This window comes from Dermacentor variabilis, chromosome 5, assembly GCF_050947875.1.
Source record: "Dermacentor variabilis isolate Ectoservices chromosome 5, ASM5094787v1, whole genome shotgun sequence".
Taxonomy (NCBI): Eukaryota; Metazoa; Arthropoda; class Arachnida; order Ixodida; family Ixodidae; genus Dermacentor; species Dermacentor variabilis.
Genome location: NC_134572.1, coordinates 171733040 through 171805128, shown reverse-complemented (window position 1 = coordinate 171805128; position 72089 = coordinate 171733040).

Genomic DNA, 72089 nt, shown 5'->3' with positions numbered 1-72089 from the left:
CCGATGATATTACCACACCATTCTATCATTACAATTGCCCATACCTCCTCTTAAATTCCTGATAAAGTTATTCCTCGGAGCTTTGAGAATGATGGCCTGCAAGGAAATGTCATGAAACAAAATAGCGACAGCGCATGCATTTTGTGTTATGTCTTTCAGACGCATATATTACAAGTGCGAAATGGCAACAGAAACATGAAAATGATCTAATATTTTTGACGCAAGCGTTTCCAGGTAAACCTAATGGTTACATAAGCTGCAGTTTCCGGGAAGTATGAGAGGCAGTCAGGGATCTTTGCATACTTTGGAGTTCCACTCTTTCAGGGGAACTTTCTAGCACTTAGCTACACTTACGTGGATGTCTCATTTTCCCTTTATTAACTCCCTCTCTCCATCTTGCGCGTTTCCGCAGAACTATTACGTCAAACTCTTGCCTTTGCTTCGAGTTGTTGATAGTTTCACGTGGTGGTGACGTTGAAGAACACAGTAGCAATACTGTGAACGACAAAACTAACTTTTATTGGGCGAACCTGCGCCCACAAAACAGGCTACACATATACCAGAAGGATAGCGGCGAACGCGGTCGGCGATCGTCGAAAATCTGATCGGCGGGTCAAGCGCATCGGCTTTTATACAGCAGTCGTCGAATGTTCCAGACTAATCCTTGGGACCCACGTGCCTTCCACAAAGTTCTACACCATTCGCGTCAAGCGATGAAATCAGATAACACAAGGTTCGGCGACAACAGACAGCGGATAGAAGCATCGATAACTTTCCAGAAACTTCGGATACATGCGCGCGCGTAGCGCTGTGCGATAACATTTGTTAGGCAGCGAAACGTGGTCGCCCGATAAAGATAAATACACGTGTCAATATATTCGACTTCGCCCTACCATCTGCTATCCCTCTGGTTGGATCCGATGGTAGAGCGGCTGCCCCCGAAAAGCGGTGGTCCCGGGCTGGACGAATGCCGGGGCAGTCCCGGATGAGGACGAATTCTTCAACTGCGAGGATTTTCGTTAGAAGAACCCGTATGTGTTTCCTTTGAGCAGTCTTCTTTAAACAGAAACATTCTCCCACTCCTTGCGGGCTGCCATATTTCGTCGCATAGCAAATTCACACACGGGGATGTTCGCAAAAAGCTGAGATCTATCAATGAGAGGGTTTGGATCAGTGCGCGTCTTGCTACTGTAACCCTGTATATTGGTACAGTTTGATAAGCAGCCTGCAGTAAGCGAAAAAGCGAGAACCTGCGCTCGCAATTTCGATCGGAATTACCCACTTCCCGAAGTACGACACGCACTTCCTAAAGTACGGCTATCGCAGCATTGTACTATCGCCAACTATCGTATGCTAATGTCAGGCCGCGTCCGCCCGCAAAGGAATGAAACTTTGGCCACAGGGTTTGTCATTGTCGTAGCTGTCGGGTGTCGCAAAATACTATTAATTTAGAACACTGACGTAGTCTCAAACAACTCAAAACTTAAATTCACACCAGACGGACACTTGCCAGTACTCGCTCACTTCTGGCCACTCCTGGCTGGATGTCTTAGAATACTTCGCTTCAAATTGAGCTATGGCGAAAAATTCGTAATTTGGATGCGGTTGCTATCCAGTAACGTTGCGGGCGCATTAAAAAGCGCAAAAGGCATTACGTTGAATTCGTATAAGCCGTTGGGTGCGACAAAAGCTGTCTTTGTCGGATCGGTGTCTGACATGGATACTTGCCAATACACTGAGCGCAAATCTAGAGATGAAAAGAATTCTGCGCCTTGTATGCTCTCAATCGCCTCGTCTATGCGCGGGAGGGTAGAGGGTTTCTTCTAAACTAGGACGACAGGCAATGCCCATGGACTGTTGGAAGGTCGCGTTATCCCGCGGCAACGCAAGCCATCGACTTGTTCGTTGATTCCACGAAGTTTTGCAGGAAATACACGATACCGATATTTGCCACAGTGGCGCTTGCAGGGCAGTATCGATGCGATGTGTAACAGTTGGCGGCCCGTGGAGGGAAGATTACCCTACATCAAAAAAATGACGAAATTCTTCTAGTCGTCAAAAAAGCTGAGACCACTGCACCGGTGTAAAGGCATTGATAATAGAATAACCGAACACATTGCTGGTCGATAGGTCTCACGTAACAACAGCACTCAACGCACTTGGAACTAGCACAGCAATTGTGATTGTCAGCTACACAGAGTATGGAAAGGAGTTGCAAAGGAGAGCGGTGCTGTAGCCCGGTACGATGCCCGCTGTCGGGAAAGGCAGCAGCAGCCCTCTCCAAGTGAGAAAGCTGTCAGATGGAGACAATAGTGCAACAGCGTCTGAGATTCTGCTGCAGGGCATGGGCAAGATCGTTGAGGCGTTCGGAGGAATGTGGTTGTCGGCTTGGACAAATCGTTACGTCGAAAGCGCAGAATTGACGGTGAGCGGCAAATTTAACAGGGGCGAGAGTTATATTTCGATGCCTGCACAATGAATAACGTCATTGTGGCGCGAGAGCAAATGCCCGCCGAGGACCACGTCATGGAAGCCGGAGAAAGGGGGGATGAATTCTTTGCCGTATAGAACATCGGCAATGAGAGCACGAGCCGCCAAGGGGTGCGCATGCTGAGCACTGGCTGTGCGGAGGAACAGTGCAGAGGGGGGCGTCGTGACTTTCCAAAGTAAGCGGGAAAGCTCAGCGTTTCATTACACGTACGGCGGATTGAGTGTACACGAGTGCAGACGCGCGAACACTGTCAACAAACACTCCGATTACGTTCGAGCGACTGCAGTGAGGGCTTTCACATGTCGACGTAGTGACAGCCCTTGCCTCTCGGACTGCGACGATTAGTTTTCCTTATTCCTAGTGACGGCGCGAGGTGGCATCGGCGACAGTGAGCGACGGCGTGGAGAAGGTGAACGGCGTGTAGTTGGGGTCGGGCGCAATGTTGGCGATATAGCTGACGGGAGTCCGTAATGTGGATGGTTGGGCTGGCTTGTCACGGGTGGTGCCGCGCTAGGCGGCTGCACAGGATGACGAAAACGTGCAACGTTACCGCCGAAGCCGCATGCAAAGCATATTAGGAGGTTGCCGGTAGTACGCCGCCGGCTCGCCTGGGCAGCTCCGATCCATGTCACGCGACGCGTAGTACGGGCGGCTGCTGACGTTAGTGCATGGTAGGCGACAGTCGGGGTCTAGGCACGAAGTCGGCAGAAAGGAGAGGCATACTTGAAGGAAATGGCTGGGTTCTCGTGACGACGTCGGCGTAGCTTAGTGGTGCAGCCGCAAGAAGATGTTGGCTGTAGTCTGGCAAGACCTCGGCGATTACCTCCTCGATCGTGCGATTGTGCGGTGGCATAAAATGCAATGCAGGCTGTTGGAGATGCGGCAGCTGATCGAAGGAATCATGGAGAGCTGGTGTACAACTTCCTCCCGAATGAACGCCTTCATTTCAGCAAGCAACGCTGACTGGTCGGAGATGGTAGCCAATGCAGCAATGAGGTCGTCGCGAGAGGAAGGGCGACGTGTCAACGAGAGCTGCCTGTGTAGCTCCTCGTACCTTTAGCATGGCGTAATGATGTATGTCACGGACTGAGAATTCTTAGCAAGTAGAATGCTGAAAGCATTGTCATCTATCCCTTTTAATACATTTCTCATTTTGTTGGAGTCCGACATCGTCGCGCTGACGTTCTTACTCAAGTCCAGCACATCTTCAATGTATTTGGTAAATGATTCCCCCGGCTGCTGTGCACGTTTTCGCAAACGCGATTCCCCTCCCAACCTGCGCAAAGCAGGGCTACAAAACACAGCCAATGAATAGGTCTTTAACGAGGACCACGTAGACAAGTCGGTCTCATGGTGGATGTACCAGAGACTGGTGACATTCGCGGGATAGAAAAGCAGGTTGCGCACTTAGGAGGGATCGTCCAATTTGTTGTGGGTGTTTATCCTTTCATATGTCGTCATCCTGTCCTCGAGGTCTTTGTCGTCCGCGCTGCTGACAATGGCAGGGCCCCTGTGGGAAGGCACAGGACTGACTGAGGAGGCGCTTGCTGGGATGCAGTAGTCGGCGTTTGCTCGTATGCGTTTTCAGGCATGGTTGAGCGTAGGGGGAGGGTTCGAAGTTGCAGGGTTGACGTTGTAGGCCGAAGCACCCTCTACCACTCTTAAAAGCGTTTATTAGGCACCGGTGTTTGGGACCGGCAATTCGAGCAGGGCACGAACTCCCATTACGAGCGGCATTGACGAGCAAAAGCGCTGAAGAGGATGACCCACTAGAAAGCACTGGAAAGGACGACCCACTACATCATTCCAATCGTTCTCTACAATAAGTTTAATTTGTGTTATCACTGTGGTGTTTCCATAGCATCAGATCATGATTGAAAATACCCAAAGATTTAGATGTAGTGGAAAGTTATATTGTCGTGTCATTGGGTGTGCCGCACTGGGTGAGATCACGAGGTATGGGCTTCGCTATAGATAGGACCGCTTTTGGTTTGGAGAAATTCAACTGGAGAGAGTTTTCACCGACAAGTTATATATTTTCGTGAGTATTTCTTCTACAGAATTGATTTTGATACAGGATTTTGATTGATAGTTCATCCTGCTTTGTTCGTGAGAAGAATAAAATGGTCTGCGAAATTAATAAAGTTTAGCAAATAAGCAATATTTATGATATCATTTATAAATATGATAAATAGAGCGGGCCCAATATGTTACCTTGAGGCACACCCAACTTAAGTTTAAACAAGGCTAACTTTCACTTTATTGATAAATATTGCTTTCTGATGGTTATTTACCTTCTTATTATTTCTCAAACCATTTCGCGTGTACCCTAAAAATTCATTTTGTCTAATAGTGTTTCATGGCTGTTTCTGTCGAAAGCTTTTCAGAGATCTACGAATACACGCATGGTTATGCCTTTAAGTTTTCTTTTTCAAAATTAGTTCTTTTTGGTTTAAAAAGAACTGTTTCGATCTCGCAGCCTGACCTGAAACCAGATTCAAATGTGAAGACCGAATGCTTATTAAAGAATGCAATCATCCTAAGAAGGATAATTTTGCCGTAATCTTTTGAAATGAATGGAAAAATAAAGAGTGGTGTGCAGCTACTTAAATTATCTTTTTCTCCACCTTCTGCATCCGATTTCAATTTTCAACTGTTAAGGAAAATTCCAAACGGTAAATACATGTTGCAATTGTGAGTGACGCAGGGGGTGAGCAGTTGAATAACGAAAAGAATAGGTTGTATTTTTCTTTGCTGTGCATCCTAAAGATTCGTTCGCCTAAATTTTTTCCAACGCATTTTAGAACTTCAGTGTCATCAGTCCCATGAAGATAGAAACAATGTGTAATTGGACGGGGCAAATATATCAAGCCATCCCGATCGGGAGTGCTTTCATCTAGAGACAAAAAGTAGCCTTTAAAGTTGTTTGCTATGGATTCATCGTTAAGAACCTCACTACCCACCTTAAGCTCGCTAATAGCACAGACGGGTCGCTATGATAATATCACAATTGAGCTCTGCCATGTCAGCTATCGATCGACGATGCCATCAAACATGGAGTAGTAATAGTCGTGTTAAGCTTGTTTTAACGATTTAGTCAGATTATTTGGTAATTTTTAAAACACCTTCAACGCGTCTCGTTCACGCCTGTTCAAAAACACATGGTATAACCTATTCTTTCCTTTTATGATTTTTAACAGGTTAGGGGAGATCCATGGTATGTGAGAGTCATTAGGATTTTTTACAGGGTTCTATGGAACACGTTTTTTGTATACTGAGCACAAGATGTTATCGAAATGATCCTCCTATTTACCAGGTAATATACAGGAGAATATATCATCTCAGTTCAATGAGCTTAATTCGGCATGAAAGCAAGACAGAAATTGTGAATTTGCCTTGGAAACAAGTGGCTGATTTCAGTGGGTACCTCTGACTAATGTCTACCGTAGTGATTGGAAAATTTGAGAAATGATCACTAATTGTGATACTTATCGAACCATGGTCTAATGGATTAGTACCTTTTGCTATAGATGGTTCTGTCAAGGCTGCTCTAGTAGCTTTAAAGTTAGCTGGAGTAGTTATAATGTAAGAAAGCCCGCGCAGGAGAAGTAGCTTGAATAGATCAGTTTGTTGGTTTGTATTTATGAGCATGTCAATGTTGTGATCACCTGCAAGTACTAATGCATAATTGCTAAAATTAACAAACTAGAAGAATTATTCTGAAATTAAAAAAAAATTTTATGCTGCCGTGAAGCCTACACACAACAGTCAAAAGAGAATTTTCGAAATTTAAACACATAATTTCTAAGTCTTAAGAGCATCCGGACCATTCATGAATATACTGATAGTCGATGCTTGTTTCCAAAGATATGCGTACGCCACAAGATCCAGTTTCTCTGTTTATGTAGGCCACATTACTCACCTTAATGTCACAATATTGTTGATGTTGCGGGGCCAAGTTCCAGTTAGCAGAATGACAAAAAATTTTAGAATTAAATTCATTCAGAAAATTCCACAATTTCGCTTCTTTAGAACGGACTGACACTGTGTGCTCATATGCAAAAAAAGTCAAGTCTATATGCTCCGATCCCCAACAAATGTACGTTATTCACAGAGCACAATTCAGAGCTCTATCGAAGCTTAATCATTAACATAAACAAAATACCGGCATTGCAGTCTAGAAGCAGGGCTGTTATATAGGGAACAATAAGATGTTATACATGCAATGCAAACTCTTCCAGATAATAATAAGGGGAAACTTAATTTGCATGAGGATAACACCCTCAACAACAATGCTGTAGCAGGGATGAACAAACGAGTGCCACAGTGATCTACTATCGACTGTAATATATAGAGTAGTTGGTCATTCCTAGGGTGCCAAGAAATACCTCTTTTTTGACGCGCCTCAAACTGAACAATGACACCACCGAGATTTCTGTTAAAAGGACGGTTACGGTAAGGGTACTATGTCTTCTTTTATGGCGTTGTTCACAAACGGACTTGTCTAAAGCTGGACAAAGCATCCGACAGGACCTATATGCACACTTGTAGACATTGTTTAAGTCTTGCGTCGCGCACAAGCGATGTGCTCTTGAATAGAAGATCGTGTCTCGGATGCAACATAAACTGACTCGTCCACATTAGCCATTCTCATTTCATTTATTTAGGACAAAGCCGACATTTCGTTTAACACAAAGCAGTGTTACTTAAGGGGTGTAAACAAAGAAAAGACGCAAGCTCATTACCAAGTGGCATCAGCTAAGAACATGTTTGAACATGTCTTCAAAAAACGTAATTGGACAGCATGTATTGGCGAAGATATATTAGGGAAGGTCGTTCCGATTTCCGCAGCATGGGGAAACAAGTATCATGGAAAACTAAATGTCCTGATGTACACACGGAAATTTTCACTGGGTGACCAGTCCGGTGAGATTTGTATCCTTGTGGCATCACTTAGGGTGTGTTGTTAAGAAATGAAAAGAAATCCTTTAGAATAAAGAATATCCTGATTACGCGGCGGTACAAAGAAAGCCGTTGTCAGGCATGTTTCGTTTTCTAGGCTGAAACATATCTGTCAAATGAATATGAGCAATAAAATGACGACGTAAAGTATTAGAAATACATTCGACGTAATTGGTCAGGCATGTAAGGCTCGAGAGTCATATGGCTCATGAACACTGTATTGCGGCCGAAAGAGTCACTTGCATGCATAAAATGCGACATGCATTTATGCATGCTGAAAGCGACCTTTCAACACGGATAGTATTTCTGTTTCTTATAGATTAATGTTAGTGACATGCAGATTGCATATCGTGTGAGTAATCTGTGTGAGGTGTAAACCGGAACAGTGTTATTTCCCCTAGGGTATTCTTAATGTTATTGCTTAACAATAGATGTTCTGTATAGCCGATAAGTGATGTAATCGATCCCTCAGATAGAATAGGCATCCCTATCTACTCCTCAAAATAACAAAGTCAAGATACTGGTGGAGGAGCGCTAGGACGAAGATGTTGGAGAGGCCTGTGCGCCTTCCACTGCAATGGATTCTAATGGTCGCGGTATAAACAAGGCCCTCATTGGGACTACCTTTTGCAAGGCGCCAAATTAGATCGGTGTCCTGATGATAGCTAAGGGACACTATCGCGAACGTGAAAGTTTCTACGGCACGTGAAAAGTATGACATCATTGAGCAAGCTATTTCTTGTGTGTCACGGATTTCCGAAGATAGGAGGCACAAAGACACAGTCACACGCGGGACACCTTTTTATTTCAACTTCAAAAGCAAGGAAAACACTCTACATGCGTTAGAAGCGATCGAATATTACGTGCTACCAAGCAATGAATGAAGATCAGAGCCTATGGCAAATGGCACCAATGGAATTCACAAAGTTATGAAATTCTTGTATACATTTGCCTAAGTCACACGTAGCTTTAGTAAATTGCAGAGGATATATTAGGGCATTATGGATTTTCATAAACGTCTTGCGTTTGGGCTACTCCTTTATTGGACAGATTTGTAACTGCTGCAGCTACAGCTTCAACAGTGCAAACTTTTTTCCGTCATGTTAAACCTACTGAGTCAACATTCGTCCTGCATAACAAAAGAAACAATCACGAAATAAAATCAATTAAATAGCTTGGTCATATCTTTTCACAGGTATCCTTACAGCACATAAACATCTTAATAATGGCTTTGGGAAATCAATGGCTTCGTTGATTTTCATTCTTCAGTTACAATTCCAATATAGCACTTTGGACCATTGCTGCGAAGTTATGGTAAATAGAACAAGAAATTGAAATATTGATCTGTAGTTATTCTACAACTCTTCATGCCTACTAAACATGTGTATGCATATCTACCTGAGGTTTAGATTATGATACAACAGTCGGCCACAGTAAGCAAAAGTTTAAGGTAAACTAGAATTTATATTTCCCCAAACCCACTCTCTATGCCATGTCTACAAAATGCCGGACAATATTTTTCGCCTGCGCCACGAAATTCCACATCTTCATGATAATGTGGCAAGATGACCAAACCTCTTTCACAGCTCTCATCTGACACTTACTATAACTGAATATACAGCAGAAATATTTTTATTGAAACAATAAACTCAAAACCCTTCATTACGTGTGTCGAGCAGTCATGTCACTGATACTTTGTGTTGTATACATAAAAGCCTTCCTCAGCATATTAGGATTTATTATAGGTGAAATACCTCTGATATTGCTAATAACCTTACTAGACGCACTCAGTACATTCTAAATTTGACAGACAGATAGAGACCGACATAGACAGACAGATATCATGGGCCGCATAACGTAAAACAATCCCAATATTTTTTTATTCCAATCTCCTGACGTCAAATTTGCGTAACCGCCGATGCAAGCATCGGGTGGTCACCCGCTAGGTTGTCTGAACAAACCAATCAAATGCTCCCCGCGTTCATAGGAGGTCACTTTTGTTTGCTTGAAAAACGAATAACATTGCCTGCACTGTGAGGCTTGTCTTACCTAATTGGCTCACAAGAGGCGAGGAGCATGCTCAAATGGAGAGGGATTCAATGGGGCCGAGCCACTGCACTGAATATCGATAAACGGATGAAGAGGGTGATGCCGGCGTCTGAAATTGGTCCGTTTTCTCTTGCTTCGCTTGCGGTGGCTCGTCGACAAACGCGGCGGCATGCAGTGGAAGCTTAAGAATGACGCTAAAACGGATCCTCAGCAAAGAAGAGTTGGCAGAACGAGGTCGTAAACGTGCCGAAAGTTCTCTAAAACGTTACACGGCCATGCAAAAAGTTTTATTACACGCAAATAAACCCGTGCTCTCCGGCCGGGGCGAGTAGCCGGTACCGGAGCGATCGGCGGCAGCCATCTTTTATTCCTTTCGGAACGGGGCAGCTTGCGGCTATTCATAAAAAAAATTCAGATTTGTTTGGCATAATAATGCATCTTTAACACGTACGCGTCACAGTGACGCGGTAAGTTTTTGCGGTTTTTTGACGTCGAGTGAGAGGCAGGTGAAGTCGGTGCAGACCGAAACCTTTTGACCAATAGCCGAGGGCTAATAGCAAAAAGGCGTCGAATCAGAAATAACTATTTTTGTTTTGTTCGACCAAATTTTGCATAGTCAGTGTGTACACGTCATATCAGATGGGGAGCTATTGCGGTTTTCGTGACGTCGCGTGACAGACAGGTGAAATGGGGGTGTTCCAAAAAAGTTGTTGACCAATCGCGGTGGGCTGATTGCAGAATTGGAATAGAAAAGTTTGGAATAGTTTTACGTTATAGCGCCCCATGATTACACAATGCCAAGAAAATGAGCAAAAGGATTAAATAGCGCATTTTGGCAAAGGCCCGTGTACAGTTAAATACAGACTACTTAAGTTGTATATGTCTATCAAAAAAAGGAAAATATATAGAAAAAATTTGGCATTACAGCTATTAATAATACAAAAACAGCACTTAGAAGCATAGTTCAGTATTCAATTTAATAAATTATACAGATCTGTTAAAAAAGATTGCGCATTCTGTGAATATACAAAAACAACACTTACAAACATGTTTCACAACACAGGAATGAGAAGCAGCAATAACATACATACAGATAACAGAAAAATCTTCCCTATATTCAACACATGCATGTAATGTGACTCATTTGCTAAATGTGTCATGCTACCTTTAGGACGGTTTTAATTTTGATAGCCAAATGCAGTAAGTTATATTCAGTGTACACAATTATTTACAAACCATAAAGCCGTTCTTAGTCTTGGTAGCCAAATGTTGTAACTAATATTCTGTATACAATGTTTACTTCGAGCACTGAAGATTACACCAGGAGGTGGAATAAGTGAAAAGAAACTACCATGTCATTGTCATAGAATAAAAGTGTTTGCCGCAGAAATTTATAGACGGCTAATTCCGATTGCACATAGAGAGGAGACAAACATTGTAGGAGAAAAAGTTCCTGATCAATTCTGTGCAAGAATATAAACATTGCATGGTATTAAAATGTAGCTAGGGCGGAAAATATAGCACAGTAAGCATTGTCGGTAGTGTTATACAATTTAAATAGTTTTTGTACCGACTTACCTTACCTTGGTTCTAACATGTGGTTTGGATCTACACGACTTTTACTGCGTTCCTTGCAATTCGCTCCCCTTTTTATGTTTCTTAGTTTTTTAGTCAATTGGCCGCGTCGCAGGAACACACGTCAAAATGGTTCTTCTTTAAAAAAGCATTAACGGTAAAATATTCACTGTTGCTTGTGTCGCGACACTTTTTATGTTCAAGAAATTTATGTACAACTATACCTGAGCTATAATTTTCGCTACGAACGTTTCGTCAATAATCAAAATGACACATCACATACATTGAACTCGATATCGCCCAAAACACGTGCTCAACACAAGTACTGTGAATGAATGCAATTCAAATATTTCACGTCAATATAGCCACATATATGCGTATCACAGAATCAAATTTTAGGAAATCGTGTCTAAAAACTTAACATTTATCTATTTCGAGTAGTCATTATGCTCGTGGATTTTATTTTCTTCCATTCAGAAAAGGCACCCCTGTCTCTGCACCAGAACAAGGGCAACCGATAGACCAGATTGCGTTTGTCGCGATCAGACGCAGCCAACGATAATTATGCCCTTTAAGCTATACGAAAACTAATTTATTGGTTTAGTTCAAGCGCAGAAATGATACGATAAAAGGAAATAAATGTGAGCGCCCTGGGATACAAAAGATGATTGGAGTAGCATTAACAGTTCGACATTTAGGAATTATGAACTGTCTCACCCAACGCTCCGCCGAGTGCTCTGAGGGTATGTTGAAGTTATACAGATACCATATAACAAGAAATACTTTGTGTTCAATTATACTTGTTGTCACGGTTTAGCTAAATCAGTGATGGTCCTGTGAAGCTACTCTTCTGGAGAGTTAAAAGCTCGAACTACTAGAAAGTGAACGGTCTAATCTATGTACTGATAATAAAACCAGAAGGTTCACTAAGTGACCATGCTCAATACAACATTGTCACCCTTTCGATGTATTAACCATGGCCACTTATTACATGTATTTAGCGCATCAAAATCAGTGCAAGCATTGTACTTCGCAAGAACACACATTTTGTGAATCTTCAGAACAGGTAACACACAATGCCTGCCATTAAAATATACTCAAATATAACATCCCTAAGACACAGTCAGTCTATAAACTAAGTGCAAGAAAATAGAATGTCATGGAAATAGTGTATTGCGAATTATCATAATGTATCAGGAACGGTTAGGAACAGGCAAAACTGCAACCTGTGCGTGAGAGCACTCAACTGGAGAAGCACCGTAGATTGCAGCCGTTTAACAGGTTGTAGTCGAATCACCAGGAGCACAGCACCGCGCAGAGGGGTCGTGTACAGAACAGCGCTCATCTCCACGAGGTCGAGGAAGAACACATGGAAGCACAGTGCTGCAAAATAGCCTGATCGGGTCAGACAGGCTGCTTCTTGCGCCAGCGTTGATATTCCGTCGCTCGTCGGGCACCGCAATCTCGTTTTAGACAGGAGCCACAGCGCCACTCCATCGATTTACAGCGACGCTGTGTGTAGCTCTACGTCTTAATGTGTTTCTCGTTTCCGTAAGCGAAAACTGAACCAATCTGCCGGAGGCACGCGCCGCATGCGCCGCTGGTTTCCCTGTAACACCAGCAGATGGCGCTGGCCTCCGCGCGGCCATGTGACGGACAGACAAAAAAGAAAACGAGAAAGCTGGCTTTTGCGCATAGCGTCCGTCGTGAGCGTTTCCTGGTGAAGATTACGGTTTCATAAGATGCAGTTGACGGGTAGCGGCAACTGTAGCATACGAAGGAGGGAGTGACATATGACGTAACTACAGTTTTTCATCTAAATGATGTACTCCCCTAGTAATTGATCTTTGTTGAGACAGTGCTATGGGAAAGTCATGTATAGTGAGGACTCCTTGGGACAGCGTGCATATGAGGCCCGTCCAAAGGGTGGCTAAGTGCACTTCTCTGTTCTCTGGTCACCTCTTTGCAGGTGCACGAAGTAACGCCGCAAGCCAAATCACAGGCCGTTGAAACATCTTACAGAATAGTCAGGTAAAATGTGCGTCAATGTTGCCATGTGAATAATTTCAAGCTACTTCACAATGGATAATCGTTCTAGTTGTCGTTTGCAGGTTCGCTGTCCAGCCACCTTCACAGCATGGATTGGAGTCCAATTTTAATCTGTGCCTATGCATATTTTGCTGCAGATTTTGTCGTGAATGTTTGTATTTTTCGATCCTCTTGTCTTGTGCATTTCACGACAGCATCACGGGTAGCTCATGACGACCCCGCCTCCTTTATTTCAAGGAATACAGATGACGTTCCTGCTCATATATCAACACGGTTCACGCTAGCCATCTCAAAAACAGTTACACATCGTAGATAAAATGGATACAGCGTTACTATGTTCAGTAAAGGCTCGACAAGATTTTGGCATCCGCAATAATCAGTCTATACTTTTCTCATTTATTCTATTTGCAAAAGAATTATTTGCGAACTTTGGAGAAAACGGGGCTAAGTATGAATTTTTGAAATAGCGTGATCACATGTGCATATGAGTGTTCGACAGCTTCAAAAATATTTGAAATTTAAATGAGTCAAATCTTGAATTCCTTACAAAGCCTGTCCCAAAAACCTAATGTTTCAACGGATTTACAAGCACTATGGCGCTGTTCGCGCATGGCGTACAACGCGCGATCACTTTGCCACGCACTCACATGTTCTAGCTCAAACTGAGCGCGATAGTTCATGTGGCACAAATACTATGTGCTGAACAGACGAAGGGGACTTTGTGACGCGCACTTTGTGCCGGCCGTATTGTGTATACTTGAGAATATCTCGTCGGGTACCTGAAAATTTTTACAGGATGAATGAATTTAGGCGTAGTGGCGCATTGAAGCCGTGCCCAGTCTGGCAAATAAACAAAAGACGGATGCTTGGATTGCATTTCTATAGGTGAGAAATGAAAAACGCCCTCGTACCATGCATTGCATACACGTTACAGAATCTCAGGTAGCCTAAGTTAATTTGGAATTTCCCACTACGGCGTCCCTCATAATGAGATCTCAATATTGGCTCCTGCAAGGTAAGAGATTATTTCAAATAAACACATGCAATAAACTCACCATAGCTTGTCATGTAACCGACAAGAATCTTTAGAAGTTTGTTCATCGTTAAACCATACCATCAAGTCGAAAAGAGACCAATACAAGTGAACTAGATCTTTGAAATTACTAATTCATGGAAGAAAACAAAGCTCGAAGGAGCTAGCAATAAAACAAAAAGCACTAGAAACCTCCGGTGTTCAGCTGTCTGGTCATATTCCTGTATGACAGTTGGGATATCCTCATTATTTGAAGGGCACGTTTCCTTTTTCTGGAAAAAACCTGCTTCTTGAATTCGGCGTACCAATTTGTGGAATGGTTCTTTAATCGCCAAACTCTTTCGAACAAGCATGCTATTCAGCACTGGATTAAGTTTATCTTTAGACTCAACAAATCCACGAGCCTTTTTTTGCCAACAATTAGGCAACCGATCGGTGAAACCGACATGGCCTTTTTGTCGTGCACATGATATGCAGCGCACAGCGTTTTTGGGCTATAAAGACTTTCTCTGCTTGGCAGCATAGAACGCCAAGCTAAGCTTGGCGTGTAAATTTGTGTAGCTTCGGTTTTGAACAACAGTGTGATGCGTCATGGTTCCAAAATGCAAGCACGGAGTGATAGTTTTCCGGCTAAGTGCGTCATCAAGTTTATCGAGTGTGTCCATAACATCCCCAGCAGAGCGAACACTGAGCCGGGAAACCAGTTCGCCGCGCAAATAGTTTTACAGCTTAAGAATGGCGATGAACCAGACGCTGTACACGAGTGTTCGTGCCAAGAATGATTTTCTTCTGCGGGCAATAGGCAAGGAAGTTCCGTAGAAGGCAGCCAGAAGAATAAACATGGACTCCACAGCAAAGCTAAAGTTAGACAAATGTTTATCTCTTGCGTGAGCAACGGTCAGCACTAAGGAACTGCACATTAGGGCAGCTAGAACAAGACACAATCCAACTTTTGACTCGAGGAGAATGTTGGCAAAAGACGTCAAGACAACGTTCTCACTTTTGACATAAAATACGTCATAGGTATGAGAAAAATTTCATAAATATCGTTACGAGTGACGCTTGTTCCCATGATGTCAAAGTTTCCGAAAATAAGGGCATTTGCAAGCGAGCTCGGGGAGCTGCTATAAAACCACATTAAGGTGGCGTTGTAAAAATCAAGAGCTTCTATGATGAATCCAGTGATCCCTATTTGACAAGGCACGATTATGTCCCATTTTGCGCAGCCTACGTATATTAAGCTATTCTTAGCTGGCTTTGCCGCAGAGATCTCGCGTGTTCTTCAAGAAGAAAAAGACTGCATTCCGTAGTAAATCGTGAAAGAACGAGTTCGGGTGGCAAAAGTTAACAAGGTATTTCACTTCCTTTTGCCTGACAGAGTCTTCTAATATCGCAAGACAATGTTCTTGTGTACCACGCTTTGAAGTAATTGTTTGATGCTGTGCTTCCTCCAGCCGTCTCTTCAATCAATAAGCAGTCAAGAAAAGAAACATCAACTGGGCGTATGGCACACATTTTTAGATACCGCAACATGTTCGGAACAACGTTTAGCGCGGCCAAATTGTCTTAATTCCCGCATCAGCATCGTCATTGATATAATCACGCAAAAGCGGCGTAGGCAGTGCCCAGAGTGTTGCAGCCAAAGGCAGCTCGCGCAATAATAAATGGCTGTTTGAATTACAATAGCCTCTCCACGTGCTGAGTGCTACCGCGTCGTGCCTGGAAAAGTAGAGTTGTAGAGCGGCAAACAAGTGTTCATTATTTTCACCGCGTGTTGTATTTTGTGCGGCGCGACAAGCTTCTGAAGTCCTTAGAAGGATACATGGTAAAAGTAAAGTGTTGCCTAAAGTCATTGCCTAAAGATAAACAGCGTAGTGCTTTACGAAAAGTGCCAAGCATTTAAAGCAACATATTTAGGAATAATTCTCTTTAACGTGACAAATTTATCTCACGTTACTTTCCTAATTATTTGCTGCCCTTCTGAAGTGCAATATTTAACTAATCCATGAACATCAACTATGCTAATATAAGGAAAAATCACATACCGTTACTTGCGTTAAAATTCCGTTGTTGGGCAGTCAAATGATAAACAATGTGGCGCTACCAAAAATTTTACGCCTCATGTCAGCGAATGTAATAGCCCTTCACAGCGTCTGTTATAGGTGAATGTTATTGTGATCACGTGTTCGACAAAGGGACCAGTTTTGTTCTATTATTTCATTTTCTAAAGTACCATTATTCACATGAATGAACCTCAAACACAAGTAATAAGCAACGATTCAAATGTTTTTCCTGCAATGTGTCAAAGCAAATTGCGGAAAAAAATGGCATTACTTTGTGTTAATTAGCATATCAGATAGTGCATAATGTGGCAAGAAAGATTTTCTTCAAGTTTTCTATAGGGAAACTAGCAAACAGATACTAGGAAAACATACTTCCTCGAATGGAGGCGTGTGTGCCTTCTATTCACTGCAGTATGAGAATGTAGTCATCTCGAAGGGTGCGCGTGAAGTTATTGAAGAATGTTTCCTGATCCTCACGCGTCACCTTGTACCTGCAAATTAAAAGGAACCAACGAAGCTATTGGAACATACAAAGTTGAAATTCTCATTGCGAAAGTTTCCGGTATAATACAGTATGGATGGCTGCTGTTTTTAGGATAATGTTTCTTCTTTGTACATGCGCATTTATAAGCTGCTTCAGAGCCACACTTGGTTAACCATCACAAACTAGCCGATTTGAACAATAAAAGCGATTTTTGTAAATAGGCCCCCGAACGGTAATATTCCGATTCGATGCGATGAGCTTGCCCTTACATTTTTTTACTGAGAGCTTAAGAATTATGGGTTTTTCATAAAGTGAATATTTATGACTTGCATAGGCTTGTTCCAGTAAGCAAACAACATGTAAGAATTTTGTGTGTCGCATAGGATTATATTTCGTACTCGTTGCCTACTGCAATAGCAAATATGGTATTGACGAATTAGATGATTGGTTTTGCGGTGATTGGGCCCCTTGGAAAAGTGATCACCAACTATGTCCGCGAAAACCAATTGACTAAAATTTTGTATTCAACTCTTTGTTAAAATTACATGTACAATAGATCCGGAGAATTTTCTTACGGTGTCATGGAAATGTTACAAGAAATGCAAGAAAGCAACAACAGTGGGCGTTAACAAGCGGGGTGTAATAAGCAACAACTTCTGCGATGTGTTTTCGGGAAGCCACATTGCGACTATTATAAAGGGTTATGCATGGCTATCAAAAATTAAGTATCATTCACAATAAACATAATTTTCTCGGTCGTATTGGAGAAATCATTCTCGGCAGGCAATTTACTGCAGATACCGTACTCATCATCGCATGGTTTCAATATAATTAGTACACCACGACTATTTTCCTACTACAGATCAACTTATCACTTATGAACCTCGAGCCCAAAATGCTTCAAAATGTATCCCGTAAATCTTTACATTTTCAGCCTCTTTTCGTACTACGCTCTTAATTTACCGAAACCAAGTTTTACTGGAACTGGCAGTCGCATATTTCTACTTCAATTCTTTACAATACTCCTTAGGTCTTTATTTTCACGTTGTGGTAGAGCACATTTTCCTATTTTGGTGCGCCTGCAGTACGAATGGTAGCTTATAATTCTCTCTGATCTTTCTACGTGCTATGTCATGCAGCCAGAGCACCAGATATTTTTCTGTGACTTTCAAAGCTTTTATTTTGCCTTTACAGCTGTCCTGCTATTTCGCTGAGAACAGATTTATTTACTCTTACCTTCATTTCATTGAAGCCTCTTCACCGGTTTGCTGTTTGCTGATTTACTGTTTTCATCGCGTAATCTACCTCCACGGTATATACTGACTATTTCGCGCGGCTTTTAGAACAAAGTTGCTGTTCTTAGTTGAGCAATTAAACATTGGGTGGTTCTTTCGTGCAGTTGCAATAAGAATTTCATAAAATTATAGGTGAAGCATTGCATTGATACATTCCAAACATATGACTTGCCCGTTTTTAACATTGCCTGAATACAACTCTTTGAAGCGTTCCGAAGGCATTTTATACAAATACGCTAATTTACCAAGGCACAATTTAATTTTCAACAACATTGCCCATCTAGTTCTAGCTATTGTCGCTTTATTTCATCATAATAACGGTTATAAGTTCCCCAGGCAATGGCTTAATGGCCATCCGGAAAATACGCAGCCCAATGGCAAAAGAGCAATTAACCCACAGACTTTTACCTTTCTTAACATATATCCCACAACGTACCCTTTACTTTACTTTTTACTTTCAGTGAACTGAGCAATTATTTGCCTCGCTCTCATTTATGCAAGGACAATCACAGATTCACCAGATGCAGTACTTAAGATTCCTTCATATCGACAAATTTTAAGCATGGTATGACGTAGACGTCTCTCGCTGCATTAGGAAACACAGCCCATTAACGCTCCGAAACGCTTTTGAGCGTTTGTTTTATCTGAAGATTTATCAAAAGCTGTAATCTGTGCCCACATATTTATCTTTCGAAGCGAAAAAGACATAGTGTCTGTTCTTTTTTCTATATATTTAATCTGTTTAGCATTTGTATGCTTCACAGAGCCGCGGCTTAGATGTCCCACCGCCATGAGAGTGTTAGCCAGCGCCAACACTCACGAACCTTGCCAAGATTTGTGAGTGATGGCGCTGGCTAACACTCCGCGAGTTCTACTAGGAAACATAAGTACCCAAAAAAGTGGATGCGGAAAGGGCGCCGTCGTAGCTCAATTGTTAGAGCATCGCATGGGTAATGCGAAGGTTGTGTCATCGTTCCACACATGCGGCAACTTGTTATTTCATCCATCTTCATTTCTATTTATTTATCGTTTATTTATTTATTTATCCTTCGCAATCATTTTTACGATATAATAAAACGCTTCCGCGACAAGGCCGCGTGTGGTTCAGCAGTAGAAGCGAAAAAAAAATGCTTTGCCGATCAGCGGAGCCGGCGTGGCGTGTACCAACTAGTGTTCAAAATGCGCGCGCCCGAAACCGGAATGTGTCAAACCATCCGCTTGGCGTCCCATCTCGCTGACTTCGTCCCTCGGCAAGCTGTACGAGAGGGTCATCGAAACCCGCCTCCAACATTACATAGAGGACGGTGATCTCTTCCCGCACACCATGCCTCGCTTCAGGCCGGGACTTTCTGCTCAAGATGCGTTCCTAATCCTAAGGGAAGAAGTTCTCAAGGGCATCCCGAAGGGAGGAGAACACCCTAAAAGGCGCCTGAAAAATCCGACCTAAAAGGGGCCTTCGATAACATCTCCCACGAGGCCATTCTCAAGGGACTGAACGACATCAGCTGCGGGGAGCGCATCTTTAATTACGTTAAATCGTACCTGACGGGCCGGACGGCAACCATCGGAATAGGCAAGACTCGATCGGATACGATTGACGTGCCGAACAAAGGAACACAGCAAGGGGCGATAATCTCCCCGATTCTCTTCAATGTCGCGATGCTAGCGCTGACCAAAGAGCCGCGGTAGATCCCCGACCTAGGTTACGCCCTGTACGCAGTCGACATCATGCTCTGGGCCACCAAGGCTTTCCTAGCGCGAGAAGAGGCGACCCTTCAAGAGGCTCCAACGGCCGCTTGTGCCGACGGCCACGACGGCCGACTAGTTCGGATGCGATAATTTCGGCTTCTGGTTTTTTCAATAATTTCGGTTGGTTTCCTTCCTCAAAAACCGAGTAAATTATGCGTTAATCGACGGAGCAAGTTGTGCGGACTTCACCGGTACCGGACGTTTCACGGTGGGTGACTTTTTTGAGGTTTTACGAGTGTGTGAAGTTCCGACTACGCCACGGCACAGCCAACCCTAGCGCGGTAGCTAGGCCTAACCTCGGCGAGGCAGCGCGGGTAGGCCTGGGCCTAGCCCTGTGACCACGGGCCAAGATGGAGCGCAGGATGGAGATCGTGGAGGGAGAAGACATCTCTCAAGAAGAAGCGAGCAGCCCCGGCTGGATGACGGCATATGGCCTCAAGAATGACAAGAGCATGAGAGCGGTGACTACTACCCGCGAAGGCAACCCAAGACGTGGCGAGCGAAAGGACGGAGGCTGCACTGCCGCCCTACGGAGCGCGTACCAGCGCATCGTCGCCACTGCAAGGCTCCCTCGACTGCCGAGGAACACGTATCGCATCATCGTCAGGCCAAGGAACGGCCCATGCGTGACCAAGGCTAGCCAAATACGTTTCGAGCGGGCCCTAGCCATGGCGGCGGCCCTGGCTCCGGCCGAAATGGAAGAGGACACCATTTGCCCCAACGGTTCCCAAAACATCTACGTGGTGTGCACTCCTCACGAGAAAAATGCATGCGCCTACGTAAAGGCACAGCAAGTCCGACTACGCGAAAGCACGTACCGGATCTCTGTGGACTCTGCTCCCCCCGACGACACGTGTAAAGGAGTAATACGGCGTGTCGACGTGGATGTCAACGAGGCTCAACTCCGAGCAAGAATCGTGAACCGCCGCAACCCAGGAGCCATCGAGGCCAAAAGAATCAAGAACACCATGGCTGTGGTAGTATTGTTTAGGGGTATCGAGGTGCCCAGTTATGTGTCTTGCGGCGGGAGCATGTTTCGCTGCACGCTATACAGGAGACACACAGAGGTTTGTTACAGCTGCGCAGGTTTAGGACATCGTGCCGACGTTTGCCCTAATTAAAACAGCAAGTGGTGCCGCACGTGCGGACAGAAATCACCAGCGTATGACCATGAGTGCATTCCAAAGTGTTCGCTATGCGAAGGTCCACATCCCACTGCGGAAAGAGTATGCAAACACAGGTTTCACGTCCCCTACATCTTCAGAAGGAGAAGACGCCAACGCCACCGGCGTGCCGAGAAGAATGCAGTCACGCGACTCCAGCGTATGTACCAGCGTCGCCAGCACCCTCGGAAGAGGTCGCTCCAGGACGCCATCTACGCGGCGGCGCGACGCCAAGCGGAGCCGCTCCCGTTCCAGAGGGCGCTCGGCGTCTCGAAGGAGATTTCAGGAGGTGCTCACGTGGGCGGATCGAGTGGCGAAGACGCCCAAACCCAGAAAGGTAACGCGGTCGGTATCGCCAGAGCATAGTGCAGAGCGGAAAATTCAGCTACTACGTCAGGAGATTGCTAGTCTCAAAGAAGAGCTATGCAAGCAGAAAGTTGCGCAGGCCATTCAAAGCAGGGTCGACGGTGCGAAACCGGTGGATAATGCCGTGCAGAAAAGCACGCAGGAACCCAAAGTGAAGGTTAGCAAAGCCAAACGTAAGGCCCCCCCCTCCACTTGAGGACGACTCGGAGATGAGCGAGTCGGAGATGGCCGGAGCGGAAAGCTCGCAGAACAGAATGCTCCAAGAGTTACTTAGGATTTCCAAAGAAAATCAGGCAAGCATTAACCAGCTCGCGCAGCGCATGGGAGCACTTGAGAGTAAAGTAGGAGCTGTAGAGTGTAAAGTACTGTAGTAGCAGTTGAAAATAAGATGGCGGTAAAGGCCAATTCAAAGGTTCGTAGGCAAGCTGCAGCTAATGACGGTACTGGGACGGCCCCGAAGGGTCATCAACATCTAAGCTAGCAGAATGGCGGGCACTCAAAAGGATCTGGTAATTTGGCAGTGGAATCGTGCTAGATTTCAAAGGCGCAAGACTTCGCTGCAACAGTACATTACAGCTGAGGCCAAAAGGCCGCAGGTAATTTTGCTACAGGAGACACTGTGTTACACCCACCCTCGCAGGCTAGAAATCGGTGGCGGCAAAGGGGGAGTCCAAGAGAGGTATAGCTGCGCTAGTGAGCAAAAAGCTCGCATACGTTGAACATGACTTTCAGCCAGGTCGCAGCAGAATGGAGGCGCTTCTGGTTGAGGTTACCCTAACAGCTGGCTTAAACAAAGCGTGTTCATCCTCAATGTTTACAGCCCACCATCCGGTCAGAGACAGTCTTTCCACTCCCTGTTTATGAAAGCGGCTTCGCTCGCTAGAGAGTCACCGTTAGTAATCGCGGGAGACTTCAACGCCCCACACAACGCATGGGCAGGCAGACAGCTAAGGGCACAAATCTGGCGTGGGCCGTCGATGACCTAGCGCTAACAGTCATCACCGATCCATGTTTCCCCACGAGACTGGGCACGTCGGTGGCTATAGACACAACCCCCGATCTTGCCCTTATCAGAAATGTAGAGCAAACAAGATGGGATAACAAGCAAGAAAACCTGGGCAGCGATCACTTCATCATTAGTGTTACCCTTCAGGTCAGAGCCCCCCAGGCCAGGTAATTTAATGTGACGGACTGGGATGCTTTCCGTAAGCTCAGAAAGGAGGATACTGGCGAATACGCCAGCTTCAGCGAACTCGTCTAGACACTCAGAGCAGATGTTGAAAAGGCTACAAAAACTATTCAAACCGAGCTCGAGGTTTCCAGTATGGACCCGCACCGCACACATCTCATGGAATCTAAGGCCTCTACTTTGAGGCGATGGAAAACACAAAGCCTTAACCGGAGGTTGCGAAAGATGGTTGCAGCACTTAACATGTAGATTGAACAGTACTGCACCGAGTTAGCTAGGCTACAATGGGATGAAATCTGTTCAGCAGTCGATGGGCGCATGCGCACAGGCGGAAAATGGAATCTCCTTAAACACATGCTAGATGACACGCAAACCAAAAGCAGTCAAAGACAGACATGGTGCCGCCTCATTCACAGGCACAAGCAAGAAGGAGGAACAGAACAAACGCTCTTAGACGAGGTAGCCAATAGATATCTCCCGCTAGGCGCAGCACACTCAGAGGAATATCCCAACATCTAATGTGACACGGTAAAGGAGCTCGGTGACCCCTTCACGGAGTCCGAAATCAGAGCAGTACTTCACAGCTTAAATAGCAGGTCGGCCTCAGGTCCGGACGGCATCTCGAACAGACTGCTAAGAACCTGGATGATAGGTCAATTGAGCTGCTAACAAAAGAGGTCAACAAAACTTGGGAGAACGGGTGCGTACCGGACGAGTGGAAAGCGGCCTCTGTTGTGCTTATCCCGAAACCGGGTAAGCCCCTAAACCTTGACAACCTAAGGCCGATATCGCTAACCACTTGCGTAGGCAAGGTAACGGAGCATTGGATCCTGCACAGGATATCGGATTACATAGAACGCAACGAACTGTTCCCGCACAACATGGCCGGCTTCAGGCCCGGCCTTTCCACACAGCATGTAATGCTACTCCTTAAGAGGCACATTTTCGATAACAGCACTAAGGATGTTAGGGGCATCTTAGCCCTTGACCTAACCAAGGCCTTTGACACTGTATTTCAACGACTTGCCCTGCAGGCCACGGCCACCCTAGGTCTGGGAGCAAAGTTTCAGGCTTTTCTGAGATCATTACTCATGAACAGAACAGCCACGATCAGGATTGCACAACTCAAGTCAGATGAGTTCGCACTAGGGGTCACAGGCACTCCCCAAGGAGCAGTCATCTTCCCCTTACTGTTCAACATAGTCATGAAGGGCTTGTCGGAAAGGCTCAGATCCCTTCCAAATATAAGCCACTCGCCATACGCAGACGATATCACGATTTGGTGCCCCGGATGATCACTCGCAGAGGTAGAGCACTCGCTACAATAAGCCCTAGACGCAACGGAGTCCTACCTGGAAGACACAGGCCTCCAACTATCCGAAAACAAATCTGAATTGTTACTTACAGGCCGGCCAGGCAAGGTGTTAGGGGGCTCACCCCCGTAAACCCACTTCCCATATCCCTCTTTGCAAGAAACGGGCCACCCATTCCTCAAGTCGAATCTGTCCGAATCCTAGGATTACTGATTGACGCGCGTGGATGTAATGCCAAAACGATCACGCGCATCACGGCGAAAACCGAGAGCATGCTGAGACTAGTTGCTAGAGTATCCTGACGAAAGAAGGGACTAGGTGAAGACAACCTGCTCAGGATCCATCACGCTTTCCTAATGAGCCACATCAACTTTGTAGCCTCGGCCCTTAACTGGACCAAAACTGAAAAGAATAAGCTTAACATTCTCATGCGCAAGAGCATCAAAAAGGTACCGCGGTTACCAGTAACCACTTGCTCGCACAGATTAAGCCAACTCGGTATGCACAACGACATTCATGAAGTGATCGAAGCGCGGGTCACAGCACAGGTAGTCAGGCTCTCGTCAACCATGGCTGGGAGACGCATCCTAGACGAGGCCTGCATGGCTCCAAGAATACTCAATGAACGGAAAATCACCTTATCCAGGGAGGCATTGGCAACCTTTGTGGTCAGCCCATTCCCTCGGAATATGCACCCGCAATACAATGTAGGGAGGCGAAAAGCTCCAGCACGGGCGATATTACAGAAGGCCAGAGAGAATCAAGATTCGACTGTCTTTGTCGACGCGGCTCAGTACGGCAACTCTAGCACGTTCGCGTTGGCAATCATTGACGGCAAAGGGGAATTACGCTCCTCGGCCTCGCTTAGGTTTGCTTCGAGTGGAGTCGCGGAATAGGTCGCCATAGCCCTGGCCATGACGGACCCCTCGCGCACCAACGTTTTCACCGACTCACGAGCGGCCATCAAAGCTTTCGAATCGGGTAACCTAGCGCAAGAGGCTGCCTCCATTCTGGAAAAGAGAACAAACCCTAGCACTCACTTTCTCTCTTGGCTTCCCGCCCATATGGGTGCGGACATTCATCAGAACATACCTAACCTTAACAAGCTTGCCCATGACCGTGCGCGCGATCTAACGCGCCGCGACGGCATGGGGACAGGATGAAATCCAGCAGAACGATCCGCTCCTTACCTTTCACGAGATAACATCTCACTATCGGCTTAGCAGAAGGGCCTATCCTCTTCCTCACCTGAAGTTAGACAGGTCTCAGTCAGTTTCACTTAGAATGCTACAGACTGGCTCATTCCCCTCGCTGGGCTTTCTCAGCCGTATCTACACAGACGTCGATTCGAGCTGTGCGCACTGTAATGCTTCAACAGACGGCTCTGGTGCGGAAGTGCAGCGCATTGCTTCTTCTGTAAATGACATTGAGTACCAGAGCAGAAAGCTGAACCTCGAAGTTCATGGTCTTAAGCACGTTCGAGACGAATGCCTGCTTACAGAAATAAACGCTATAGCATCCAAACTCAAGTTAGAAATGCTGAATGATCAGTTAGTTTCGGCAATCCTCAGGCTGCCAGCTAGAGCGGATAAAATTCCAGCCGTCTTGATACGTTTTGCGAAGCAGTCGGTTAGAGATAAGTGGTTAGAGAAAAGGAAAGCGTTTCCGGCTCTTCAATCTGGCCTAAATGTGATGGAAGACATTACAACGCAAAATAGGGCTCTACTTAAGAAGCCTAAGGAAAGGGCGAAAGCGAATGAATTCCGCTTTGTCTGGCACCGTGGTGGCAAGATCTTTATTAGGAAGGAAGAAGGAGATAGCGCCCATGTGGTAAAGAATGTATCTGATCTAAATAGTCTCAAATGATGAGTTAATCTGCATGCCGTCAGTTCACCATGTCAAGCGGAGATTGGGTATCGCCTACAGAATTACTCGACTTCATCGGTTCGGAACATTGGCTATCCACTAAATGTTTTCATTTAAACTGCCAGTCCGCTCGAAACAAACATAATGAGCTAGATGTGTTTTTCGGTAGTCTTAATTTTAAATTCGATTTCGTTACGTTATCTGAGACATGGTACAACCACAGTTCTCTTGTGTCGCATCTACCGGGCTATCAGTGTTTCAACCAATTTATGACTACCTCTCGAGGTGGCGGTGTTAGCTTGCTTGTTCGTGACAATATTAATGTCGACTACATCGAAGAATTCTCATGTGTCACAGATGACTACGAAGTTCTATCTTTTTTCAGCGGCAGCAGCGTTTACTCGGTGTTTTATCGTCCACCTGGAGGCGATATTCCACGTTTCTTTAGTTTTCTCGAAAATTTCTTTGCATATGTCTGTACGTATAAGTATGACGTAATCTGGCGTGGTGACTTTAACATTGATCTCCTAGCTGACTCGTGCTTAACTCGGGAATTTCATATCCTGCTTCAGTCGAATGGTTACTCAAGCGTTATCTCTGTTCCAACACGAGTAACCTATGCCGCGTCAACTTGCCTGGATTTGTTTATCACCTATGTTTCAACGGCTATCATAAAAACCGGCGTTCTTTCGTGTAACCTGAGCGACCATATGCCCGTTTTTTTCTGTCTCATACGATGCACTGAAAAAAACGGACAGCGTCTTTTCCCCAGCCAAGTGATCACACCAAACCGTCTCGAAACGTTTCGCAGACAGATTCAGGTACTTGACTGGAGCGATGTATATGCCCCACAATGTGCACAATCAGCATATGAGGAATTTCTGCGTATTTTCATCACGTGTTACCAGGAACACTTTCCTTTGCAAACTAGACGCAAGCGATCATCGAACATTCGCAAACCGTGGATCACGGACGACCTCTTTCGCAAAATAAAGTTTAAAAAAAAACTCTATAACCAGCTTGTTAAGTCTCGTAATATAACCGATCTACACATATTTAAACGCTACCGCAATACGCTAACAAATGAGCTTCGGAAAGCAAATGCCTCTTATGAATATGAATACTTCATGTCTTGTCAAAGTGACAGTCGCAAAACTTGGAAAAAACTAAATGTTCTGTTAAACCGAGCGCCGTCGTCGCCTGCAAATATTGAGATTTTTAAAAACGGCTTTATCATCCCGGATGAAGAGCTTCCTGATTACTTTAATAATTTCTTTGTTAATGCAGCTGGTTCATGTGTGCACAGAAATGCCACCCGCTATGTTCAGGTCAGGTGCCCCGATAGTATATTCTTATATCCTACTACCGAGTCTGAGCTAGTCCATTTATTTTCTGAGTTACGTAATACCACGTCATGTGACATTGACGGCATACAGATTACACCTGTAAAGCACGTCTTGAACATTATATCGCCTGTTTTAACATACATTTACAACCTCTGCCTGACATCGGGGGTATTTCCTGCCAAAATGCAGACAGCTAAAGTATTTGCACTGTTTAAAAAAGGCAATAAAACTGTGATATCTAATTACAGACCCATTTCAATACTTCCACTATTTTCAAAAGGACTTGAAAAATAATATTTCGGCGTATTTCAGATTTCCTTGAAAAACATAACCTGTTCACTGACTGTCAATATGCTTTTCGAAAGGGACGGTCAACCCAGCTCGCGTTACTAACACAAAAGGAACAAATATTGCAAAATTTTGAAAACAAGCAGCTCACGCTTGGGGTTCTTATCGACTTCAGTAAAGCGTTTGACTCTATTAACCATGAACTTTTGTTAAAGAAGCTAGAGTACTACGGTATTCGTGGTATTGCTTTGGATATAGTGAAATCTTGTTTAAATCAGCGGAATCAACTTGTTGAAATTAATGGCATCTGCTCCCAGTTCAAGGAAGTAACAGTTGGTGTTCCCCAAGGAAGCATATTGGGCCCCCTGCTTTTCAACATATACGTTAATGACCTTGTTCTTGTCGATAGTGAACCTAAATACATCATCTATGCAGATGACACTACGCTGCTTTTTTCATCGAACAACGTTGAAAGGCTGGATTCAACTGCGAACTATGTTCTTGAAAAAATACACAGATGGTCACACGATAATGTCAGTTACTCATGCTTTTCCCATTTAATACCGTTAACGAGCGACCAATCTAGTGTATGTTATCGTGCATTTTTGCCATGTTGTATATCATTTTCATGAACGGTATTCCTTGCTCTGTTAACAGTAACAAGTGTTCGTGTGCCTTCATATATTGCTTTGTATTCCTAGTGCCTTCAATACTGTGTAACACGGTAATCTTCTTATAGCACTGTTCCTGTTGGCAATTTGTACTTTTTATACATTTTACTGTTTAATATGCCCCCTTACTTTATGCCCTGCCATAGGGCTTGTAAGGTGCTTTTGAATAAATAAAAAAATAAAAAAATTAACACTGCCAACACAAAAGCTATTTTATTTCAACCAAAAATAAAGGTGTGAGCTTAGAGACAGACATTATGATAGGTTTTTCAAGAATTGAGCTTGTTCAGTCTGCGAAGACGTTAGGTGTCTTTTTTGACAGCCATATGTTATGGACTAATCACATCGACTTCCTTGGAGGCAAACTTGCGCAAGTAGCTGGGGCGCTCTTCAGCTTAAGACCGCTACCACGCAAGGTCAAAGTTCTTTTGTACAACGCTCTCTTCCTGAGTCACGTACACTACTGCTGCCTCGAGTAGAGTACGACGTCTGCTACAAGCATAAACCGGTTATTCTTGCTTCAAAAAAAGGCAATACGTAGTATCTGTAAGGCTCCAGTAGACGCTCACACTGCACCTCTATTCAAACAGTTGAATTTACTCACACTGCATTCTCTGTTGCAGTTGAGGCTGTTACTAGCCTATTGTAAAGAAGCAAAACAAAGCCAGTCATACACCACATCGTTAGCACAACTAACTAGAAACAGAACAGAATACAGTACACGGTCACCTGAACACTGGTATGTGCCGCACCCTCGCACTAACTATGCTCTTCAAATGTTGTACCATCGCTTACCACGCCTATTAAACACGCTTAAATGTAATAACATAGATGTCACTTCCTGTCCTGTATCGCATTTATATGAGCATTTCAGTGACATTTGAAGACGATTTAATGGGTTGTTTGTGACTGTTTTCTGAAGTAGACTGTCGTCACACATCTCAATTGATATTAGCCTCTGTCAAATCATGTCTTATTCTTTCCTACAATGATTACTTTGTTCTATTGCTGCTTCTTTTGTACAATACTGTACACTGTGGATTCGCGTAGTTTTTATGATTTGTAATGGTTTTCTTTCTTTTTTTTTCATTGCACTTCTGTTTGCTGGCATACTGTCTAAGCCAACTTGTTATTGTTTTTTTCGCTTATGTATTTGTTTTGTCGGTTCAAAATCAGTGCCTGTGCCTTCTGCTGCTGCCCTCAGACCGGGTTTAAGGCCCGTCAAGTTGCTGCGAGCAACTTTTTCCTTAAATCCCCCATAAATTGTACGTTTATGGAAATAAAGGCTCATTATTATTATTATTATTATTATTATCTATTGTTCCTTAGCGCACATGCTCTGGCAATGCCTCGCGTTACCTAACGGCCCTCTATCCAGCGAAGCCGACTGGGAAGAGGCACACCAGAGCCCATCGCTCCAGACACAACTAGAGGCAATCCAGAGGGCCCGAGAAAGGGTGGCCCCGACTTGGACGCGGCCAGCGGCTTCCGCATGTCCCCGATAGGGGCCTCCGCTGAAGCTCCTCAGGATCAAATAAAGTTCATTGTCTGTCTGTCTGTCTGTCTGTCACAAGTCCATTTCTCGTATGTTGTCCTTGGTGTCAGTGTTTATTGGCTTCTAATGAGCTCCTGACTCGAAGCTTATCGTTATGATTGAAAAGGATGGTATACAATCAGTATATTTTACCGGTGCTGACATATGCAGCAGAGACTGGGAGAAGACGAAGAAGCTTGAGAACAAGTTAACGACCACACAAGGAGCGATGGAACGAAGAATGCTAGGCATAAATTTAAGAGAGAGAAAGATATCAGCTGGGATCAGAGAGCAAACAGATATAGACGATATTCTAAGTGACATTAGAGAAAAAAATCGCGCTGGGCAGGTCATGTAATGTGCAGATTAGATAACCGCTGGACATTAGGGGGACATAATGGGGACAGAATGGGTATCAAGAGAAGGGAAGCGCAGTAGGGGATGGTAGAAGACGATGGGGCAACGAAATTCGGAAATTTGTGGGTTTCAGTTGTAATTGGTTAGCCCAGGGCAGGGGTAATTGTAGATCGCAGGGAGAGGCCTTCGTCCTGCAGTGGACATTGAATAGGCTGCTGATGCTGCTGTTGTTGTTTCTGATGATGATGATATCACTACTGAAAATCGAGTCCCTCGGTTAAGCCCCGTTCTTCTCGCTTAATGCAATGAGAAAGAAAGACTGATTTCAATGGAAGGAACGAGGCGGTATTACGACTATGGCATGGCGGCATAGGAATGATGTTACTGACGTTATACGAATGATTAAACGAAAGCGTGACAACCACGAAATGGCAACCACTCTTTGACGACGATGACGTAATGACAACGGCATGAAGAGAGCGTAATTACAAAGCTCTTGTAGCAAAGATGCATTGACAACAATGGCATACCCAAGCCGTTGGTACCACTGGGTCGGAGAAGAATGCGTGGCAAAAACATTCAATGGTCGTCACTTCAACTTCGTGATCCGTTTCTGATATTGCTGATCACGACGGCATCAATATGACAATTCAATCGCGAATGCATGACTGTTGTCTGAGGACGATGGAGTGAAGAGAATGGCACGACGAGCGTCAGATGACAAAGTTAGAATCAAGGCACGGCAACGACCGCGACGCCTGCACGGTCATGAGCCCATACCTACTGGCCCAAGCTATTAATCAGCTTGGGCGATAGGGTCAGGCTAGAAGGCGTGATGACGATAGCCTAACAATAGTAAAATGACTAGGCTGTATTGACGACATAAATAACGACGAAGATGGCATCGCGACCACGAGTACGTATCTAGTGCTCCACAGCTTTGGGCTAATCAGTCGATGTAAAAGGCTAGACAGCTAGACATGAAGACTCAAAACGATTGAAGTATGCAAATGTTACTATTCACGTCAGTACAAAGGCAACATTTTTTTACGCAGTAAACGGTTACAAGCCTATCTATGGCTACGTGCAGTGAGATTTGACCTACACCGGAAGCACTTGCTTTTATTTGACTGCGGTGTGACGAAGCTTTGATCAACGTGTTTGATGGCGTTCTGACATTGACGCTCATGACAGCGACAATCGTTCCCCATACTTCAGAATCATGGGTTTGGGCAGCTCCATCTTCCCTACATCCCCGCAAGTAAAGTGTTCATCATATATCAGAAACTTAGAAGATTCATGAAAGGAACGTCATGCCTGCAGCCTTGAGGACCTGATCACAAGTTTGGTGGTTGTGGCTAGGTGAACCTTCCATAACACAAAAAATCCTAGAGATTTCAATGCGGAACTAGAGTAACTTCAATGATTCGAAGGCGACCGATCGAACATACCGACGAAGCATGTGAGTTCGCGACCATACAAACGATCGCCGCTTACAATAGAAAAGCCAACGGCATATTGACGGGCTGCACAACCAACACGCTAAATTGTTTTTCGAAACACTGTACCCTTGAAAGCCACTGTCCCTCATATGGAAGACGGTGCGTGGCCTTGGTTCGTCTCCACAACAACAATATAGAATGTGCGATCTGATCCCCAACAATGGCGCTCGCAACTCGATATAGCCGAAGATTGTGGCTATTGTGCTTACTATCAGTGGCGAAAGTTGTGGTGAGGTTCCCACCCCGCGCCTTGCTAAAATAGCTGTGTCCTCTTCACTCTAGGAACTGCATGCTGCTCTGATCTCCTGCAGGCGTTCCTCATCGCCAGGGGCACACAGTATCCTATCGGCTACTTTACGCCAACATAGTGAAGATCGCTAAGGTCAACTTATGAACTGTAGCAAGTAGTCATGCAGTGAAGGCGTTGCTCCTTAGCTATGGATGTACAGCCGTTTCATACCAATCCTGAGGCCTGGAAAGCCACGCTCAACTTAGCATGGAACCTACTCCATTGCATGGTACAGCTGTATTGGGAGAGTAATGGAAAGGAGGGTCCTCGAATATATTGTGTTCTATCTTGAGCGCTCCAACGTATAACCCGAGGTTAAAAAGGGCGTTGGAAGAGTCCAACCCTCCGCTAACAACGTCGAGGGCCTTGTGACATTCGGTTCATAAGAAAAATGCCCTAATGAAATATCACTTGCACTCTTCCTCAATATCAAAGGCGTATCTGATAATATAACGCGCGAAGCCATTCTCGATGGCCTAGAATATGTAAAAATTCGGGGACAAATTTTTCAATGAAGTCGAACCTCCCACTTCTCGAGATCTTTGCGTAGGGTGCTAATAGCCGAACCGTTGAAAAATTGATCAGCAGCATAGAGCTTTCAGCCCAGCTTTGTTGAACCTTTCATTCATTGAACCTGCCGAGGTTCTCCCACGCAGTCAACCTTTCCGTATACGCTGGTGACGTGTTCATCTGAGTTTCAGCAGCAACGCGGCTCCAAGTGCCTTCATGGCTCGAAAAAGCAGTAACCATGACCTCGACGCGACTTCGTGCTCAAAACATCAGAATCTGGGCCGAGAAGAGCGCCTTAAAAGGTTTGACCCACAAGCCCGTGAGCTGGTGCTCCGTTTTTGGTGGCCACACAGTGGTTTCATATGCAAAATCTACCGATATCTAGGTGGTATTATCGACAGAGACTTCTCATAAACCTTGGCAACTCATACTTGAAGAAAAGACTTGCTAACATAGCCCATATACTAAAGTGAAATGTAGGGCACATTGGTGACATATATGCTTGAACTACACGAGACGCTCTCCTATTGTCTTCAAGATATCAAGAATCCGATCCCCTACAAGGAAAGGATAAAATCTTTTATAAAAACTAAGACAGGCTTCTTGCAGTATTTAACACCGCACTGAAACGGCGAATATGCGCATGTTCATCATGAAGGGCAAGTATTCAAAGGAGACGTAGACTCTGTTGCGGCGTTCTTTACTGTAAGAGTAGCAACTGCGATTTTGAATCATCTCTGATCAGGACAGATCCCGGAGAACCCGTCACGATAACCGTAGATGGTAATGAGTTTGTCGTTGAATCGATATACCAACACAACCTATTGCCACCGTCGAAAAGAGCTATGCAGGAAACGTGTTATCCGCGGAATTCCGCTTTCGTGCTTTGTATGGATGGGTGCTATGGGCATCCCCTTTGGGATGCGGCTGTGGGTTGCGCCACCAAGCTCTTGTTATTATATTCCCTAACGTCCTAGCTATACTAAATAACACAACACTCGGCGCCACCCGGCGCCACCACCGCGAAGCCTGTGCATGACCTCCGAAATTGATTATACCTTTCTCAGCGTTCGTACGTACCGACGCGTCATATATTTCCTAATTACGCGCGTTTTCCTTACTTTTCTCTTACGCACGTCTCCACTTATTTTCACTTACGCGTAACTCCTCTTATGCGCGCCTTCCTGGAAACGCTCCGCCGCCTAGTGGCACTTTCTGAAGAGTGCGTGCGTGGCCTTTGAGACTAGAAGTGTGGCGCTCTGGGCCCTGCGAAGCTTGAGAATTGTTTCGTCGCTTGACGCAAAAGCAGTGGCACATTCTCAATGACCCAAGTTGGCGAGAGGTTCATTGAAGGGCAGCACATGCCAAAAGCATTCATCGCGCAGGTTGCACAAGCCATTGCCTGAAAGAGGTTCGTTGGAAACCAGCATGTACCTAGTACAACGAGCAAAAGCATCGGGTTGCTGTCCTTTAGAAGCGCTTTTGACGTGGGCCTAATCCTGCCCATCATCGGAGAAATTTAAAAGGCCTCTTTCATCATTGCAGAGCTACACATTCTCAGTGGCAGATGCGTAATCTTAAGTTGGCATCAAAGAAGCTTACTGGAGAGCGACACACAGCAAGCGGCAGATACCCAGCAGCACAAGTTGGCATCGTAAATGTTCATTGAAGAGCGGCACACACCGACCTGCATGTATTCGGTGCTCCAAATCGGAGCCAAAAATTTAATTGACCAGCGGTACCTAAAAGTCGAGCATCTACATATGCACATTTGACACTGACAAAGAACGCCATATACGTACACATTGCCCATACTCGGCGACAAAAGTTGTTCGGATGTTCAATTTCAAATCCTGTTCTCGCAGCACAGCAAGGACGCTATAACGCAAAACTATTCCAAACTTTTCTATTCCAATTCTGCAGTCATACCACTGTGACTGGTCCAAAACTTTTTTGAACCACCCCCAATTCACCTGTCTGTCCCGCGACGCCACGTAAACCGCGATAGCTCCCCATCTGATATGACATGTACACGCTGTTTATGCATAATTTGACCAAACAAAACAAGAATAGTTACTTCTGATTCGATGCCTTTTCGCCATTAGCCCTCGGCTATGGGTCAATTGTTTTCGGGTTGCCCCCCCCTTCACCTGCCTCTCACGGGACATCACAAAACCGCAAAAACTTACCGTGTCAAAGTGACGTGTAGGCGTTAAAGATGCATTAATATGCCGAGCAAAAGTGAATTTTCTTCTGAGTAGCCGCAGTCTGCCCCGTTACGAAAGGAATAAAAGATGGCAGCCGGCGATCGCTCCGGCACTGCCTACTCGCCCCTGCCGGAGAGCATGGATTTATTTGCGTGTAATAAAAGTTTCTGTGTGGCCGTGTAACGTTTTCAAGAACTTCCGGCACGTTTACGATCTCGTTCTGCCAACTCTCCTTCAATGAGGATCCGTTTTAGCGTAATTCTTAAGCTTCCGTTACATGCCGCCGCGATTGTCGACGAGCCACCTCAAGCTAAGTAACAGAAAGCGGACCAATCGCAGACGCCGGCACCACCCTCTTAATCCGGTTATTGATATTCACTGCAGTGGCTCGGACCCATTGAATCCCTCTCTATTTGAGTATGGTTCTGGCCTCTTGTGAGTCAATTAGATAAGACAAGCCGCTCAGTACAGGCAATGTTATTTGTTTTTCATGGAAACAAAAGTGACCTCCCATGAACGAGGGGAGCATTTGATTGGTTTGTTCAGACAACCCTGCGGGTGACCGCGCGATGCCTGCGTCGGCGGTTATGCAAATTTGACGTCAGGTGATTGGCTTACAAACATATTGGAATAGTTTAACGTTATACGGCCCCAGCCTTATGCGCCAGACATTCGAACCACCAGTAACCCGGGAAGTCGAAAGACGGTTGCATATATAGATCCATCCATCAATACATACATCAACCATCCATCCATCAATCCACACAGACACACACACACACACACACGCACGCACGCACATACATACATACATACATACATACATACATACATACATACATACATACATACATACATACATACATACATACATACATACATACATGGGGACTTGCGATAGCCCTTGGCAAGATTCAGTGCAGTTAATTAATTTTGATGTCTTCGTTGTTATAACAGGACAGTTGCGAACCCCTGGTTTTTTTGCCATTTCCAAAATTTTGTTCTCAGCGCGCTTTCCTACATCCGGAGCGGCAATCGTGTTCACTTGATCCTTCATTGCACTGCACGGCGACTGCATCGCCAGTCATTCCAGGGGTACCACTCGCCCACAATATGGCTCTGTGTGGTATTTCCAGCGAGTTTCAGAAGCACATTTCGCAAGATCACGGCATCACGACCTTCTGGGCATGGTGGCACCTAAAGAATGCGGTTGAACCCTTTACTGTTCTTTGTGCTGTTCTGCCTCCTGCGCACTGCATACTGCCTGGAGCACAACGTGGTCACGGCGGCTACGTACGAGCACGGCGATCTCATCTGCCGTCAACCTGCTGATCAGCATCTGTTGTCACCCATCAGACCACCTCATCATACAATGACACTAAGCACAGAGGGCGCCACGCAGCTTCTGCAAGTGGCGACACCATGCGGAACCAGTGTAAAGGGCCACCCATTGGAATACGCGACCAGTGGTCACGGTGGCACCGAAAGAATGCGCTTAAACCCTCTGCTGTTCTTTGTGCAGATGAGAAAGGATTACGGCAAGTGTTGCCGTTCAAGCGATCCGATTCTACTAGTGCTGCCGTGCCCATGGCTGTGTTGCTTGCTTCATGTTTTTTGCCTCCGGAAGTTACTGCTTTTAGGAGGGGACATTGAAACTAACCCCAGGCCCGAAGTTTCTCAAATCTTGAAACAACTTAAAGAAATCGCCGCTGATATTAAGGATATCAAAGTAAAGCTCCAGGTCGAAATGGAAAAAATCTTTATAGAAACTTGAAGACACGGTCCCTTTATGCGGAAATCGGCTTTCACATATTAACAAAGTCGTTCTGACCCTTGAAATGAAAATAGAAGAATTGGAGAACCCCAGTAGACGACCTAAATTGATTATTTTTGGCCTAACAGAACCGGAGAGTGAAAACGGCGAATCATTGGAAACAGCCGTAAATAAACGTAACTTTCAAAAACTTCTCAAACTGAACCCGATAGCTCTTGAACGAATACATTAATTAGGTCGTCCGTCCACAAATAAGAAACGACCTGTCATCATGAGATTGTTCGATACAAGAGACAAAGTGTTAATTTTTAAACAATGCCACAAGCTGAAGAACACTACAATATCAATAAATGTAGACTATTCGCGAAAAGTTCGAGAAGTTAGAAGGAAGCTGTGGGCAAGTGCTAAAGAAAACTGCGAGAACAGTGATAACGTTTCCTTAGCTTTTTACAAATTATACGTCAATAGGACAGCTTATATTTGGAGCGAGGAAACAAATGAAACAATTCCTGTTGTAAAAAACGACGCAGAAAAACCATACCGCCCAACAACCCGTCGTCACGCGCAAGCGCAGAAATAGGCATGAGAGTCGCCGATGATTAAGACAATGTTTCAGAACTTTCGTGTTTAGAAATCTTCGAACCTGCCATCGACAAAAATTCAGTTTTAGCCAAGGATAAACGTCTGCGTATCGTGAATTTTAAAGCACGTAGCGTGGTGAACAAGACAGATTCCTTAGAAATTCACTTGCTACAACACGATCCGCACATCGCAGTCATAACAGATACCTGGTTGCGCAGCGATATAAGGAATGAACTTGTTTTTCCACCTCATTACAAAGTATTTTGCAAGAATGGACTGCGCAGAGGCGGAGGTATAGTGGTTCTAGTTAAAGACCGAATCTGAGCCACGCTTATCGGTGATACTCCCGAACTAGAGTACGTATGCGTCAGGTTATCGTACTGGGGTCAATGCTTTGTGCTGTTCGCATTTTATAGACCACCTGATGCTACACATGAGTATTTCAATAAACTTAAAGAGCACATGTCTCTCTACCAAAATAAGAAAATTTTTCTGATCGGCGATCTTAACTTGCCGGGTATCAACTGGGAGCTCCTCCAAGGAAACAATTAAGCCGTTGCAAATGCTAACATTATTTTTCACATTATGCTAACACACGATCTTATTCAAGTGGTTAATGAACCCACGCGTGTGCAAGGATCATCATGTTCTATATTAGATGTTATTTTTTAAACCGAACCTCTTCCAAGCATACTGTGTCAATCGAAGATGGCTTATCTGACCATTACCTTATTGCACTTTCCTTGCTCATTGTCAAAACTACTGTTTCTAAAACTTCCAATACCAATTCTTTTAAAGACTACACCCGAGCGGATGACGCCAGCATAGTCGACTACATGGAAACTTGTCTTACGCGCTTTGTAGATAGTGGTAGTTATGTGTCTGCACTTTGGACCGAGTTTACTACAATGTGCAGGCATTGCATATATGCATTCATACCCACTAAAACTAAGTAAGTCAATAAAAGTACGCCTTGGATGACGCGTGGAATAGTACAACTAAAGCGCAAAATCAAACAAATAAGAAAGAAGCATCCACGCACAGTCGTTATCACGGAACTCCAAAAAAAAAAAGAAGCTGTTATGCGCCGTGCGCGATTCACAAAATTTTTTATTTTTCCACAACATTGCCCAACTTTATAGAAAACGCACCGGCTATGTTTTGGGGATACCTTGGCAATAGCAAGAAGACTATTACGGAAATTTCAGTTAATGGAACCATTCTTGACGACTTGAATGTCATCGCACAACGTTTTAACTTATTTTCATAGCGTATTCTTCCGTGCACGATCAAGCCCACCTTTGAGTTCTGCAGTGTTTGAAGAGCATGAGGCGAATTTTATATCTGACCATGACAGTGTGTCTATGTTACTCAATTTAAAAACCAAAACAACCGCTGGCCCTGACAAGATAACCTCCAGAATGTGTTTCTTAGGCGATACGCCGAAACTGTTGCCAATTTCTTAGTTGTATTATGTAGAGCATCTTTGTTATGCGCGAAAGTGCCTGAAGATTGGAAGATGGCTCGAGTTGTTCCGGTCTTTAAGAAAGGCGATTGATTATTGCTCGAGAATTACCGCCCCATATCATTAACACCATCTAGCTGCAAACTGTTCGAGCACATAATCGCAACTCGCATTAATGAATTTTTATATGAACACTCCAAATTAACAAGTGCTCAATATGGCTTCAGAAATGGTTGTTCCACTACCACACAATTAGTAACAATAATTGATTCAATTGCCAAAGCTTTGGATGCCAACGGTCAAATTGATGCAGTGTTTTTGGACTTCAGTAAAGCATTCGATAGGGTAATTCACAGAAAACTAATTTTAAAATGAAGGAACATTAATCTTCCAAGCATCATAATTACCTGGATTACAGACTATCTGGGTAATCGCCAACAGTATGTTTCAGTTGACGATCGCAACTCGGCATATCTACCAGTCACTTGAGGTGTTCCCCAGGGCAGTGTCCAGGGCAGTGACCCCAGTGTCCTGGGTCCATTGCTCTTTCTATTTATATTAATGACATTGTTACCGTCGTCAAACCAGGAGCACAAATAAGGCTGTTTGCTGATGACTGCGTTGTATTCCGTGCTATTAAGTCCGTGGATAATCAGAAGGAACTTAACTCTAGTTTGAATAATATATTTTTGAGGTGCGAAGAATGGGGCATGGCTGCAAACAGATAAAACTGTCTCTCTTCGCATAACGCATAAAAGGAATCCCTTGGAATACACGTATCAAATGGGATCTGTTTCATTAAAGCAAGTTGAGAGTTACAAGTACCTTGGCGTGACGTTCACTAATAAATATTCTTGGAACCATCACATTGACAACACATGTTCTTCCGCCTTTCGGAAGCTAACCTATCTGCGACACAAACTAAGAAAGCTCCCTCAAACGTTAAGCTACTCGCTTACCTAACCTATATCCAGCCAAAACTTGAATATGCTTGCGTTGCATGTGATCCATACACTAAAGTCAATGTTAACAAACTTGAGAGAATACAGACAAAGTCCGTTCGTTTTATTTATTCTAGGTTCAAAAGTTCGGACTCCCCGTCAGAGTTGATGTTGGCTAACGACATTCCTTCGCTTGAACAAAGAAGACAGAAACACAGGCTAGACATTTTACATAATCCAATTAATCACAAATTGGCTCTGGACCCTTCACTATATGTAAGTTTTCTCTCCACTAGGTATACAAGACACCACCGTCCGGATACACTGACACCTATCTATGCTAGGACAGACAGCTATAAGTTCTCCTTCTTCCCCCGGACTACATCTGAATGGAATTCGCTGCCCGCGCGTTACAACATCTGACTGTGTTTTATGTAAGTTCTTATTGTCTTTTTTTCTCTATAGAATGTGTTCTTCCTGCTGAATGAGCGGGGCAGGTCTTCGGCTCTTAAACTCCCTTGTCTTTGATGTGCAATTCCCTTGCCAATTTTTACATCGTTTTGTTTGCACCATTAATTGAATTAGGTATTGTGTTTTGATCTTTTTCACTGAATGTTTCTACGTTTAATATATCATTGTAAAGTCTAGATATATTATGAATGTATACGAACGTATCTTGTATATATCTTGTACTCAATGTCTGCCCGTCCCTCAAGGACCACAATGTGGTCTGCAGTATGCGCTAAATAAATAAATAAATGACACAATCCTCGACACTGTAGCAATAAGAAAGCCATTTCCACACTTATCATAGCGCGAACGTTTCTTCAACATGCCTATAGCACGCAGCTATTTACAACCCACACTATGCCTCTGGCCGTCTTCGTGCATTTAAATTAAATATTTCGCGGGTACTGCGACAGTCTGCAACGCAAAAATAGGTTGAATAGGTCTGTTGCGTGAGGCACGTGCCTTTTATTTTGCTCTCTCAATATTAAGAGGTGTATAAATATATACGAGTGAAAACTGTCACACTTACTTGTCGGATGCAGAACCAGTAGCTCCGGCTCTTCACTCACATTTTACTGCTTGGCACTTTCGTTACTTGCGGTGCACTAGACCGGCTCGACCAGGCAGCGCTTCTGCGCCTTGCTACAAGCGCCCCGTTGCTGAAAACATTTGTCTGGGTGTTCTAAGCAGCTCCTCGGCGGTGGTTTACTTACATCGCGTTTGCGTGGTTTCTCTCTCTCTCTCTTACACTGTTCTTCACGCTCGCGCTATTATTTGAGCGCCAGCCTGAGAATTGGCTGGGCAACGAATATTTGTGTAACTTCAATGCAGTTTTACAGAAACGGTCCTATGGAGAGAACCTTTCTCGCAGTGAGAACAAGAAGAAATGGCGACGTCTTATGGACCTAATATTTACCTCGTATAGCAAACACGGACACCCTGCATAAAGAAGGCATTGCACGATTAAGGCTATCTGCATTCACAACCAAAACAAGTCAAATCCAAAAAAAGCATCAGACGTTCATCAGGGACCAATTATAAGTAGGGTTATTCGTTTTCGGGTTTTATATTTTTTCAAATTCGGGGGGTAAAAATCGGGCGTTATTTTTCGGCTTGATAATAGGGGAGAAATCGGGTTTTCCGTGGAAAAATGAAAGAACAACCGCCAAGGTGTTTCGCATATCAGCGGCAGGATTTACTGCAATATTTACCTTGAGGTAAATCAGTGAGTGAGTGAGTGAGTGAGTGAGTGAGTGAGTGAGTGAGTGAGTGAGTGAGTGAGTGAGTGAGTGAGTGAGTGAGTGAGTGAGTGAGTGAGTGAGTGAGTGAGTGAGTGAGTGAGTGAGTGAGTGAGTGAGTCAGTCAGTCAGTCAGTCAGTCAGTCAGTCAGTCAGTCAGTGTCAGTCAGTGGATTAGAGGTTACCATGCCGAAAGGCATGTGTAACAAAATCTGGTACACTTTATTAATTGAGTTGTACAGTTACAGGCTCCCGAAGGAGTTTACGCGAGGCAGGAATTAGCAATAAAAGACGCACAATGAAATTATACCATGTTAGCGGGTAAAAATGAAAGAACAAATATTCAGCGAATACAAATAAAGTGGTAAGAGACACAAAAGACTGTACGAAATACAAAAAAGGAGTACAATGAAATTATACAAGTGCTAGTGGGTAAAGACGAAGAACAATACTAACAAATTTAAATTAGGCAATAAATGAACGATAAAGACATTATACAAGCTCGTTTTACTTCGGTCCGTTATGGTGCGTGCTAGTAACATTACCGTTGCGTTAGATGCCCTCACCTGGTAGGTGCAAGTGCGTATAAGGAATCGACAATGACATGCAAGCAAACAATCCTTCGCAAAAAAAGAAGAAGGCACTTTGTTTAGTTTCACCTTTTTTTGCATGCGTTCTAGGTTGCAAGTACCATGTGTTTACGCCCTTTACGCTGCGATCCCTTCTCTTAATGCTAGCCTCGCTACCCTCAACAAAGGCGCCGTACTTCGTGCAGCCAATTTCAAACGCTGTATACATGGTACTCACGTGTCACTGCGTTCTAGCAATCGAACATGGCCACTGCATTCTGTAATTTTATCGTAATTCCACGCGTTAAAAAAGAAGGGTTGGGTAGCTTGCACTGCGATTTTAATGAGTAAGCATTCTTTGAGTACTTCACGCACATTTTTTTGTTGGGGGGAGGCTATCTATATACCTGGCTATGTATATCTTCGTCTAATATGGTTTCAGGCAATCATTTTCCCTTCAACCCAAGCTGGCGGAAAATGGCTAGTCATTGGTCAAATGGCTAGCGCGTCGGGCTGCTGTGCGGAGGAAACAGGCTCCGAAACGAACTACAGGAACAACTTGGATGACTGAGTATGCCGCGATGTTAACACACATGCCGCTGTTCAACGTACCTCTTTCCCGTCGACGTAGGTCACTATGAACGCGAAACTGGGTAGGTACTGCTGCTCGTAGAAACTCTTTGACGCAGACTTACAGTACTGGGTATCTGCCACTCGATCTGTACTGGTCTCCAATAAACATTGATGCCAACTTGGGTAAATGGGTACGTGCCAGTAGGTGTGCGCTGCTTTTCAATGAACATATTTCACGCCAGGTTGCGTAATTAAGTACGCGCCACTGGGAGTATGCCGTACTACGATGACGGAAAATATTCCTTAATTTTACCCGACGCTGTGCGGACGGAACCCGAGCTAGAAGGGTTGCTCAAGGAATTCGCCGCGCGACTCTCTTCTCGAGGCACTCTTCGTATGTTCGAGGACTTCTTTCGCAATCGTAAAAATACTTTTATATAGGGCGTATTGTGCAGCTGAAACCAGCATCGGGATTTTTTCATTTTGCTCTACTGATCTCTAAATGACGTATTTCCTCTAGCTTTAATATTTGAGTTCTTGAATAATTATTTAGGCTAATAGTCTCATTTGCTGGAATGCTGAAATAGTTTGAGCATCTCCAAGTGACTGCACACTACATTACCTTGGTTGTTTCTTGCTACGTGGCATTTGCATATATTTAAATCTTGGTGCAAGATAGTTCGGACACCCTGCATAAACAAGGCATTGCGCGATTAAGGCTATCTGCATTCACAACCAAAACAAGTCAAATCCAAAAAAAGCATCAGACGTTCATCAGGGACCAATTATAAATAGGGTTATTCGTTTTCGGGTTTTATACTTTTTCAAATTCGGGGGGTAAAAATTGGGCGTTATTTTTCGGCTTGATAATAGGGGAGAAATCAGGTTTTTCGTGGAAAAATCTCGCAATTCGGGTTTTATTGGGATAAATTTCCAAACTAATAATTTATTCGATTTGCTCTAACCGGTGGGTAACAATTAAGGCTAGATTTTGGGCCGCTTTCAAGAAAATATTGCAGAATTTGGCATTTCTTTGGTAATTAATTATTACTCGCAGTGAGAGGCAACGGTCAGTCTTGAGAAAAGAAACATTTTATTCACGAGGGCTGGTCATCGACGTTCTAAACGTCCTTATTAACATACATAATCATCTGCATGCGCAACATCTCGGTTTCCGTACGAGACCTGTCTGGTCTCTGCAGGTATCTTAGCTGAGAGAACGTTCTCTCAATGTCACAGCTGCCATTAGCTAGGCACAACAATGATAACGCTGCATTTGCTAGCCTTGGGTAACGCACAGTTGCGTCGTTCCCAAAGTCCATCACTTCAACACCTTCATTTGTGGGGCTTGCTTCCAGCAAGTACTGGTTGAACTCCTCGCGAAGCGAGCCTACATCGTCCATCACGGAATTAAAGAGAGGTCGGTAGTCATCAAACGACTGACTCAGCAGCCACTTCTGGAACCACGGGGCCCGGGGCCTGTCTGCGGGGCCTGGGGCCTGCTGTGCCACGGGGCCTGCAGTCAACGATTGTCTGTCTGTCGGCCGCTTTGGCCGCCTCTCGCCTGCGCGCCAACTGGAGGCACGGCAATTCCGTGGGCACAGTTGTTTCAGCAATCGGGAAAATCGGGTTTTACCTGATATTTTAGGAACACGTTCGGGGTGCGAAAATCGGGTAAAATCGGGTTTTACCCGAAAGTGAACCACCCTAATTATAAATGACATGTAAATAGTAGAAGAAACGTTTCTTTACCTACTAAAAAGAGCACCTACGATAGCTGCTTTAGTATAGAAGTTAGAGGGCAGGGATGACAGCCTGCGGTATCTACCTAGCAGGTGTTGCGCCAATCACAGTCAAACATTCATAATAGCTGTGGCATCATGTGCGAAAGACACCGAGTACGGCCACACAACATGGTGTGCGCGGTGTTATCGCTGCTCAAGAGGCAAGTCGAAGTCCCTGGCACCTCGAACTTTGTGAGTCATCATAAACACGTAGCCTCGAATGCTGTAATACATATCGAAACGTAAAACACAAACTTACGTGTCTCATTGACCAGTAATGGTTGGATTGAATTACCATACGGGGAACCAATGACTAAATATTGGCATTCCTGAAATTCAGAACTTCGACCGAAATGTCAACGTACTCAATGAAGAGAGGGAGACTTGATGAGACTGGCTAGGGAGAAGTACAATCCAATGTATTCGGTTACAGGCAGCGTAGTGCACAAGGGAAACACAGAAACGCACCTTATCGGACTGAAATTGGCGCTTATTGCAAGTTGCCTCCATTATAATCTGTAGGTGTCTGCATATATTTGTATCTCGTCTGTCCCTGCATGTCTCTGCACGTGTATTTCGGCGTCAACACACTTGAGGAAGGGAAAGAACAGGACTGCTTCGCAAAGAAAAGCTTATTTAGAATATGGTGGTGTGAGATATGACAGACTGCTGTTGTCCAATTAAATAATTGTAGCATGAAAAGAATCACTGATCTTTCTATTCTATTGCGACAGCAATTATACGCACCCTCCAAACGCATTTCTGCCGTCGTCGTCGGTGTCGCCTTCACCGTGAGGTTCCGTATGAAGTCCAAGGAGCACACCGTCGCCGCGCTCCCTATGCTCTATGTGCGAGTGAAGGCGCACATGGGGAGCTGATGATCGCGGATCAATCTGACCCGCGCGAATGAGATTAAAGCGGGCAGCAAGCGCCCCGTCGCGGTCGTGCGCGAAGCACGCAACATTATGCGGCACTGGGCGGACGGGAGAGAGGGGGGGAGTGGTTTGCTCCGGATGCAACTGTGCATGTGGCGGCTACGCGTGGTCGCGCGACCTTATATTTAAATCGATCTGCATTGGGGGCAGAGTCTAGGTATGTTGGCTGACAGGGGGATAGAAAAGCTTTATTGTGTGAGCGAGTTTGGACCTCTTGAATGGGCAGCGCAAGACGACAAACGACATGTTCAACCAGTACCAACTTTCCCAAATGTCGATTCTTTTAGTTATTTGGAGCCTTCGAGGGCCCATGGCCACGGCACAGTCTTCACATTATGAGCATGTGTCCAGGCCATGCAGCGCCGTGGCACTGACACTCCAGTTCTCATAGCGGAAGTGAGTGTCCGTGTCGTGTGACTCATAGAGGGCCTCCCATTCCTCCATGTTCCGACGGCGGGCTGTACTTGCTGGGGAGGATCGGCAAGGAAGCCGACGATGATCTAGTCTAAGGTAGCATGCGACCCTCCACAGATAGTTCATTGTGGCGAAACGGGGCGGAAATGAAATAGGCGCTGAGCGGAGGGAAAAGTTTGGGTCTGGAGTTGCCCCCAGATGATATCTTTTAGTTGGGATAGTTGGCGAAGGAAAGGGGGTAGAGTCGATGGGCCAGGCGTGTTACGTAAGTTCAGAGAACGTGTGTGCCTTATCTCTCGAGAAATCTCAGCTGAGGTCGCCATTTGCCCGGCTAATAAGTCCTCGGGCTGTGTTATCAGCCACCTCATTTCCGGTACTGCCTGTATACGCCGGCGTACGCACGAGCTCAGTACGCCTATCAGAATTGAGGGCGCAAATTCCAATTTTGCCCATGAGGTGGGATGGACGCAACCGCATGCAACGTTAAGAATGGCTTTTAGAGTCGCTATATAAGCCACGTTGGTTTGGACGATTGCTGAAGCACTAGCCGGGGCACTCTGAAATGGGTGAGTGGGGGATGCTGCTCGATGATAAGCCTCAGCTACTGAATGGCCTGAGTCACACGCGGCGTCCACCTTGCACACGTACTCTAAGGTGCCATGTTTCTATGGAGAGCTTTGTCTCGCGCGACGTAGTAGGATTGATGGTGTTCTAGGTGGACGTCCTTAGGGAGCGGTTTGATGACAAGCATGGCGCGCATGACGTGAGGGAGAGCGAATAAGTCTATAGTATGTGCGTATATGCTAATTCTCAGAGCGGGCAGGATATGCCGTCCTGTTTCCGTGCCAGCCATGGGAACGCACTGTGTTTGTCGATTTGCCTTTAAAAGTTCTTGTATAGTGTTTAGAATTTCTCATTTTAATTTCATGATAGGTAGTTTCGATTCTTCTCCAACTCAATTGGGCACACGCGGTAACACGTGATGTTGAAGATGACAGCCTTGTTTTGTGTTTCGGTTTTTCTATTTATTGGGGGTGCCTGTGTTTGGAATAAAGTTCAGCTGTTAATTAGAGCTCATCCTTGTTTCTTTTCTCGGCTTGTCCTCGTCTCTACGTTGCAAACCTTTTCAGTGTGCATTTAGATCAACAAGTCCAACTGTCTGCTCTCCTAAATTTAAGACCCTGTCCATGCTTATCAACTTTGGTAGGTTGAGTGCAGCTTTAGTAGCCATGCGGATTACAGCGTTGATTTTATTTTTGCCAGCCCCGGAGAGGCTAACGTAAGCAGATGCGTAGGGAATAAGACTGAGCACAAAGGCATGTAGCACCTTGAGAGTGTATGCTTCATCTAAACCCTGAGTTTGAAACCCCTCTAAGATGCATGACGAAGTAGATTGTTTTAGCACTTTCACGGTAAGGTTTCTTTTTCCCGTGTTCTGTAAGTGCAGGCCAAGAATGCAAAAGGTGGGTGTCTGCGGTATGGGAGCGTCATGCAGATAAATCGTGATGGAGGCGATAAAGACACGCCGTGGCGGGAGCAGGAGGAGTGCTGACATTGTGGAAGAGTATTCAAGGCCAATGCTTACCACATGTGTAGCTATCGCTGTGGCTGCTTCTTGCAGGTTGGATTCTGTGTCACCTTCCGAGCCGTATGTGGTCCAAACTGTTATAGCATCTGTGTAACGTGTCTATCCCAAGTGTGGGATACGACTTAAAGCCATAGCCAGGCGAATGAGTGTAATATTGAAGAGGAAAGGGGATAACACCGCCCCTGTATGGTGCCAATGTCAACTAGGGTGAGCGAGGGGGTCTGTATATCGTCTTATGGAGAGAGGTGGTGCGTCCGTTTAGGAAAGCCCGGAGATCGTTATAGATCTTAGGTCCTGACTGTAGCTCTTGGATGCTCTGCAGGATGGCACTGTGCTTAGCCTTGTCAAAAGCTTTGGCGAGCTCTACTGCCTGGATGGCTCAGTCGTGTTGAAACATGCCATTGAGGATGGCCTGTGAAATCCGAAGCAAGGTATCCTGTGCCGGGAGATGGGTTCGAAATGCTACAATGCTATGGGGTTATAGTCCATGGGATTCCGTGTTCCGTGAGACGGGTGAGAATCACATGCTCAAACAGCTTACCCAGGCACGGATTCAGGGAAATGTGATGGACATTTTGGGCATTCTTTGGCATGTGTAGTTTAGGTATGAGAATTAGCTTTACATGCTTCGATTCAGGAGGTAGCTCCCCCGCTTCTCAGCACCCATTGAAGTACTAGGTAAAAAAGCAGTTATAGCGGTCATCTAGGTTTCTGAGTAGGACATTGGAGTCCGTCCATGAGTTGAATTACAGGGGTTAATGTGGGCTGCTCTAACTTAGTGAGGGCTGCTGTAAATCAGGGTCTATTTCATCGGGATATGATATTGCTTGGCCCACAGTATTGTAACTTCATTGAACATGGCCTAAGGGAGCTTGCTGATTATATTTTAATGGGTTACCTTTTCAGTGTAAGCCTGGTTTGCTTTTCAGTTTGAGTGGGGTCTATCATATGTTGAAAGAGATGCCAGGCCCTGGAGGGGAGGAGATTAACTCGTAATCCGTCACATATTTTGTGCCAGTTACATTTACGAAGGGTGGCACTATGCCCTTTTATTTCGTTTTGATGTTGTGTTCCTTTTAGTTTAGGTTTTTTATTCGGTTTCTGGGCATGCCGGCGCGTAAGAATAGTGCCGAGATTGTGCTTATTGCCGCAGTTTTGTGCTTGGAGTAGCTGCGCTAACGTACTATCTGCAGTGAGGGTTTTGTGGGGGGCGCAGGACGTTCGTGTAAATGCTTGGACGTCCTGTTCAAGATCGGTCCTCTATGAGTGGAGGTTAAAAGGGGAGTCTAATATTTTGGCCTCTCTGTGCCCTGATTCACGAACGATAACATCGTCACCGCGCTCCATATTCTGCATGTGCAAGTGGAATCGTCCTAGGAGGGCTGGCGATCGCGGCTGGTTCTCTTGCGCGCAAAGGAGGAAAGTGGGGAGGAAGCGCGCAGTCTTCCGTCACGTGCAAGGAACCGGGTGGAGAGGAGGGTGGGAGATGTTCTAGTGCGGCGGCTGCTGCGTACGGCGTGGCAGCGCGAGCCGCGAATCTTGAAAGAGAACTAGTATGTGAACAAAGTCCGCAGCCGCGCAGGCTTGGTCTTCTGCGCAATCTGCGATGTGGACAAACTTCACTTTTGTACGCGCAGCGCCTTCGACGCTTATTTCGCGTTAAGGCGGCAAGGAGTACTATGGCCTATTTGCTGGCTGCTACTGCCGAGCTAACTTTAATTTAGTTAGCAAGGCAATGCTTGAAATTTATACGGCCAGGAAAACTACTCTGCAAGGTTGTCAACTAATTCGCTATCACAGTGCAAGCTTGGCCTTTCGATGTGGAACAGCGGACTTTTTTTTCGGCGATCCCCGCATATCTCACAGAGAAATACAAGTTTATTCAATCGACTAATTCATTCTTGATCGGATAGTCGAATAGGAGTAGGCAGCGCTGAGAACAGTGAACGTTCACAAACATTGTTTTAACGTGAGTGTTTTCAGAGTAAGCGCTTAGGTTACGCATGAAGAACGTATGGACAAAATAGGTGACGACTTAATTGCAGTTAAGGAATGTCGAGCGTGCCTTTTCGCAACATACTACTAGATGGCTTTGGGCAGGTTCTTGCAAATAAGCTAGTTTTGGAGTTTTGGAGTGTTTCTACGGGAAAGGGGAAGTACACGCCAGATGGGTGCTATACAGGTGACGACTCCAATTTTTTCGTCAAATGACATGAGCTATACGTTTCTTAACCTCAGGAGATGCTTTTTGGAGATTAAATTGAAGATACCCTTGTGTCTGCAAAGCTTTACGGCAGATGACAGCGATGTACATTATTCGTGATATTGAAGGGGTCTTGTGAACCACAAGATACTCCAAAATAAGAGGTCACTCATGAGAGAAACATGATGGGCAATCATGTTGCTACAAGCGTTTATTCCATGCTGCAGCAAAAACGGAGCAATACTGGAATGCGATCCACCTGGCCAGACGAGGTAGTGCTTGCAGACATCGCCTCGAATATTGTTGCGTCAAGATGCTAGTGAACCCCTAAAATGTAAAACATCATGTCACTGTTAGGTGGGCGGCTTGGAAGGGTGCTGATTCTTAATTGCGTTACAAATTACTTTAGACTCCGAGTAAAGCTTTTAAAATGTACAGGTTTGCACTGGTCAAAAAAATAAAAAGATAGCAAATCCAATCCTCGAGAGCTTTCCGTCTTGAACATTTGAACAAGCAATGCAACCACAAAAGAACGTCGTGTTTTATGTAGTTGCGAATGAGAGGCGATTAAGCTGAAAATTTCAACATGCTCATAGAATCATACAATAAGTCAATAAGAAGTTGAGCAGGAAGTGGCGGACTTGCATCATTCCCTTTGTTTATAATAGTGGTTCAAAGCCTGCAATTATACGTTGATACGAAGAAATACTCAATCCGTTCAAAAACATCTTAAATTTTACGAACGATAGCTTCTATAAAAAGGCGGAAACTAGTGCAAAATACCCCAATGTGGATGCCCCATCTGTTAATGTTTTGAAATATTGTGCAATTTGTAAGTGATGTAGTTTCATTTTCGGCAAGTGAATTAGGTAGCCATGGTCAGAAGATGCAAAAAGCTTTCCAATGAACACGTTGCTACTCAATCCTTTTTAGGCCACCTAGGCTATCTCAAGCTTCGAATTAGGGTAACCTCATAGCTTTACAATTACCTCATCGTAATCTGTCCTCGATAAGCTAGACACCCTTTCTATCTCTTTACAGTCCACCATCAATTCACATTACATGTAAAACAGAGGAACATTACATTAAAGTACACGGGAAAGACGTATCTACCTAACTTTTGACAACACGAGGCAAGTTGACGTCTCGTCGCATTGCTGCCATGTAGTGCACAAAAGAGCTCCACAAAGGGCCTGATTTTGTTTCTTCTCGACTTGATCACCACCACAAAGTCAATGTCACTCACTAAAACTCTGTAATGTACCCACATTATTTCCTGCCCAAAACTAGCCTTGATTGGAACCATCTTCCCGGCTCATTAGTTAGCGTTTCCAACTGTGACCATTTTCGTGAAACTCTTGCCAGCGCAATTTAACGCGTTCCATCATTTTCTTCTGTAAACGTGCTCTATGTCGGTAGAAACTTCATCTTTTATTGTTTTAATCGGCTGCAATACTATTTGCTTGCCGTAATTATTGTACAAGCCTTGCATGACAGCGTTTGAAATTTCGTTGTTATCAAAAATTACATTGGTTCCCATTTTGGAAATCTTCAATTTCGTATGTGTAAAACACTATTTATGTTGAACGATTGACCCCTCCCCTCTATAATGCTTGTATGCAATAAATAAATAAATAAATAGACAAATAAAGTGTTCTTATTTCCAAATAAGTGCAACGAACTAGTTCTCTATACAAGCTAATGAAACTTACGAATGAAGTGTTGCTCAAAATTTTGCTACCATGTACGCCGTCATCCTGCCTAAATAACTGGCGATCAGAAAAGCATTAGCTTGTTAGAAAAATTTTTGCTATTGTAGCTCAATGAAGCCCAGGAACCACTTTCAATCTGCGGGAAATAGGCAAAGTGAGGGATGTCTTACGTTAGTAACAAGTGTCCTACACAACGATACACAACAATGATAGTAATTACCTGGCTCTTGAAACATTTTCAGCTAAACACAAAAATACATCTAACATTGTCCATTTCGGAATTTTGCTTAAATGCAATGTTAAGACACACTCATCGTTCGCATAAACAGATACAACTGTACTTGCCTTCAACACACCAGGATCCACCACAGGGTTTCGGGCAGCATTCAAGGCCCTTCTCCTGGCATTCACCTGGCGTACACTCGCTGAAGGAGCAGTCGCTGAAGACACCCTCAATGCTCGGGCAATGAGCCATGGCTGGTATAGACGCCACGCACAGGAGGACCAGAAGGACCAGGACAGTGGTTTGGGACTTCATCTTGCAAAAGACTGTGGAAAGCTCTTACTCTTTCGTCTGATAGCGTGCTTCTTCTGAGGCATTGAAGCCGAGCCCAATATATATATATCCATCACAAAGGGTGGTATCTGGACGTTACGGGAAGCCGCAGCAACGTGCGTACGTGTTTGCCGAATCAAGATCATATGTCAAGTCATCGACAGGCGTGTTACCACCAAAGGAATTTACGCAAACGTAGCCATTTCTTTTACTCGCGAAGCAGCGTATAATACCGCTATTTTGCCAGCAGCTCGAAGCAAACAAAATAAGCAGACATCTGCAGATTAAGGCCATGCATCCGCCTTCTCCTCCCTCGTGAGCTCTAGAGAAAATAATCAAGAAACAACCCAAGAAGAAAGGGTGATCACCTCACCGACAGCCTCGTCGAAGTCAAAACACGGGCCGATGCTCGTTCAATGCGAGTCAGCACCTTTTGCTCGCGAGTTTCTCCAGGCGAGTAGATTTAACAATGCAGGAATGGCTGCGTTAGTATGAAGGCGGATGAGCTCTGCTTTGTCTTTTGCGTTCCCCATAGTAGTGCCTGTCAATGGGACTACAGTTTATGCGACTTAAGAAACGTTCATTTCGTTTCCCCTGTCTTATATGCAGTTAATAAGTTTAGTTATATCATCTACACCAAGTGCAAAGCACTCCTCTGTGCCTTTGGTTGTCTTAGTTTCACATACGTCGGTCAGCTTTACTCAAACAGCGTTATCTTCGCGTAAAACGGGTAGTGTGCCTCCGACTGCATTTCATTCGATTGTGTTTTGCACCAATACAAGACAAACTAACTCCATTTTTTCTCATATTACATTACAAGCCTGCGTTATGCTTTTGTTAAAGCGCGCTTCAAAGAAGAGGCCCAAGTGTTTTTGTATTTCATCGCTTTCTTTTATGGATTGCACTGAAGAAAATTATTGGCACTAAATGTAGGTGTAGAGATTCCTCAGAGTAACCACCATACTGTATGGCTCTGAACATCTTTCGGACGCGCATGGTGATACTGGCATTGGTAAAAGGAACTAATGCTGCCTATTCGGGGCGACAACCAGTACAGCAGAGACTGGTGCTACAATCTGCATGAAGTGGCGTGAGGGATCACTAGGACACAGCTCCGGGATTTCTCCATTGGAAGCAAAGGTATGCTCTGAGAACAAAAATAGTTCACCCTCCTCACATGCTAGCCATAGCTCTGGGAATAAATTAACTGAGTCATTGAAGGATTAACAAAAATGACAGACTTCCGTGACCCTGTAGGATTAACGCTCACCTTCCATTGACGCGGTTTCTTTTGCAAGTGGATTCGCAATTTCCGCTGAAACATAAATAACTCTGAAACGGTGTTCTCACATGACGTATCTGAAATCTTGAACGTATGATAACGCCTTCGAGCAATAGATAAGGAATAATATAAAAGGAACTAATTCGTCCACACTCATTTTATTTCATTCAGGCTTTGGCAATACAGTTCTCCCCATTTTCGCAAAATTTCCTCTTCGTGGCTTTCACAGCTCTTCTGTGAGAGAATACATATCGGCAAATTCAAATTCGAATTTTTTATATTTTCCAAAACAAGTTTTGTGGTTGACAGGGCTAAAACCTGCGGTCTGCAGCTACACAGAGGCCCGGGCACCATATTCAAGGCAGGGCTTGACCTCGACGTTAATGTAGAACCATTAAACAAAAACGTATGGAACAGAAAATAACAGTTCATCAGAATAGGAATACGTAATACCAGATATAATGCTTTATATGCAAAAGCAGATATATATACATAAATACATAAACATACACACATATATATCAAAGTCAAATATAATGAAAGAAAGAGGGAAAATAACGTATATATATATATATATATATATATATATATATATATATATATATATATAAATATATATATATATATACATGCATACGCATATACACACATATATATGCACACATACATGCATATATATGAATTCACATATGCATACACAGAAACACATATAATACATAAGGAAAAGATATCACATTTCAAAATACATAGAAGAGCTCAAATACATAAAATACAAATAATATACTTAATATAAAATACATAAATACAAATACATAAAAGAGCTCAAAAAGAGTGCTCAACACGCATTTTGACTCCTATTCAAGCCAAGAAATCAAGACTCCTGCACACGTTGCACTGAAAACAAGCCCAGTCAACAGTTTTCTCATGGAATTCGGGAACATAACTGATAAGTTCTGCAGGAACCATTCAAACTAGGTTCAGATACTTTACCAACTTGTGTGTTTTATGTACACTTCGCACACAGATTTTCCATTGTGTTCCCCCAATTTTCGGTAAATATGATCGTAGTAACATGTAGTTATCCGAGTGGAGCGTGCAAACTTTCTTACCGCTCGTACAACATCTTCATTATGTTCTGGTGTACCTGCATACGTAGTTTATTGCAAAAGCCGTAATTAGCCAAACCATTTTCAAATTTCCTTGGACATTACTGATAATGTGGTTCCTACTTTCATCAAGCAATGAGAAAGGCTCCTTAAGAAATTTAAGGAAGCAACTGCAAACTTTGTATACTGCATAAAAATAGTGGCAAGCGAACCTGTTTATTAATGCAAAAGCGTTATATGGCCTATGAAGCCGAAATCCGCCGTCGGTGGCGTAATCGAATGATAACACCAAAAATATTTAACGCAGCAAAGAGTAGAAACCTATCACAATAAGCTCACATTGGCGTCAGATTCAGGTAGATATTCCTGTAAGCAAATTAAATAATTAACTTTGAAAAGAATATTTCGAAAATTTCGGTCCCTGTGGGAATCGCACACGGGCCTCAGGATGAGCATGCTTCGCCGATCCCACGAAGGCTTCGCGATTCTCTTTGCCTCAAGGCGTGCATAGTGCGTGCGACATTGTAACGGCGCCGTCAAATGGAAAGAAGGGGCGTCACGTCTTGAGTGTATAATATGAGCGCATAAAATAAAAAGTCCTGTTGAAGGACGCCGAGCGATCCTTCGAGTTCCTCGCGTGAGCGGGTTGTGATGTTTCGCTCGTTTTGATTTGGTCTTACCAAAGCGCAGGTACAACGCAGGCCTAGTTTACGCGGGAATGCCCGGTAAAAAAAGCCAAAGTGACTATAATGTTTCTGCATTCCTGCACGTAAGCAGTCTTAGGTGTCACTGCTGAAATTTTTTTCGGCAACAAACCCAAGCGGTGACCACAACATCAACATCGCCACAGATGGGCGAGCTAGCCAGAGGCTGCAAGTATCGCAGACAAGTAAATAGGCGCAGTAACTGCCCCAAAGTCACGTGTGGTGCATTAAACCTCGCAAAGATCATTGATGACTGCGAAATGTGTATTTTAACTTCGGAGACGACGCAAAAAGTTTGTCCGAAAACAGAGCCAACTCTATCGGCGTGGGACTATTTTATACCTACTTCCTCTATGCGTCCACATATGTGGTACGCTATCAAAGCACCCACCTTCCACTAGAAGCCAAAGAGAAGCTACCCAACGAGGACATCAAGATTTTTGTAAGCAGATGACGCACCTGTGCCGCCACGTAGACCACAACAAGTAGCGAACAAGGGCTGACAAGTGGCTTCAACTGCTGACGTTGTCGGCGAAGATATCGAGCAGTAAGTGCGAGTTACTTAACCGCCACGGCCCCATTCAGAACTGCTGAGCGATTCTCAGGATTCAAACGCCCGGGCGTTTTTCGTTCTGCCCATCATGCGTCCTTGCATGCTGTGGCGCACCAGCATTTCGTAAACACACAAAGCTCTACCGAGGCATAAGTTTTGCTAACGCTATCAATGCGTCGCGCGTTGGGCGAAACTGCCAAGTTTCGAGTATTTCCTATTCAAATGATTCCTGAATCACGTATAGGTTTCTTGTTATCAAGAACGTATTTGTGACAGCTGAACACGTTGTCCGAGATCGGCTTTCGACTTTTGGTTGCTATAGGCGTGGCTATATTGATTAAAAAAGCGGCGTGCTTAAGCTTCCCAAATTTGGCGGTGCACACACAAGTTGTGTAGACTGCCACAATTCAGAGTCCATAAGCTACGAATACCTGCGTGCACATTCTATACTGTGTAGATTTCGGAACATTATAAATCTTGTGGTCACCATTTTCAAGTTAATAGCTTTTCTTTTCTCTTTCGGCCACTTTCCTGAACGTTGACGTTTCGACGGTGGTCTGATTTTGCCGAAGCAAGAAGTTGAACATGTTAGCTTTCGCATAGCCAAGCAGCTGAGAGGGGCAGGAAGGAGACGGAAGGGGCACATCGTTCTTTAGCTAACTCGCTCGTTTGTCGCGTCAAGGCGAGAGACAGAGACTGTACTCTCGAGAAAGTATGGGGGAGGGAGGGGGAGCGGCATACTAGTAGGAGAGAAAAGGAGGATGGTCGCTCGATTTTTATTTCTCGCTGTCCACCCAGCGCTGGCCACCACATGGTAGGATTCTGACAGACGCGAACTTATGGCTGATTGCCGCCCACCAATAATACAACTAAGGCGCAGGCGAGCGTTACGTCGAGCGCTGACGGTATTGACACCGGCATTCAAGGAGAGCATGAAGTGGACGTTTTCCAACGCTCTCAGCGGCTGCCATGAAGGAATTCGAGGAAGGCGCTGAGGGACAGGGTGCATGCTCTCGGAAAACATATTTGCGTGAGTGCGGGCGACTGTCCCTCACTCAATTTCCGTTCGCCTGTTCGGGCCATTTACTGACATTTATGAAGATCGTAGTTTGTTTCTTCATAATTTTTAGAGCACAGCTTTGCATGGTTAGGCGAAACGGCAATGAGTCGTTCTGCACCTCTGTACAGCAAACTGCCATCATCAGCAATGGCTCGACCGCTCTTTCGGCGAAATTTTCGGCCCAACATGCAAACCCAACCACGCGTACCCAACCACACACACGGTGTGCAGCGCAAGGAATTGACTGAACTAATTGGATTTCTCAAAGGAAAATACGTAAGAAAAATCGTAAACTACGACTTACACACAAACAGGTGACATGGCAAATTCATGTTATTTTTTTGGACCTTGGATTTAGTTCCTTGCGCTAAACTCCTTTCCAAACATTAAAATATTGGCCTTCCAAATTTTATTGTGGATTGAGTTCCCGCTTACTTATTTTATCACGCAGGTCGTTAATATTGTCACGTGGAATGACGTATCAAGAACAAAGTAGCAATATTGTGAAGGACGAAACTAACTTTTATTGGGCGAACCTGTGCCCACAAACACAGGCTAAACTTGACGAACGGCGACAACGGCGGACATAGTCGGCGATCGTCAAAATCTGATGAGCCGGTCAAGCGCGTCGGCTTCTATACATCAGTCATCCAATGTTCCAGAGTAATCGCTGGGATCCGCGTGCCTTCCACAAATTTCTGCATTATTCGCGTCGCGCACACATGCAATCAGATTACACAAGGTTGGGCCACACACAGCGGATGGAAGCATGGATAACATTCCAGAAACTTTCAATACATGCAGGCACGTCCTGCACTGTGCGATAACATTTGTCAGGCGGTGAAACGTGTCGCCCGATAAAGACAAACAAGTAAACGTGTCAATATAAACGATTACTGCTCATCCAAACTTCCTGTTACGTCAGGTGTTCATCAGGGTTGTGTTTTAGGACCCCCGCTTTTTTTAATATATATAATAATGACATTTTTAAATGTTATCCCTGAACCTGTCGAAATAAGGCTATTCGCTGACGATTGTGTTGTGTTTAAGAAAATTGATAGCGTGGACGATCAGGTGCTTGTAAATAAGTGAATGAATAATATTTATCAATGGTGCTACCAAAGGGGTATGGAGTTAAACTCAGAAAGAACCGTGCACATGAATGTAACCAGAAAGAAAAATTACTTCTCGTTTCCATATACGCTATCATCTCACCTGCTCAAAGAAGTCAGTGAATATAAGTACCTTGGCGTAACAATAACAAAGAATCTCAGTTGAAATAATCACGTATCTAACATATGGGCATCCTCCTTCCGTAAGTTATGCTTCCTCAGATAAAAACTTCGGCAAGCCCCTCCATCCGTCAAGCTGTTGGCCTATAATTCAATCATTAGACCTTCCCTCGAATACGCATGCGTTATTTGGGACCCACACGCTAAAAAAAAAAGTTGATGCTCTAGAAATGATTCAACGTAAATTCATTCGGCTTATCTTTTCTCGATACCGCATGAGGGACTCCGCAACCTTTATTATGCAACAAAATAATATCCAGAAGCTTAAGCTACGTCGCAAAATTCTGATATTAAAGTTTCTTTTTCACTTGAAGAACAAACATCTCGCATTAGACCCCACTCCGTACATCCAATCTATGATGTCGAGACTGACTCGAAATTGTCGTGCTGAATCGATAACACCATTCAGAACACGTGCTAACACATTCAAGTTTTCATTTTTTCACGAACGATTACAGACTGGAATGCTTTGCCGCTATGTATGCTTCAGAACAGTGACTCATTCGACACATTAACGTCATAATTTGAAGCGCTTTTCTTTTGTGTTATTCTTGCTTTTTCTTACTTTCTTGTCGGGAACCCAAGGACTGTTTTTCCTAAAGTTGCAATGTTTATAATTGTTTACACGGGCATAAGCTGCTGATTGATGTGTCATGTTCATGTATATATTATTTTTCCCCTCTCTTCATGATCTGTGATGATTTCTGTTTTGATGTTTTACCAGTGCTTGTGTAAACCTTTTTGATACCCCTCATGCATAGGCACTAGCTTGGGCCTGCAGTATTTTGTAAATAAAGAAATAAATAAGAATGATTGCACGAAAGCGTTAGATTGCAATTTGAATGTACGAGAAAACCTAATTATCTTTTGCGGAAACTCACGCAAACCCCTTTTTCGAACATTAGTACCATGCATAGACCGGCAACGGCGTCCACGATTTGGGCGCGACAAATATTCGAGGCCATGGAGCATGGCAGCCGGTTCCTTGCAATAAGAACCTCCAGATGGCGCTCGCCTCCGCCGCATTGCGGCTCACACAACAGGCCGCGTTTCCACAAGAAAGCTAGCCATCATGCATAGATAGCGTTCGGCGCAAGCGCTTCCTGATAAACATTACGGTCAAACAAGCTGCACTTACCGGGAAGCATGAAAAGTAGTCAGGAGTCTTTGAATGTTATTGCGTTCCACTCTTAACGTCGAAGCTTAAGCGTCCTCCGATTTTTCGCCTGGTTGTACACTTTACGTTAGCTTGAGCTGTGCATTCTATACTCATGCAAATTCAATCATCTTACCCGCCATGATTGCTTAGTGGCTGTGGGGTCGGGCGGCTTAGCAGGATGAGCGGGATCAAATACCAGACGCGGCGGCCGCATTTCGATGGAGTGAAATGCAAAAACACCCGTGTACTTGGACTTTGGTGCATGTTAAAGAACCTCTGGTGCTCCCAATTATTCCGGAGTCCCTCACTAGGACGTGCCTCATAATCAGGTCGTGTTTCTGGCACGTAATATCTCAATCTAATATGGACATCTTACACAATGAAAGATGCCTCTAATCCATAAAATCCGTTTTTTGACGCCGCACAATCGATGTTACTAATGTTTTTGCGGCATCATCCAAGACCTCTCTTCATCGGACTTAAATCGTAACTATGTATCGCTTCCTTCTATGCGTGGTTTGCTTGTCACCTCGACGCCTCGCGGGTTGTTACAAAAATGTGCTCGCTGAGAAAACCACATTCTTCAGCACTCTTTCCCGAAGCCTCGCGGCTCTTGCTGCAACCCGATACATCCTGATAAGGTTTCTTTAGTGCAATTTCCGAACAAAACTTGTTTTTCTCGGCGGTCTTGAGGAACTGCCTACGCTCTCATTTCATTGACGCGTTTTTAAGTGCTTTGCTGGGCTGCGATATGGCGCACTCTAGCGACACCAAGTACCTTTTTTTTGCGAAACTGCTCAGCAGAGAGAGAGAAGGAAATGCCAATTTTTCAATGACCCTCTTGTAATCTCTGAGGCAGAACCGCTTTAAGCTAGCGGGAAGCAAAGGAAAAAAAAAAGACGCTGGCGGCAACCCTATAGGCCAAAGCAAAAAAGGGCGGCGACGTCTTCTCGACGGCTGTTTGAAGACCTGTCGGCGGCGATCTAGAATGGCGATAAGATGCGCACACCACTGCAAAACTTGGGACGAAACTTCAAGCGCAACAGACCGACGCTTGGAGCAGCAGTTCTCGTCCATTTTGTTGGTTTTATTTACCTCTTTTTTTCAGTTTACAGGAGCCGCCTCTTCGTTAGCTTACTTGTGCACTTCGGCTCTTTTACTTTTGCAATTCGCATTATAAATATAAACACTTGTCTTTTTCTCAAATTTTCGTTGTTTGTTCTTTTGTTCTCTAAACGCATGAACAACTTTTGTAGTACATCTTTGCTATGCCAGGAGACAGCAGAACACAGTTAATCACAGCGGAAACGTTTCTTAAAACATCCTAATATAATTGTACCTAGAACAAATAGATTGTCATCCATCAGAATTGTAGCTCAAAGCTAGAAAGGATCCACATACGGTATTCTTAGAAAATAAGGTCCCATCTGGAAAAAAATTTCGTGTGGGTCCGGTATTTCAGCGCGAGATTAATGCGTTCCTAGTGCGCCAGCTCTGCAGTATTAGTCGACCAGGAGACTATGAGATCGCACAGCGAGTTTGAAATAATCATGGATGCCCGGCACTGGGACACTAAATGGCAATTCAGTTATGTGGACGCTTGCAAGGTGGAGGACAGTACATGAAAAGAAAATATTGTCACACACCTGATTCGTATCACGAATCTGCACAGGAAACCTATGCAAATGTCTAAGAGAGATAGTCTCGCAGTTGAAGGAAAATTCGGTCTGGTCCTGAATTCGAATCCGGGACAAGCTCCCACCCTGGGAGGATGCTCTACCATCCCGCGTTGAAGTAACGGACATGCGTTTCCTTTGAAGCTCCGGGCTACGTTTCAGGCGGATGACATTTTCTTAGTTTTGTATTGCTCCACCTTACAAGCTTACGCGCCACTGATTTGCTTTAAACTAAATCTAATTGAAAAGAATGGGGAAGTTTGCGACTTTAATATTTAACGAAGCTGAAAAAAAAAACGCAATTCAGTGACCCTTCTGGCAGCGCGCTGATTGACAGCCTGGCCCGCTGATTGATAGCAGGTTGTCGGAGCTCACACGGCAATTTTCCAAAGAACCCTTTCTTTACCAAAAACCCAAATTATTCCAAGGGCTCAACAGTAATGTCCGTAGTCGCCTCCGATGTACATGCCCAGAGAGACACAATCACAAATAACACAAATACATGCAGACATGCGCAAAATATAGCGCAGTCGACTCCAATTAAACGCCTATTTCAGGCCGATAAGCTGCGTTTGTGTGATTCCCTTGAACAAATCTCTGTTCTCTACCAACACGCTGCATTGTACTTCACCATAACATGTCTGCCCAAAAGTTGATCGAGTATCGAGTATGTCTGCCCCACAAGTTCATTGCATTCATGTTTTTGTACTACCAATTGTTTCACTGTTTTTTGTGTTACCGAAACACAGTATTACTGCACTGCATGCACCGTATTTCATTTTATTAACCAGCACTCCAAGAACACTCACATAACATGGCGTAACCGAGAGCCATCTATTTCTGTACCATCAACTATATTGCTGCGCTGTACTTTTTTTCTGTATTTGATGTAACCACTCTTTAATGCCCCTGGCCCTGAGGGAACTCGGAATAAACAAATAAATAAATAGTGACATTTCTGGCAAAATTCTCAATCTCCGAAATACCGATATTAATTTGTTCGCTCTCTGGACCAAGTGTCGATTCAGCCATCCCTTTTATTGTGGAGCAGGTACATCTCTTCGTATATTTTTGTATAGAGCATAGCCATTGTGCCAGTTCCGACTACGTCTTTACAATGGCTCACGAAATTCCAGATGCGACGGACTTCGACTCCACGCTCCTCGAGCGCAGGTTACCTCGCACAGACCACGTTGCGTTGCCGTACTTGGCGTGTTCGGCACGTATGCTACATCAATTATGAATTTTGAGATCACGACAGTTGCTCTACCATGTGGCATAAGGAGAGCTGCATTGCCATGATGGTTCATCTTCCCTGTCTGTGTCTGCTTGCGCCCGCTACCAGCACTGAGCTTCCTCCTACGTCTAGTTCAAGGTGGTGAATGTCCCGTGAGAGTTCGTGGCACTTCTCATCAGGAACACTTTTCTAGTGCACATTTGAACAGGACCCACCAGTTATTAAGGCTCGCGGTGTTCCACAGAAATTACGTACTTTTTCGCAATGTGCAGTTGACCGTGCGCCGCATGTGGAGTCTACTACTGCCAGTAATAGACCTGTTTACCAATGCTATTGCTGGTTCAAGAGCTGCTTGAATGAGACCATTAGTTCCTCCGTCTTGTCGCGCCAATCCAGTTGCATGTCATGCACAATGCTAGCGGCATATGTTCTACTTGACCTTCTCCCTGACCTCAAGTGGCTTCTCGTGTCGGACGTGTTTGCAGATCTCGACCACCAGAAGCGGTGAAAAATTGTACTGTCAGCAGCTTCTCTTAACTTCCGTCTTCAGGAAACTAATCGCCATGATTCAAGGTCATGCTCAATTGCTCAAGTTTTCCTGCGCATAGCAGATTTCGCCGCCTTAAAGTAGATCGTTTCATTGCTTGGGCGTTTGCTCGCAGTGCCACTTGGAGCGGATTTCATCGCTAGTGACGGCAAATGTGAACTGCGCAAGACCTGCCAGGTGGTTGCCGCAGGCTGTCTTCCCTGCCTTCACCTCTACTCCCAATGTGGCTGCGTTCCCAGATTTTATGTGCGCAAAGAAAAATTTAGTTCGCGAAGTAAAATTCCTTCGGCTATGGGCTTGTCGTTTAGTATCAGTCTCTGAGAAGCGTGTAGGGCTTGTATTGGTGGTTGAATTATTTTGCAGTTGCTCATTAGCAGGAATGCCTCGTGTATATACTGAACACATATATTGCTTTCTTATTTCGTTGCACGACTGGAGCATGCACAATACTCATCGACACCAATCTCTCCCATACCCATTGTACGTGTTTCAATACGTGCACATATTGTGACATCCAAGTCAATGATAATGTATGTCTATGCGTCAAGAGTGTCAGCTGCTGTTTGTGGCTGTTATGCAACATCAGCGAACCTGAGAAGCAAATCCCAGCACTTCAACGTATCAAGTTCATTATAGTGACATTTTGTCGTAATCGTCTATGAAGTCTATGAACCTTTTCTAAACAGCACAAAATGCTGGCGGCCTCGAAGTGAACGTATGACCAGGCCGCCACTGAGAAAGCTGCACCAGAAAGTTGCCATTGGTTATGAATCATAATTCAGAACAGCCTTTACGTCGCCGTAAGAGACCCTTCAAACACGCAACCCGACGCCATCGTTGGCAGACCTATCACATGCATGAGTCTGCGTCAGCCATAACCCGCAATATTCAAGCAGGAATCTTGCTATATTGAAGCACTACTAGAAAGAGCTCTGGTATAGTTGAGGGAACACCCTAGATATTAATTTATTTATTTATTTATTTATTTATTTATTTATTTATTTATTTATTTATTTATCTATCTATTTCAATACTCTTAATACCATCGCGGCGTTATAGAGAGGAGTGGTGTTACAAGTTCAAAATGGCAATCTTGAGTAATGCATGCTCAGGGCTGCTGGCTATGGAGGCGGCCAGGTGATTCCATTCGGATTATGTATTCGGCACGTGGGAGTGGAAGTACATGTTGGTGCGGCAGAACAGCACTGGAACTTTGAAGTTATGGTCAGCGAGGGATGAAACGTGACAAGGTGGCGAGAGAAATGCGCGTTTCAGTTCGCGGTTCGTAAAGAAGATTCTATGAAACAGACATAGGCGGGCCTGCTTTCTTCTGATCGAAAGATTAGGAAGGTCTAGACTAACTTTTATTGAAATAATAATGACAGTGAGAGAATAATTAGCAAGAATGAACCGATCTGAACGATTTTGAATGGCTTCTAGTTCGTTTACTAGTGAAGAGGAGCGAGGATCCCAGATTGAAGAAGCCTATTCGAGTTTCCACCTCAATCAGGTTTTATAAAGAAGAAGCTTTACAAAACAGGAGCCAAAGCAAAGTTACAACGCGATAGAATACGGTAGTGTGATTCGCACTGTTAATGAAGTAGTTAATATTAGTATTTCATCATAAATTCTTGTCTAAGAGGGCACCTGTGTATTCATAAGTATTGACTGATGACAACTGAAAATTTGTAATGGCATAAACAGGGATAGTACAGTCAGGAGTTCTTCGGGAAATTCTCATTATTCTGAATTTGTTAACATTCCATTTCATAGATCATAGCGGACACGAAGAAGTAATGCGGTCAAGATCAGATTGAAGTTGAGAAGAATCATGAGGGTTATTTATTACGCGGTAGAGAACACAAATATCGGCAAATAGCCTGATTGTTGCTGTAATCCAGGTAGGAAGGTGGTTAATCTAAATCAGACACAATAGGCGTCTGAGGACGGAGCCTCGCGGTACACCGGATGTGCCTGAATAATTCCGCGAGTTATACCCGTTAGCAGTTACATGCTGGGCTCTGTTAGATAAGAAGGATTTCCTCAAATGCAATAAATTTGTGTCTATATTTAGCATAAGCGTACTTAGCTTGAGTAAAAGCAAGCGGTGAGAAACGGTGTCGAAGACTTTTTAGAAATCAAGAAACATACAGTCGATAAAAGAACCACTGCGAGAGGCCGAAAATAGGCCGTTAGTAAAGAGAAGTAGTTGAGTTTCGCATAAGTGTTGTGTTTTCTAAGATCGTGCTGACTATTGGGCAAGAACTTATTTTTTTCGATAAATGCGATTAGATAAGAATATGTAAGATGATCTAAAAACTTACATGAGATACTAGTCAAAGTGATGGGTTCGCAATTAGAAGGACTAGACGAGCCACCTGGTTTATGCCCAGGAATCACCTTTCTCACCTTCCGATCGGTGGGCAGTGAAGCATGTTGCAATGACTGTGAAAAAAGCTGCAAAAACATCGCCAACGAATGGCAGTCTGCTTCAGGAATTGAGGAGCGATTCCATCCATGTCAGGTGCTGATGTTTTCATTTTAAGTTTGACATTAAAGGGCCCCTAATTCACGATTGATGATAGGTTGCCTGCAAGGAAGTCCTGTATCAGACAGAATTGGGCAATATAGAGTTGTCAGTAGAAAATGCGTTTATAAAAACATCCTGCCAGGTTTCCCAGCCCCTGTCACTTGCAATCATTGAAATAAGTTCATCACGAAGTACAATGTTTTTTATTTTATTTTTCGGACCATAAGCAGTGCTTCAGAACTTACGAGGGTAGGACTGTAATGCTGTGAGGCGCGTGGGTTCAAATATTACTTGGTTTAAATTAGGATCATTGCATACATATATAAAATGTTTCCCTTCCGCCGTTTGACAGGCAGCAGTTCCTACCTGACGGCTCCAAGTAAAATTTCAGTATCGCTAACTTTACTCGAAAACCAGGTTTCATTTAGTACTACGATGTCTGCGGAACAGTCGTCAAACGAGGAGCATAACTCATCACCTTTATATAACGAGCTTCTAATATTTGTAAAAATTACAGGAACTGGTTTTAATTTTGTGACACGTTTGGTGCGCTGAGAATGCTTGAACTGAGTGGAACACTGTTCAAATTCTTGGAACCTGAAGGAGAAGATGAAGAAACGAAATCACGGTTCAGTTCATACGCGCTGTCAGTCTGACTGCAGTAGACGAAGCATTTTATTGTTAATAAATTGCTTGTTGTAATGTACTACATATTGTTGGGCAGTTGACCTTCCGTATTCCTTCAGTTTCTTGCGTGTGTTCCTAGTTTCTCTGCAAAAATCTTCACTTAAACTGACCCCGGTACCTTTAATTTGGCCTTCTCTGCCATAATTCGTTCCTCAATTAATCACAAAGGTAGAAAGAGTTACAATTACAGGACGGCACTTCTTATTCGCGTACGAACCAAGTCAGTGTGCACGTGAAATGCCATCAGGCGGTAGCTGGACACATAGAGTTGAGGTAATAGAACGGATCTTATCTTTAGACTGCGACCACGTTTTGGGTAGCGCAGTAAGTTGTTCCGAGAAATACAAGGTTCTTTAGTCGTGATCTATCCTAAAAAAATCATTGTGGCATGAAGACAGCTCGGCATTGACCCTCCGAACAACGTCCGATATAGTTTGCTGCAGATAAATTGGTGGCGTTTATCTGAACAATTAACGCGAGCTTCTACAGCAACCAATCTTCGCCTAATATCTGAGACAATTTGTTGCAACATCGTCTGACTTGGCTCCACCTCATCAAGGACGATTTAATATGTTATGGCCAGCTTCTACGTGCGCGTTAATTGCTTTACCAACAATAGCCAGCTCCTCGGGAAGAACATTGGGACCAAGACTACATTCCACATCCCCCCTCATGCCGCAAATAGTTTGAAAACATGAAAACCTTCACGAATACAAACGTAAAGAACACTTCGGCGTGGTACAAGCGGAAGACACAGGGTGTAAAATTTTGTAAAATTTGCTAGCGTGACAGGAATAAAGCTTACCATTACAAGAAAAAATGGTTTCTAAATCGACTGAGTTGCTGCTGCTCGGTCATGCCCACTACTGGATATATATATATATATATATATATATATATATATATATATATATATATATGTGTGTATATATATATATATATATATATATATATATATATATATATATATATATATATATATATATATACACTGACACCAACGACAACACAGGGGAAATTGTGCTTAATAAATGAAAGATAGAAACCATAAATTAATGGAACTGAAACTGGATGAAAAACAACTTGCTGCAGGTGGGGAACGAGCCCACAACCTTCGCATTTCGCGTACGAACTTTTTCATCCACTTTCATTTTCACATTAATTTATCGCTTCTCTATTTCATTTATTAATCACATGTAACTTCCCCTGTGTTATCCTTGCTCGCAGTGTTTGTTGGCTTCGTATGGTGTGACTAATAAAAATCGGGCCCCTCGATTAACCTCCTTTCCTTCTCGTTGATGACATAAGGAGGGTCTCGAATCCGGCAACATTGATGCCTTCAGGTAGCATGTGTGGGTTTATTGACTGGTTGCCTTCACCCAAAAAGATCAAGTTCTCGTGACGCCTGCGGCAGAAAGAATGTTCTACATCCGCCGCCAAGGTCCGTGCAAGAACTACTACAAGAATACTGTAGCAGAGTCCGAAAGAACATTTTATGAGCACACGTTGCCTTATTTTTTGAAAGACAACCCACAGAAATTTTCGAGTATGGTCAACGGTAAAAATTCTAGTGCCATTGAACTGTGTGATCTTAACAACGAACCTGTCGATCGGAGTGTCTGTTGTGAAGTATTGAATGACACGTTCATCTCGGTATTTTCGGATTCTGTGCTGTGCGCAAGCGCTGTTTTTTCTCATGTGCATTATTTTCCAATGCTTCCTATTACCATTGACCTTGATGGCGTTGTAAAGTTGATACAGACCTCAAAAGTTTCTGCATGCAGTGGAGTAGATAGTATCAACAAGAAATTTCTTAAGGGAACTATTACTTATTCATCTATAATTCTGAGCGAAATCTTTGCTCAGTCACTTCAAACCACCATCCTTCCGAATGATTGGAAGGCAGGGATGGTGATTCCGGTACATAAGTCTGGCAGTCGGTACTCCCCACTTAATTACAGACCTATATCCCTAACCAGCGTTCCCTGCAAATTAATGGAGCACATAATTTACTCACAGCTGGTTTCATTTCTCGAGTCAAATATATTTTTCACCCCCTACCAACATGGATTTAGAAAACACTATTGCTGCGAAACACAGCTTTTGTCATTCACTAATGATTTATTCCAGGCGATGGATGCTAACGTTATTATTGACTGCATTTTTTTAGACTTCGCGAAAGCATTCGATACTGTTTCACACGAATTACTTTTAACTAAATTAAGTAACCTCAACATTGATCCTAACGTGCTTGCTTGGATCAAGTGTTTTTTGCCTAACCGTTCCCAATTTGTTCATGCTAACGAATACTTCTCTTCCACTGGTCGAGTAACCTCCGGTGTACCGCAAGGCTCGGTTCTAGGACCATTATTATGTTTAATTTATATTAATGACCTCCCAGACCAAATGAAATCATCAATTAAGTTATTCGCAGATGACTGTGTTCTCTATCGTGTCATTTCTAACTCTGGCGACTGCGATACTCTTCAATCAGACATTGGCATAGTAACATCATGGTGTGCTAGATCCCAAATGAACTCAATTCTTATAAATGTAAGGCGATGCGTGTGTCCCGTGTTGTAAGAAATACCACCTTTCCTACGTACAATATTAACAACATACCTATAGAAAATGTATCATCATACAAATATCTTGGTATCTACATTACGCACAATCTTACATGGAACGTTCATATAAATTACATTTACGGTAACGCTAATCGCATGCTTCGGTTTTTACGGCGTAATTTTTCATCGGCAACTGCAGCTGTCAAGTTATTTCTGTACAAATCCTTAGTGAGGCCTAAACTTGAATATGCATGCCCCATTTTCGACCCTTCTACTCTAAAGCTAAAAACCATCATCGAATCCATTCAAAACCGAGCTGCTCGTTTTATTCTTTCGAATTATTCTCGTCATGCAAGTGTCTCATCAATGAAACTCACTCTTGACTTGCCTAACCTAGAGTTACGTAGTAAATACTTTCGCCTATGCCTTTTTCACAAGATTTATTACTCTAACGAAACACTTAAGGATGAACTAATCTCTCCGCCATCATACATATCGTCACGCACGGATCATCGTTTCAAGGTTGAAGTTCCAACTTGTCGCACCAACGTTTATTTTGATTCCTTTATACCAAGAACGACGAATGACTGGAACCGCCTCCCTGCCTCCATCACTGCCATTTCTGACGCCACAAACTTCAAGAATATTGTTAACGAATATGATTGTAATAATCACCACTCCTCTCTGTAATGCCTCCGGGCCTTGAGAGTATGACAATAAATAAATAATAAGTGGTGGCGCTGGCAAACAGTCCCAGTGTTCTACTAGGAAACATAGAAACCCAAGAAAGAGGATGGTGAAACGGTGCCACGGCAGCTTAATTGGTTGGGCATCGCAGGCGAAATGCGAAGGTTGTGGGATCCACTTTAATTTCCAATAATTTATCGTTTCTTTCTTTCATTTATTAAGCACAAGTAACTTCCCCTGTGTTGTCCTTGGTGTCAGTGTTTGTTCGCTTCGTATGATACAACTAATAAAAATCGGGCCCCTTGCTTAACCCCCTTTTCTTCTAGTTTGTATATATATATACATATATAGCCATATCATCAGAAGCCAACAAACACTGACACTAAGGAGAACATAGGGGAAATTACTTGCGGTTAATAAATGAAATAAAGAAACGATAAATTAATGGAAATTAAAGTGGATGAAAAAACAAGTTGCCGCTGGTGGGAACCGAACCCACAACCTTCGCATTTCGCGTGCGATGCTCTACCAATTGAGCAACCGCGGCGCCGTTTTCCCATCCACTTTCTTTAGTATTTATGTGCCCTAGTAGAACCCTGGGAGTGTTTGCCAGCGCCACTACTCACAGACGTTGGCGGCCGACGTGGAACGTCCTCTTTGCCGCAGGCGTCACGAGAACGTGATCTTATTGGGTGAAGGCAACTGGTCAATAAACCCACATATGCTACCTGAATTGGGCCCCTCGGTTAACCCCCTTTCTTCTCGTTTATATATATATAACGTCATCCGGGAAATGCAGCTCTCCTAATGCCACATGGTGGAACAACTCCTTGCCGCCTGAGGAGAACATTCAAGCAATTGTCGTAATCTCAAAATCCATAATGGGTGTGGCATCACGTGCCACTCAAGCTGAGTACGGCCACAAACATGGTCTGCGCGGTGTTATCACCGCTGAAGGAACGTGGAGTGGAAGTACGTCGCATCTGGAATTTGGCAAGCCATCGTGAAGACGTAGTAATAAATACCAAAATGACTACTCACAACATAAAATATATGAGGAGGTGTACCTCCTCTAACAGGAAATGGAGGGCTGAATCGGCAGTACGGAGAGCCAACAAACGAATATCGGAATTTCAGAGATTAAGAGCTTAGCCCTATTGCATCTGGTTTTCTCAGCCAGCAAACATTTCGAACAACCCACGAAGGGCCAAGGAGATAAGCAAACCACACGTAGAAAGCAGCGATACATAGTTCAGCCTTAAGTCCGACGAAGAGAGGGGTGGGATCATGCGGCAAAAACACTTGTGACGACCATTGTGCGGCGTCAAAAACGCATTTTTTTATTGGAATAATTTCGAATACCGTGGCATGTCCGCAATAAAATTGTGGGGTTTTACGTACCAAAAACACGATATGCTTCTGAAGCACACCAGTTCTTTGGGCGTAATCGATCATATTTAGCGGGGGGATATGATTATTACGGTTATCTCCCTTGCTCAATGCAGCATGTATGATTGACTGAATATATGTATGGTCTTTTTTGCTTCTCCTGTTGGTTGAAGCTTTTATATATTCTTCGTTCCAAGCAATACACTTCAGTTGCAAGTCAGCGTTCTTCCGTGTCGGTTCTCCCTGCTTGTTCCCGTGAAAACCGCGCTGTTCTGTTTCAAATTAATTAGAGAAATCCACTTAACCCAATTAATTGTTTGCGCTACACGGACGGTCTGTGTGCTTCGGTATGCGGGATTGTGTTTCTGCGATTGGGCCCTAGTGTTTCTTACTTGGGCAGCACGTCAATGACGGTATGCCCGTAGTCTGCCTTTGTCACTTGCGTTCGACGTCTTGGGTTTGCTCGGCAGCGTGATCAGCAGCATCTGCCTGCCTTTGACGCTTGCGATTCCTCAAGATTGAATTGCCCCAAAACTAAGTGTGGCCGTCACGTAAAACAGTCGATGGCTCATAGCCCCGCAAACGCGGACTCCCGATTCCAACGACAGAAGAGAAGTGAAATTCTACGCTGGAAGGACGAGCCACAACGACGTCCACTTCGTACTCTACTTAAAGTACCTACGCCAGTACCGTCTCCGTTCGACGCAATACTCGCCTGCGCCTTCGCTGTATACTTGGTGGGCGACAATCGGGAATGAACTCTCGTCTTCTAGAATTCTACGATGTGGCGGCCAGCGCCGGGCTTCCAGCGAGAAATAACAACACAGCGACATCCTCCTCTTCTCTCTACCAGTTTCTCCCTCCACCCTTCCACTTGCCCGAGAGCACAGTCTCTGCATCTCGCCTTGCCGCGACAAAGAAGCGAGTGAGTTAAAAAAAAAACGACAGTGCCGCTTCCGTCTCCATTCTTCTTTTCCCTGCTGCTTGATTATGCGAGGGCTCGCGTGTTCATCTTCTTGCTTTGCCCAAATCGGGCCACCGTCATACCACCGACCCACCAGGAAGACGACCGAAAGAGCCAAGGAAATTAATCGCTTGAAAATGGTGACCATAAGACTTAGGTTGTTGCGTCAGCTGTACAATATACAATGTGGATGCAGGTATTCGTAGCTTATGCCCTCTGAGGTGTGGCAGCCTACGCAGCTTGTGCGTGCACCGCCAAATTTGGGAAGCTTAAGCACGCAGCTATTACAATCACTATAGCCATGCCTGTAGCAGCCAAACGTCGTAAGGCGATCTCGGAGAATGTGTCCAACTGTGACAAATACGTTCCTAGTTAAAAGAAACCTACAGGTGAGTCCTGCATAAGTTGAGAAGGATTGACTTGAAACTTCGCAGTTTCGCCCAACGCGCGACGCATTGAAAGCGATAGAAAGACACATCGTCTCGGTAGAACTTCTTGAAAGGTGCATATATAAAATTATTGTGGGCCACGACATGCAAGGACGCATGATGGGCAGAAGAAAGAAACTCCCCACCGTTCTGAATCCTCTGAGTCGCTGAGCAGTTCTCAATGTGGCTTTGGTGCTTCTACAACTCGCACTTACTGCTCGATGTCTTCGCCGACAACGTCAGCAGTTGAAGTCACTTGTTCCCACGCAGGAAAGAATATTTCAGTAGTTCGTCTCATACAGCGACCACTGATGGTCAGTCGGAGCTACTGGGAGCTGTGCTTGGATTTTGGATTTCGTCGCAACCACATCACGGTTATACCAATGTCGATCCAAATAAGTCGCGAAGCTTCGGGCGAAAAGCGGTTCAGAACAAATTGTCACCGACATCATCAAGCGTGGCTATGCGAGCAGCGATCGAAGCGCGAGTATGAGAAAAAAAGAAAATTCGACAGTGACATTTAATGCTGCTTACGTGTAAGAATACAAAAGCATTATAGTCCTTTATTTTCTGTTACTGGGCATTTCTTGCACACGTGAACTCTCGTCTGAGTTGTACCTGCGCCTTGGCAAGGCCAAATGAAAACGAGCGAGACGCTCGTTTTGATTTGGCCTTATCAATCTACTGCTGCGGAATGTAAACGTGCTCTCGTCGGTGCTAAACACAATAATTTTCATTCAACCTTTCCCTCTTTACTTACTTCAAATCCACGCAAATTTTGGAATGTTATCGGCATGCGCGAATCCGAAGAAGTTCGCTTGAAGAACGATGAAGGATTCTATGTATCAAATAAACAGTGCTGTATCTTACTTAATGACACATTTTCATCATATTTTTCACATGTTGCACCAATAACCGTTCCTATTATTTCTGCACTGACTTCTTTCAAATGGACCCTATCCTTATCGACTGGGAAGGCATTTGTAAACTCATTCAAGTTGCGAAGCTTTCATCGTCAGCTGGCAC